The 72089-nt window shown below is 44.7% G+C and overlaps 1 long non-coding RNA gene across 1 annotated transcript; it reads left to right on the top strand.

Annotated features, from left to right (window-relative positions):
• Positions 1 to 20041: 20041 nt before the first annotated feature.
• On the top strand, positions 20042 to 40528 carry LOC120921772. Its single transcript, XR_005744966.1, has 6 exons — positions 20042 to 20073; positions 23794 to 23826; positions 25339 to 25386; positions 28435 to 28461; positions 38581 to 38616; positions 40314 to 40528. It is a non-coding gene; the product is annotated as an uncharacterized LOC120921772 (long non-coding RNA).
• The last annotated feature ends 31561 nt before the right edge of the window (positions 40529 to 72089 follow it).

The raw sequence follows: 72089 nt of genomic DNA, 5'->3' as shown, positions 1-72089 counted from the left end.
TATAACCATTAATACTGTAATCAGTACTCAGTATTATATACACACGGGCAACGATTCATGTCTAACTTTCTTTCCCTCCCTCCCCTTTACCTACATTATGTCTTCCTCTAACCTCTACAATTCTCTTAGCCCTGCCATGGTTTATTCCACCCATCGAGATTTCCCCCCCCCCTTCGATGCAATGGTTGGCCGCGCATCACAGGTCTCTATACAGAGATCTGTAATCGCACCACTAGATGGAGCCCTCCATCCTGGAGCGATGCCTCTCATGCGTGGCGCCGTAATTTCTCTGCGGCGCGCACGCATGATGAGACGCGCGGCTGCTGCGGATGACGTCACACGCAATCACCGTGTGTTACGTCTCTTCCGCATTGAGCGAGGCTCTATGTAAGTCCCCGCACACGAGACACGATTGCTGCAGTCTCTCGGGAGACTTGTGGAGGAGGTCGCCGCTGCACTACTACAACCAGGTATGCCCCTCTCTATCACCACTCATATATTTTTATTTCATTTGGGTCACTAACAGTTTCCACCTCTCTCTTCAACACACTAGGCTCATTTCTGCCTTAAATACCTGGCTCCCAGCCGGCATCCAGACCTGTCTGTCCACTTCTGCTACCAGGAAGTTAGCACCCATTGAGGACTGACAGAGGGGACTGTTCACCCTCTCCCTTCTTGTCTTTCCTTAGGCTCTGTCCTCCTTCATTGAAGGTAGGATGCCTCTACTGCTATTATTTTTGTATTAATCTTTATTAGCCATAGAATATATTTTAATACTACTATATCTCTTTATTACTCTCCAGATTGTTATTTTTTACTTTGGGTCGTTCCTATACCCCTTACAATACGTCCAGCAGCCCGGACATAGTTTACCCTTTTTTCCTCTATTATTGCTAAGAAATTCTTATGCTCAATACGTATCGTTCATGGATTAATTCCTATACTAACAAATACTATCTGTAAGTATTCATAGTAGTTCCTCTACTCTATTATCTTCTCCCTCCACAAATTATTCTACTATATACACATATATACCCTCGCTCCCATTGTATCATTGAGGAAATGCTCTGGGTCTGGTCTTCACCTATCAGGACTTTATTTTCTCACTTTCTTTCCTCATCTCCCCCTTTTCTTCCTTTTTTGTCCCTTGTAATCCCCCCTTTTTTTCCCCTCCCTCCCCCTCATTCCTTCCCCCCCCCCTTCCTTTTTTGCTTGCCCGTTATGTACTTTTATTCCTATTAATGTTATTATCCAAACTGATGCATCTTTTTTATCTGTCTTTGTTTTATTGTTTAATGTTGTCCTACAGTCCAAACCACACTGCTGACTCCGTGAGGAAGCGCTGTTAAAGCGCGAAACCGGTCGAGTCTACCAACGCAGCAAGCCATACCATCGCAGACATACTCTTGCCTGCATTTCCATAACCTGACAGGATCACTAATTATGCTTATGCACTTTATTTCTTTTCTTTTTGGAAGTGTTCAATCTCATTGTGGATACATTGTTACTTTATGTATGATTCCTGTCAACGTTTATGGATAGGCTTGCCTAGTTAGCCTTTCAGATAGTTTTTTGCTGGAAACGGCAATTAATTTTTTCCCTGTTCTATATACATTATGTTATTTTTATATCTAAATAAACTAAAAACCTTTTAGAGAAAATCTCTCCTTGTGTGAATATATTCTGACCAACCAAAATGTGCCTAAAAAGTCCAAAAACTAGCCCTTTATATACAGGATCTGACTAACCTACCGGCTGACTTTGTAGTGTAAGAATGGAGGCTTTTGTGTAGAATTTCATTTTTGGGTGAAAGACTCTACTTTGCATGCACTGAACTAAGATGAATTAGACACAAGATATCTGTCTGTCTGCTCTGCAAACAGCCAGAAATTCTACGACAGAAATGGCGAGTTGTGTGACTGGCTTTGACTGCATTTTTGTGCACAGCGATGTGCATTGTTTTTGGGTTTGAATGTTTGGGAGTTTCCCTGGGGGCAATTCATTGTGTGGTTTGACATCCAGGGGATATTTATGTAGTCCATGGAGTTTTTTGATGTGTTGAGACAAGGCAATAAAGCTGGGCTTCCCCCTCCCCTCCCTCTTCCTGTCATTATGTAAATAAACCAGGTTTGGGGGTTTAAGAGCTGAGCATACAACAGGAAGGTCTTTTTCAGCATTAATATACAACAGGAAGTTGGTGGGAGGAGATTTGGAGTCTTCTGAAAGATGAGTAATGAGATTTGTGTCCTGAAGGAGCAATGGCAAATATTTTGGCGTTTTAAAGGTTTTTGTGAAGTTTTATACTGTAAATACAGTTTTGGGTATTGAGAGCAAAACAGGAGGGCATCACCATTGTTGTTGTGACATCTAGATGCAGGTAGAAAGAAGCCATAAAATTGTTTTTAAAAGTGGAGGATTTCATGGTGCGTTGTAAGTTGTCTAATGAACACATTTAGGAGGCTTTATATCGTGAGACAGGTCGGGCCGCGTAGAATAACCGGAATTCCTGTGCGCGATTGTATTACCATAAATGTGAGGAGTGGTATTCTAACGCCCCGGTGAGGCGTGTACAATAATCGGTAAGTCCGGGGGTCGGTTATGATTATAAAGGCGCAAGTCATAACCGCTCCGAAAATAAAGCGCATGGTACTCTGGACGCAGAGGTCACCAAAAAAAAAGCGATTTGATTCGTCATGGGATGTGCCGCCCATGCAGTGCACCAGTCAGACAGCTGCACCATAAATGAGGTCTGGGTTTGGGGCTCCGGACATGAGACCCCTTAAAGAATGACATAGGTGGTCAGAGGGTACAGTAAGGTGTACTCCTTTGGAAGGTACTCTGGCTGGAGGTATGAGACCTTAGAATAAAGATACCTTGGATGTAGTTCAGATGTGGCTTCAGAAATCTGTAATGATGAGTGTGGATGGAGGTGTGGTACACGCTTTGGTGACCCTCAGAGGAGAACATTGCAAGGCTCTCAAGCTGTTCTCATATTTTCCCATTGTATTTTCTTCTATTGCTGAAAGTGAAGGCAGAATTCCAAGTGGTTTTTGATTTTTTTCATTTTTGTTTTGGATACTATGAATATCTCCTCCACATTTGTATCGGAATGTTTGTGTGTAGTAACGTGAATATGTTCGAATTTACCGCAGCGATCCTCCGATGCGTCGCGGCTGTTGTATTTTTGTAGGAACGGGAAAAGTAAGGGTTACAGAGAGTTTTGTTTGAATCGGTTTTGAAAGAATGTCATTGAAAATTTACAAGAATGACATTTTTGTTTGCCATTCTCTGCAGGATAAATATGAAGGATGGAGTAATGATTTCTGCTTATAAGTATTTTTCAGGTCCAAGGAGTTTCTGGAAGTGTTTGTACATAGAGAGCAGGTGTATGTAGACAGCTGTATACATGGATAAATACGAGTCTAAGGGGGTTAAAGTATCATAGGCTACTTCATTGTTTCTTCTTCCTCCAGTCTGTAACGAGGAAGAAAAGGGGGGGATAAATAAATGTAAAAGTGACAGTTTTTCGAACTAATAACACTAATCTTTCTAATTCTAATCAAGTTTGTGCCAAGACTGTCTTCCTTTGATAGAATTTGAATCGGCAAGCAGCAGTCTGGTGAAGTAGGTTCCCATCTTAGATGCTAAGAACCTCCCAATGGTTCCAGGTATTACAGGCGGTGGTAAGCGATTACAGGCGTTGGTAAGCGATTACAGGCGACGGGGAGACATGCACAGATTGTGCAGTGAACACAGTCCCGGGGTCGGGGGTATTGTCATAAGGTTTGTTTGGAGGTCAACCGAAACCAGGGTCGTACTCCCCTCATCAGCTGTCACGTCTATTCTCAGGTGATGGGGTGAGTGCGATCACTGTAACATGAACTTCAAAGGGTTCAGGAGTCTCTCCTGGACCCTGACACGGTAATTGGTTTTCATTTTTCCCAACCAGGTGACTGGGTCGTTTGTAAAGAAGCTTGATGGATGAGACCACGCCAGCCACTTCAAGAAGCGGCTCAACCACATCAAAGAAATGAGTAGTATCTTAGTTTATTTTGTATTTGTTTAGTAAATTTTAGCAGAGGTAACGATGAAATACATCCCAAGTTATTATTTAAAGTGTATTCTATGACTAATTAAGAAAGTGAACGGGACGGATTGCGGGGTCTGTTCGAGGTCTCCACCGAGCTTTAGTCCCCAGCGATGACAGCGGTACATGCTATTTATTATTGGTATGAGGATTATTGACAAACTATTAGGCCTCGTACACACGACAGAGTTTCTTGGTAGAATTCGGCGAGAAACTCGGTCAGAGCCGGATTCTGCCGAGAAACTCTGTCGTCTGTACACTTTTGGCCCGATGGAGCCGCCGAGGAACTCGTCGAGAAAATAGAGAACATGTTCTCTATTTTCTCGTTGTTCTATGGGAGAAGGCGGCCCGCCGAGCTCCTCGGCGGCTTCATCCCTGAACTCGACGTGTTTGGCACGTCGAGTTCCTCGGCCGTGTGTACGAGGCCTTAGAGACTCCAAACAGACACTTGTCAATGGAATTTAATGATTTGTTTTTTTAGAGGGTAAAATTGGTTGTCGTTTTTATGGCTCTGCCTCTTGTCGGTTGGGTATCAGGACAAATAGGTAGCCCACAAGTGTGTAACTTTAGTTGGTGTTTATGCGGATCTACAGCTTATAAGGTAATTCCCCCAATGCAAGAGGTTCGTGCGTGGTGGTGAAGCTGTCCCAGCATCCTATATCGCGGCCGATCGCAAGGATCTGATGGCGCAAGAGAAAGTAAGAATGTCAGGGGCAGCTAGAAGGGAATTGTTCACCAACCCGGACCAGGTCTGGGCATGGTTTCCTGCACGTACAAGGTGGGGGGGCTTGAGCTTATGATACGATTGAACAATTCACACCTATTGAGGATGGAATGTTTCATGTAACTGTTGAAGCTACAAGGAAGTTCTCACGGTCCAAGGGCGGTTTCTGGGAATTGGAGTTCAGGCCCATATGGATAAGGTTTGGGTCCCTGCAAGGCAGAGCCAGAGCTGTAGCTAAGTGAAGGTTGGGAGTCCTTTGAAGGGTCTGGGAATCTGAGGGGATTTAATTTTTATTTTACAGCGGATCGTGGTTGATGGAAATTCTTTCTATGTCGTGATGAGGCGCTCCTGTTGCCTGATTGGACGCGTGACCAGACCTGGAGCAGATGACCACATCTTCCTTGATGAGACGCCCCGAAGCCGGACCCACGTACAAGACAGAGGACCCCTCCTTATAAGTCATGTCTCCTGAAGAACAGAGTCTACATGTCAAGCCGTGTCTTCCTTTTTATGGACTGTAAGGACTGATTTAGTTTCTAAGAAGACTATCAAGATTGGAAGGACAAATGGGAGCAATATGACAAAAAGAGAGGACTGTGGTGGAAATTTCAAGATGTATTTATTATGCATTGTCATAGTGTCACCCATGGTTGGTTCTCCCTCAGCCCGCTCTAGAAAGCTGACTGGGGCAGACAGACTGGTGGAGATACACTTCCTGATTTGGAGAAGGGTGTTTGAGGAGGGGGGGTGTCGGCCGGCGAAAGGGCCCCTGTGTGATGCACAGATATTCGCCTTCTGGGTGCGTCCGCTCTGCAAGAGCATTGTCAACTAAGCTGGTGTGCGCTCCTGTCATCTATCAGGACCTGATCAACACTGTTTTGTGATGTGCGCCTACACTTGCAGATAAGCTCCTCTCATTGGGAACTGTATCCTATTGTTGTTATATTGCTGTATTGTTATTGATTATTGCTGTATTGTGGTGTTGTATTATATTGTTATTGAATATTACTGTATTGAATCCCTGTTGGATGGGGTTAACTGTGCTGCCAAATCAATATATGGGCATTTGTTGTATCGAGCCCACATGCTGTGACATCACTTCCCATGGAGGAGGTCACATGCTGTGTCATCACTTCCTATGGTCACATTCTGTGATCTCCTCCAATCAGATGTGGTCTGTGAAGCCTATTGTGTTAATAAAACTGCCTGTGAGGGCGTCAGCAAACCAATGATGGTGATGATGGTGACTTGAGAACAAGCTGGTGTGAGGTCTCTTGACTTGTATGGATGGGCAGAGAATGAATGGTGAGTGATCTATTTAGCTTAAATATGGGTTATTTCCCAAGGCGTCTTCCAGGACAGCCCTTGAGAGATGGAGCTCCTCCCTGGACAGGAAACACATCACCCCCAGCTCTTTAAAAGGCGGTCCCTCAGGCATCTGTTCAGTTTTATGTGTTTCCTCAGAACGGAGGAGACATGTCATCTGAGGAGGGGGGAACCAGGAACCCCAGCCTGATGAATATAGCCAAAGAAATGTTTGTTTGGGCAGAAGGGAATCTGGAGTCTCTATCAGCCGTCCATCTCAAGGGTACGCAGAACGGTCTAGCAGATTTTTTGAGCAGACAGTCGATCTCTCAAGAGGAGTGGTCTCTAGATCCGACAGTGTTTGCAGACATAGTTACCAAGTGGGGTCTTCCGGAAATCGACCTTTTCGCAAACAGGAAAAATGCCAAACTACCAAATTTCTTCTCTCTGAATCCAAGGGATCAACCACTAGCAGTCGATGCCTTACAGAACAGTTGGACATTCACCCTGACCTATGCTTTCCCTCCACTTCATCTTTTGCCGAGAGTCCTCTCCAAATTCAAGACGGAGAAGACTTCCCTCATTTTAATAGCCCCCTTTTGGCCGAAAAGGGCGTGGTTTTCACTTCTACTATCCTTAGTAGATCGGCCACCCTGGATGTTGCCGTGCAGTCCGGATCTGCTGTCTCAAGGTCCGGTCCAGCACCCCAACCCAGCCTTTTTGAATCTGGCGGCTTGGTATCTGAAATAGACATCCTGAAGTCCAAGGGTCTATCAGACAGGGTGATCAAAACTCTGTTGCAGAGTCGCAAGCCAAATACCAGAGCAATTTATCAGAAACACTGGAAAAAATTTAATCTCTGGCTGAAAGAGAATAGGAAGAGAGAATACGATTCTCCAACAATTCTAGAATTCTTACAAGAGGGCATCGACAAGAAATTGGCTTTAAGTACAATTAAAGTTCAAATTGCGGCCCTATCAGTTTACGTTCAACGCTCATTACAGCAAGATCCACTTATTAACAGATTTTGTAAGGCGGTTGCTAAACAACGGCCGGCCCCATGCCGAAAAGTACCGACATGGGATCTTTCCATTATGTTGAAAGCAGTTATTAGAGAGCCCTTTGAGCCGATATCAGAGGCTTCTCTAAGGTTAATTACTTTAAAGACAGTCTTCTTAATTGCGATGACTACAGCTCACAGAGTCAGCGAACTCCAGGCTCTGTCAATGAGAGAACCTTACATGCAGGTATTGGAGGATCGGGTCATTCTGAGAACGGACCAATCCTTTGTTCCAAAGGTCGCTTCCTCTTTTCACAAGAGTCAGGACATTATTTTACCCTCTTTTTGCAATAAACCTGCAAACAGCAAAGAAGAACAGCTGCATCGGCTGGACGTCCGAAGATGCCTTCTTGCCTATCTAGATGCAACTAAGGAGTTTAGAACATCAGAGGCCCTGTTTGTTCTTTTTTCCGGAAATCGAAAAGGAAAACAAGCCTCAAAAGGGACAATATCCAGGTGGATCAAAATGGCCATCTTGGAAGGGTACAAAACTCTGCACCTGGACCCTCCGCAAGGCTTGAAGGCACATTCTACAAGGGCGTTAGCCACGTCCTGGGCAGAAAAAGCCGGTGCTACCCCAGAGCAGATATGTAAGGCCGCTACGTGGTCAAGCATGTCAACATTCATTCGACACTATCGTTTGGATGTCTTGAGTAATCAAGATCAGGCCTTTTGGAGAAAAGTCCTCCAAGCAGTAGTCCCACCCTAATCTGGTGAGTCCTTGCTCATCCTCTCAAGGGCTGTCCTGGAAGACGCCTTGGGAAAAACAGAGTTAGTCTTACCGGAAACTCTGTTTCCAGGAGTCTTCCAGGACAGCACGTTCCCAACCTATGCTTTGAGGTAGGTATATATATATATATATATATATATATATGCATGAATAATGTAAATGGTATATATGTTATTAACTGTATTTCAGCTCCGTCCTTCGGTTCTTGGATTAAAACTGAAAAGATGCCTGAGGGACCGCCTTTTAAAGAGCTGGGGGTGATGTGTTTCCTGTCCAGGGAGGAGCTACATCTCTCAAGGGCTGTCCTGGAAGACTCCTGGAAACAGAGTTTCCGGTAAGACTAACTCTGTTTTTCATTAAGACAGATTCTGTGCTTAATAGCACAGGGCAAAATGGCGGTGTGCTCTGCATACAGCCCAGTTTTGCCATGTCACATGTGGAGTCCCTCAGTCACCCGTACTATTCAATATCCATCTTCGCCCTCTCCTCGAAATCATCAGCCACCAGAATTTACTCTACCATTCCTAAGCAGATGACACCCAACTCTACTTTCGCATCAGCAACAAAAAGGACCATTATCTCGGACTAGAGAAATGCCTTACTTTGATAGAAAATTGGATGACGGAGAGTTACCTTAAACCTAATGGCTCAAAAACAGAACTGCTTCTTCTTCACGCCAATCGAAAGAGACTTGCCACGAAAACATGGACACTCCCACCCATTTTGGGACAAACCATCACCCCCAGCACCAAAGTCAAAAGTCTCTGAGTCATTTTTGACACTAACATGTCATTGGATGCACAAATAAGTTCAGTAGTCAGCGGATCCCACTATCTGCTGCGCCTGCTATGTAGACTCATCCCCTTTATCCCAAAAGAAGACATAGCAGTCGTGGTGGGAACAATAATCAACTCCAGACTCGACTATGCCAATGCACTTTACCTAGGACTCCCAAATTGCCCGTCTACAAGTCGTCCAAAATACGGCGGCACGACTAGTAACAGGGAAAAAACCCTGGGAATCAATCTCCCCCTCCCTGAGATCCCTTCACTGGTTGCCTGTAAAAGACTGAATTACGTTTAAGGCACTATGCCTGGCGCACAAATGTGTTCAAAGAGATGCCCCCCAATATCTATGTGAAAAAAATAAAATGTCACCACCCCAATCGCATTCTCCATTCTACTAACCAAAATTGACTCCAGATACCCAAGGCCAGATATAAGTCCAGAGGAGAATGAAGATTTGCAGTTCAAGGACCTAGACTGTGGAACGCTCTACCGACCAGCATCCGAATGGAAGTGAATCACCAGGCCTTCAAGAAAAAACTATTCTGAAGGCAAAATATAGTAGGAAATGGATACCAATCGCCCTGAGGCGATTCAGTTCGCATGTGTTGCGCTATACAAGTTTCTCACTCACTCTGTAATTCAGGAATCGCACCAGAAAGGGACGGGGGTAGTCACCAGAGAGACATCTACCCGTGGGGACTCTGTGCGCCCTTTCCACCACATAAGTTGGCAGCCGGTCCCCCAAGTTCACCAGCTGCTTGAAAAAAGTTTCTGCAAAGGTGGTAGTTTGGGATGCTTCCGCTCCCTCCGGCAGGCCCACCCCTCGCACATTATTTCTCCTCTGTCTGTCTTCTGCGTCATCAGCGCGATTTTGCAGCAGTTTCACCATAGCATGTAAATCAGTCAGCTGGTTACCTTGTGAGTGTGAAACATCCTCCACCTCAGATATTCTGTCCTCGCCACTGTGAGCCAGCTCCTGATCTTATCCAAGTCTTGTCTGATCAGCGTGCATTCTGTGGTCAAATGGTCAATGCTCACCATTACTGCGGCTTTGCTGGCATTGATCGCCTTCAGAATTGGGCGAGTGATCGCATCTTGGGCAGCTCCTTAATCAGGAGAGACAGACAGGGATCCCCCAGCGCTTATATCCTGTGCAGCCACCGCAGCATTAGCCATCCTCCTGGCTATCTTTTTGGCTCTCTTGGAGGAACGAGGAGAGGGCAAGATGTCGGCGGCGGGAACTGTGTCCGGGCCTCGTGAGGAGAAGGTCTGGCGCTGGCTCTTTAGAGTCTGGTGGCCTGCTTTATATGCCCCCTTTCTCATGTCCGGATGTTCCCCCACTTGGTACGGTGCTTCAGCACCAAAAATTGTCAGAAAAGCTCAGAAAAACAGATTATTAGCAGGAGAGATGTGGAGCTCCCAGGAAACACGTCCTGGCTCGTACACATCCGGACACGCCCCCTCGAGATTTATATTTTAGCCAAAAATTGGGTAATTTATTGTGTTTTTGTGCCCCCTAAAATGAACTTTAGTGTTTTTTACAGACATTTTGCATTTCATAGCCTTTTCCGGTAATATCGTGTGATATAAAAATATGGAACTACCTATGGAGTGGGGGGAGAGCGGGTACTGCCGACATGCGGGGGTAGATAGAGAGCCGTTCTCCCATCGATCGCCCCGGGGAAGAGAGCATGGAGGAAGGAGAAAAGCAGCGGGATTACAGAGCAGATAACCCGCTGTTACAGCTGAGTTTACATTACACACAGCCCCGCCTCCTGACCCCGCGCCTGTATCAGATAGACAGAATGCCAGTCCAATGGTGGGACGTGTTCTGTCTGATACAGGCGCGGGGTCAGGAGGCAGGGTTGTGTGTAACCACGAGCGGAGCTGAGGCAATTGTAATATAAACTCAGCTGTAACAGCTGGCTATCCGCTCTGTAATCCCGCAGCTTTTATCTTCCTCAATGCTCTCTTTCCCTGGGGTGATCCTCTGCACAGTTGATCAGAGGCTACAATGGTGGGCACAGTGAGCAGAGGCTACAATGGTGGGCACAGTGAGCAGAGGTTACAAGGGAGGGAACAGTGAGCAGAGTCTACAATGGTGGGCACAGTGAGCTGAGGCTACAATGGTGTTCACAGTAAACAGAGGCTGCAATGGTGGGCACAGTGAGCAGAGGCTACAATGGTGGGTACAGTGAGCTGAGGCTACAATGGTGTTCACAGTAAACAGAGGCTACAATGGTGGGCACAGTGAGCAGAGGCTACAATGGTGGGCACAGTGAGCAGAGGCTGCAATGGTGATATAGGTGAGCTGAAGCTACAATGGTGGACACAGGTGAGCTGAGACTACAATGGTGGGCACAGGTGAGCTGAGGCTACAATGGTGGGCACAGTGAGCAGAGGCTAAAATGGTGGGTGTGACAGGAGGGCCCATAGAACCCAGAATCCGGTGGGATACTTCCTGCAGTCTGGGACATCCAACCTCCACCTGGATCCAAGGTTCGGATAGCAGGAGAGGAGAGCAGAGGTACAAGCTGACAGGGGACTCTAAATTTGGGAGTGATTTGGAGTGGCGAATGGACGAAATCATGGATTTCAGAGAAGGGCTACTGAACGTCTCGGAAGTGCACTGGGCACTGGAAGATATACGAAGCACTTACGCCGACGTATAACAAGTTACGCCGATGTAAGTGCAAATGTGCGCCGTCGTATCTGTGCGCCAGACCCACAAACATATATGCGCCTAAAAACAGGCTACACCCCGCCGATGTAGCTTGCTTATGCCGGAGTAGGGTGGGCGCACATTTAGGCTGGGTGCATGGTGCCGCTCCCATTGATTAGCCATTCAAACATGCAAACGAGGGAAATGTTGCGATTCACGAACGTGCGTACAGGCTACGTGAGGTGCGCGTAAGTTGTACGTCCGGCGTAAAGTTATTCCCCATAAAGGAGGTGTAACCCAGCAACAGACATGCTCAGGTCTGCACCAGGGAACACAAGCCGGCGTATTGTGCGTTGGACGTGTGTCTGGCTGGGCGTAAGTTACGTTCACGGCGTACGCAGTGATCCAGCGTAGCTTAGGCAGTTGTGCCGGCATGTATGTGAGCAGGCGGGGGGTGTGCGCATGCGCAGTTTGTGATACGTACCTGTCTGGTGCTCGGCCCATCATTTGCATGGGGTCACGCCTCATTTGCATGGGTCACGCCCACTTCCACCTACGCCGGCGTAAGCCTTCAAAAACCCAAGCTACGCTGGGGCAGCGTTGGGAGCACTGGCTTGCTGAATTCCATGCTTGCCTCTCTGCGCTGCGTTGGCGTAGCGTACAGTGGTTACTCTCTGTGAATCTGGGCCAGAGTTTCTGCCCATTCAGGAATGGGAGCTGGAGATCACCTACAGACGGCTGCTAGACTCTGCAACCCAGAATCCCTTGGAAAATATGGGATACTCTTGTTTCAGCTCCCCGTGCACCTCTTATGTCTAAGTCATCCCTGTGCCAGGATGGGTGACTGAGAAAATATGTCTTGGATTACTTAAAATGGGACAGTAATATTTCTCCACAATATCTGCCAGGATAGATGTAAAGACTATTCTTAGTTGTTAATTCTGAACAACATGTTAATTGAAAGAGCTGATCACATTGGCCTCTGTACAATGTAGGAGACGAGCCGACACCTACTGGAAGCTCCTGCTATTGTGTGAAGATGTCCTTGTACTTATGATAATGTGTATTGTATAGCCGGTGAGCGAGGAGATGCGACGTCTACCCTAAAAGGTCATATCTGAGTCACAAATATATGTGAAAGGTCTACAGCGCTACTAAAGTGAAAAAATAATTATATCACTTCATCAATAAATAAATGAAAAAGCAGCAATTATAACGGTGAACTAAACCAAGCAAAATATGTGAAAAGGATAATGCGCTAAATCAACTGATTAAATAAGGTGTCAACACATCAAAATTACTGGAGGAGAAAGACAAATTGATACAAAGAATAAAGTTCCAAATTCTATGTGTAAATCGTCCCTTGTTGCTGTAATCCTGAAGGCAACTCAGAAACACTTTGCCAGACCACACACGCACAGTGTGTGAGATATCACCAGCTTGATGATGTAATGATCAAACTTGTCAGGTCAGAAAGTGCTTTCCACCAGGTATTCACGTGCTCAGATATGCAAAGAAAGGGAGACAGAGAAAAGACCGATAGCGTGATACCGTAAATGAAACACTAGCGTCTCACAACACTCAGAACATCACTCACGAATCCCCGATAGTAATTAGGCTTCAGCGTGTGTGCATGTAAGCTGCTCAGCTTGTCAGGCTCCTCATCCGGCACCTCCGTGCGTCCCGTCACTCAAGCTCCTCCCCCACGCGTATCGTCACTAGACACGTGACTTAATCATGGGTCAATGTGTGACTGAGGCTTACTAAGGCTATAAATAGCCAATCACACACTCGCATCGGCGCGAACGGACCAATGGGGAGGCACCAATGACTACATCATTGCAGATACACCACAACATTTCAACCATTGCGGTTTATAAAACTGTGTATTGACAAGTTTTAATATGATACAAATTGAGACAAAATAACTTTAAATCCGTGCAGCTCAGACTAATCAATTTGAACATATGCAGACAGCATCCCGTGGTTTTCATATAGTATTACTACCACATAAGCCAAAAATTAAAAATTGATATGTATATAAATATAAATAAGATATATAAAATACTAAAATACATATATACAAAATAATCCACCATGTAGACATTACACATAGATCAAAACAAGCTGTCGGCCACATATCCCAATCTACACTAAAGGATAAATAGCATCACAAACATGAAATACATTCCAATATCTACAACAAATACTAAATACAGGAGCACTGCACCACTAGCCAACAAGTGGGCACATGCTCACAATGGAATAGCAATTGGGAGATGTGGGAGATGTGTAAATATATATGAATAAAACATTTTTAAAATCAGAGATTAAAAATCAGATATAAAACAGTTAAGATCAAAGTCAATATTTAAACCATTCGGAGAGAGAGATCCCATCTCATGAATCCATCTGGATTCTGCTTTACTGATCTCTCTCACCCTATGGCTTCCTCTCCAGTGGGGACTATATTTTTGTATGCCCCAAAATTTCAAACCCTTTGGGTTCCCTTGATGACATAGCTCAAAATGACGGGAGACATTATGTTTCGGGTATGCATTTAGAATATTCTGTACATGCTCTCTTAATCTTTTCCATAAGGGTCGTTTAGTGCGGCCTATGTATTGTAAGGAGCATGGGCACTCAAGGACATACACAACACCCTCAGTTCTGCAGGTAATAAGGTCATCAATGTTGTACTCCTTCTTGGTGACATTTGAAGTGAACTTAGTACATTTTTGACCATTAAAATTCGTATTCTTACATGCAAAACACCTCTTGCATGGGAAGACCCATGATTAAGTCACGTGTCTAGTGACGATACGCGTGGGGGAGGAGCTTGAGTGACGGGACGCACGGAGGTGACGGATGAGGAGCCTGACAAGCTGAGCAGCTTACATGCACACACGCTAAAGCCTAATTACTATCGGGGATTCGTGAGTGATGTTCTGAGTGTTGTGAGACGCTAGTGTTTCATTTACGGTATCACGCTATCGGTCTTTTCTCTGTCTCCCTTTCTTTGCATATCTGAGCACGTGAATACCTGGTGGAAAGCACTTTCTGACCTGACAAGTTTGATCATTACATCATCAAGCTGGTGATATCTCACACACTGTGCGTGTGTGGTCTGGCAAAGTGTTTCTGAGTTGCCTTCAGGATTACAGCAACAAGGGACGATTTACACATAGAATTTGGAACTTTATTCTTTGTATCAATTTGTCTTTCTCCTCCAGTAATTTTGATGTGTTGACACCTTATTTAATCAGTTGATTTAGCGCATTATCCTTTTCACATATTTTGCTTGGTTTAGTTCACCGTTATAATTGCTGCTTTTTCATTTATTTATTGATTAAGTGATATAATTATTTTTTTACTTTAGTAGCGCTGTAGACCTTTCACATATATTTTTGCACTTTACTTTTACTACATTAGCAGCCACTATGGATATATTTAATTATATGGAAAATCGCACAGTAGATCTTAATGATGTATTCACAAGTAAAAATCACTCTGACACAGGGGATTTGGACACTATTTTTCGTAAGTTCGGGCACTTAATGGAGAAAAAGATCAGTGTGTGGTGGGATCTCACCACACATGAACAATATATCAAAGAAGGGATAGTTCCCAGACGGTTAAGATGGGAGGTTCCCATCAATGATGGATTAATGGATGGGGACTCCACTGAAGAGTGGTACAAATTTTTTAATGAGAAGGGGTTGGAACTAATGCAGTTGTTGGTCAAACGCAAACAACGCAAGTTGACTGTCATCAATAAGGAACTAGCTGAATGCAAAGTATCCTTAGAAAGTTTTAAGGACACCCCTCCTTTTGAATCACTCACGAACCAATTAAACAGAGTCCTGGAGAATAAAGATGCTGAAATTAAGCAACGTAAAAAGAGGAAATATTGGAGAGATACCAATGATTACCGTTTACACCAAACATTCAAATGGCAATTAAAACTAAAAGAGGGAGCAAGAGGTTCAGTATCCTCATCCCCAGACAAAGAGGTACGGATTATCATACCACCTGTGATAAATAGATCCAGATCACCACAAGGTGAGAGATTCAATGGGGATGATTATTACAGACCCCCGAACCCTTACCCTTATGATCAAACTAGATCTACAAGAAGTGAGGCAAATGAGCCAAGGACCCCTAAGCCTTGGCGGAAAAATAATAAGAAATCTCCCAGGCATCCAGCCTGGAAAAATAAGAACACCCAGCAGGTGTATTACCCCCCTAATCAAACAGGGAATCAAGGAGGATATATGCAAGGTCCGCAACATAATACCAACCACCATAATCAGGATCCTCGAGATGTGAGAGATGCATACCAGTATCAAAATCAGGGCCCATATTCCAACTCACAAGGTGTACCGTTAAATCGCGATTACCTTCAACAGGAGTATAGGAAAAGTCCGGTTCATACACAAAACAAATATGAACCCTTAGCCAACTATATTGAAGAAACACATTCTAGGTCTTTTTTAGATCATCGCCAGAACGACAGATCACCACCTCGGGGAGCAGAATCAATGTATGCTCGCAGTCCAGACGAAAGAGAGGATGCAGGGGGGGACAAGGGTCCAAAAAGAAGAAAGGTCAAATAGGGCAAGGAATCATTAATCTGAGTGGGGTTGAGCTCACTACTCCGGAGCTAACCCTATTAGATAAGGGCTTGAAATTTGCACCCAAGAAAAATCTGAATAAATTCGATGTGTACGTCGATATTCAGAAATATACAAGAAAATTAAACATCAAAAAGTACATGCTTAATCAACCCATAAAAGGTGAAACTGTTGGAAATCTGCCGGGTAGAATTCAACACAGTTCCTTAAGAAATAAATCTTTGTTTAACCCTCAAGTACACAACAACCAGCACATAGAAGTATTCAACAAAATGGTGCTAAAAGATCTGGAAAAATTAAAAATAAGGAGGTTACCAGATCCCAAAATTATTCAAAAGGGCATCAAAGAATTGGAGAAGAACAAGAAAGTAATAATACGACCGGCAGATAAGGGAGGAGCAATAGTATTGCTGTCAAAAGATTATTACTATGAGGAATTGAACAATCAACTCCAAGATCAGAATACGTACATTAAGCTCACAGGCAATCCCACTGGGGAGTATAAGGAAGAATTGGCTGTGCTCATACAAAAGGGCAAAGACAAAGGTATTTTATCCAAAAGAGAAAGTAAATACCTGAATCCAGATATGTGTCGAGTTCCTATTATATACACGGTGCCGAAGGTACATAAGGACCCATTAAAACCCCCTGGGAGACCAATTATCAACGGTATTCAGTCAATCAATTCACGTTTAGGAGAATATGTTGACAAGTTTATCCAGCCCTTGGTACCCAACACCAAGGCTTACCTCAGAGATACAAAACACCTTATCCAGTTACTGGAGACTGTAGTAATCTCCCCACAGCATAAGTTCCTGATAGCAACAGCTGATGTAGCCTCGCTCTACACTAATATTAATCATGAGGAAGCGATTAATGCAACCAAGTGGGCGATGAATCATTTTAGCCAACTCATCCCGAAGCAGAAAAAGTTTGTTTTGCGATGTTTGGCTTATGGTTTACAGCATAATTATTTTTGGCATCAATCTCAGTTCTACAGGCAACTCAATGGCATCGGAATGGGAGCTAAATATGCACCCAGCGTGGCAAACGTATTCATGTCAGAATGGGAGGAGGGGGCAATTTACAACGATATGCCTAGCCAGCTGATTTTATACAAAAGATTCATAGATGACTGTATTGTCATCTGGGATGGTGATGAACAATCCTTAATCACATTCTTTGAGAAATTGAATCTAAATCAACAAAATATTTCCTTAACGTATACTATCAGTAATCAGACTATACAGTTTCTGGATTTGGAAATCACGCTGGAGGAAAACTCAATATCAACTAAAACATATTTTAAGCCAGTGGAACGGAACAGTTATATCCCGGTGGATAGCTGCCATTTCGAGCCCTGGCTTATAAACATCCCTGAGCCTAGGTTCACACTGCTGCGAATTCAAAATCGCGGTAAAATGCGCGATTTTACCGCGATTTCGCGGCCGCGATTTTGCCGCGATTTCGGCCGCAATTTAATGTAAATCGCGGCCCGAAATCGCAAAAAGTAGTACAGGAACTACTTTTTGAAATCGCAGATGCGGCATCGCACTGATTAGGACAGTGCCATTGCCGACAATTGCCGCCGATTTGAGATGCGATTTGACATGTCAAATCGCATCTCAAATCGTTCCAAATCGTACCCAGTGTGAACCAGGGCTAAAGGACAGCTGTTACGCATCCGTAGAAATTGCACTGACCAAAAAGTATATTTGGAGCAAGCTAACTTTATAGGAACAAAGTTTGTGAATAAAGGGTACAATGAGGATTTTATCCAGGAACAAATCCGTAAAGTATATGACACACCTAGAATTGCCCTTATTCAGGATAAAGTGAAACCTGATCAAATGGATAATAATCCCCCGATTATCCTGAACTACACTGTCCAACATAGACAGCTGGAAGCTATTTTTAAAAAGTACTGGCCTATCTTAAGAGCTGACCAGCAGCTACAGGGTATTCTACCTACTAACCCCAGGGTGGTATATCGCAGAGCTCCCACCCTGAGGGATCTAGTAGCTAAAAATGTTCCTGATCCTCCAATAAAGAAAAATGTACTTACCTTCTTTCAGGGTAAGGGATTCTTCCCATGCAAGAGGTGTTTTGCATGTAAGAATACGAATTTTAATGGTCAAAAATGTACTAAGTTCACTTCAAATGTCACCAAGAAGGAGTACAACATTGATGACCTTATTACCTGCAGAACTGAGGGTGTTGTGTATGTCCTTGAGTGCCCATGCTCCTTACAATACATAGGCCGCACTAAACGACCCTTATGGAAAAGATTAAGAGAGCATGTACAGAATATTCTAAATGCATACCCGAAACATAATGTCTCCCGTCATTTTGAGCTATGTCACCAAGGGAACCCAAAGGGTCTGAAATTTTGGGGCATACAAAAATATAGTCCCCACTGGAGAGGAAGCCATAGGGTGAGAGAGATCAGTAAAGCAGAATCGAGATGGATCCATGAGATGGGATCTCTCTCTCCGAATGGTTTAAATATTGACTTTGATCTTAACTGTTTTATATCTGATTTTTAATCTTTGTTTTTAAATAGTATTTTATTTATATATATGTACATATCTCTCACATCTCCCAATCAGTTACCCTAATGCTATCCTACTGGGAGCTTGTACCCACTGGATGGCTAATGGTGTGGTGCTCCTGTATATAATATAATATTTATTGTTATGCACAACATGTCCATGATGCTATTTAATTGATAGCTTAGATTGGGATATGTGTTTGACAGCCTTGGTTTGATTCACATGCAATATTCATATGGTGGATCATTTTTACATATATGTATTTTAGTTTTTATATTAGTTTTTTATATATATTTATATTTATATACATATTAACATTTGCTGGCTTATGCGGTAGTAATATCAAATGAATACCACGGGATGCTAATTTGAGTTGCACGGATTCGTCCGTAGCAGAACCCGAGATAAACTTATGTGTTTTGTACAGACAGCGGTTTTAAAAAAGTTATTGTGTCTCATTTTGTATCATATTAAAACTTGTTAAATAGATACTTTTATAAACCACAATTGGCTGAAATGTTGTGGTGTATCTGCAATGATGTAGTCATTGGTGCCTCCCCATTGGTCCGTTCGCGCTGTTGCAAGTGTGTGATAGGCTATTTATAGCCTTAGGAAGCCCTAGTCACACATTGACCCATGATTAAGTCACGTGTCTAGTGACGATACGCGTGGGGGAGGAGCTTGAGTGACGGGACGCACGGAGGTGCCGGATGAGGAGCCCAACAAGCTGAGCAGCTTACATGCACACACGCTGAAGCCTAATTACTATCGGGGATTCGTGAGTGATGTTTTGAGTGTTGTGAGACGCTGGTGTTTCATTTAACAGTATCACACTATCGGTCTTCTCTCTGTCTCCCTTTCTTTGCATATGTGAACACGTGAATACCTGGTGGAAAGCATTTTTTGACCTGACAAGTTTGATCAATACATCATCAAGCTGGTTATCTCTCACACATTGTGTGTGTGTGGTTTGGCAAAGTGCTTCTGAGTTGCCTTCAGGATTACAGCAACAAGGGACGATATATATATATAGAATTTGGAACTTCATTCTTTGTATTAATTTGTCTTTCTCCTCCAGTAATTTTAATGTGTTGACACCTTATTTAATCAGTTGATTTAGCGCATTATCCTTTTTCACATATTTTGCTTGGTTTAGTTCACCGTTATAATTGCTGCTTTATCATTTATTTATTGATTAAGTAATATAATTAATTTTTCACTTAGTAGCGCTGTAGACCTTCCACATATATTTTTCCCTACAGGGTGTCTGTCTATTTGGGGCCACTTTGTGGACATAATTTTTCACACAGGTTGGCGCTACATTTATATTCTTTTCACTTTTGCACAATTATCCATTGGTATGTTGGCTGCCCACAACCACTGATATATATTATATGTTTTTTTCGAGTAGCGCAATATTTTTTGTATATATTTACTACATACTATTGTACTATTTATTCTGCATTCTGGGTAATAATTTCTCTTTTTCTTTTCCATGAAGTCCTCCTGCCGAATTTCACGAAGAATTTCAGTAAGTATATGTGAAAATAGGACCCTATTGTGGAGGCAAAGGATATTTTGTTATAAGCTGTGAGTAAGGTCTTATGCCGCCTACACACGATCATTTTTCAGCATGTCCAAAAAAATATTATGGGCCAGATTCTCGTATCTCGGCGTAAATCTCCGCGGGCGTAACGTATCTCGTTTACGTTACGCCGCCGCAAGTTTTATGGGCAAGTGCTTTATTCACAAAGCACTTGCCTGTAAAGTTGCGGCGGCGTAGCGTAAATCCTCCGGCGCAAGCCCGCCTAATTCAAATGATCCGGGTAGGGGGCGTGGATCATTTAAATTAGGCGTGTTCCCGCGCCGATCGTACTGCGCATGCGCCGTCCCTAAAATTTCCCGACGTGCATTGCGCTAAATGATGTCGCAAGGACGTCATTGGTTTCGACGTGAACGTAAATGGCATCCAGCGCCATTCACCGACGACTGACGCAAACAACATACATTTTTAACGACAGCCATACTTAACATTGGTTGCCCCTCATATAGCAGGGGCAACTTTACGCGTCGCAAATTTAACGTAAACTTCGTATCTTCACTGCGTCGACCGCGCGTACGTTCGGGAATTCACGTATTTTGCTAACTTGCATACACGACGGGGAAAACGACGGAGGCGACACCTAGCGGCAAAAAAAAAAATTGCATTTAAGATCCGACAGCATAAGAGCCTTACACCTGTCGGATCTAATGGTAATCTATGCGTAACTGATTCTAAGAATCAGTCGCATAGATACGACGGCCCAGATTAGGACTTACGGTGGCGCACATGGAGTTGCGCCGTCGTAAGCCCTTTCAGAATCTGGGCCATTGTTTTTCCAACTTCATCATTAACCACTTGCTTACTGGGCACATAAACCCCCTTCGTTCCCAGGCGAAATCTCAGCGTCCGGCACTGCGTCGCTTTAACTGACAATTGCACGGTCGTGCGACGTGGCTCCCAAACAAAATTGGCGTCCTTTTTTCCCCACAAATAGAGCTTTCTTTTGGTGGTATTTGATCACCTCTGCGGTTTTTATTTTTTGCGCTATAAACAAAAAAAGAGCAACAATTTAAAAAAAATATATATTTTTTTTACTTGTTGCTATAATAAATATCCCAATTTTTTTTTTAAAAAACTATTTTTTTTCTCAGTTAAGGCCGATACGTATTTTTCGACGTATTTTTGTAAAAAAAAAAAAAAAATCACAATAAGCGACTGGTTTGCGCAAAAGTTATAGCGCCTACAAAATGGGGAACAGAATTATGATTTTTTTTATTATTTTTTTTTTACTAGTAATGGCGGCGATCTGCGATTTTTATTGGGACTGGGATATTGCGGCGGACGTATCGGACACTTTTGACACAAATTTGGCGCCATTCACATTTATACGGCGATCAGTGATATAAAAATGCACTAATTACTGTATAAATGTGACTGGCAGTGAAGGGGTTAACACTAGGGGGTGAGGAAGGGGTTAACTGTGTAGCCTGGGTGTGTTATAACTGTGTGGGGGGAGGGGGGTGACTGGGGGAGGGGACCGATGCTGTGTCTCTATGTACAAGAGACACAGATCGGTCTCCTCTCCTCTGACAGCACGTGGAGCTCTGTGTTTACACCCCATCATTACACACAGAGCTCCACGTTCCTGCTGTCACCTACCGTGTCACCGACGATCGCGTGTACCCGGCGGACATCGCGGCCGCCAGGTACACGCATCGGGTCTTCGGCGATGCGTCGGGACAGTTTTTACCCGCCGCGCGCCACCCAGTGGCACGCGCGGGTAATGCACATAAAGGCCGTTTTTAAACGGCCACTTGAGAGCCGCGCTGCGGACGTATTTCGTCTATAGCGCGGATCTCAAGTGGTTAAAAACGATGTTGCCCACACACTATCGCTTTTTAAAAAATGATGAACAAAGCGCGGTGACGTACAACACTTACGACGGCACTCTAAAGGGGAGGTTCTGTTTGCCTTTGGGCTGCTTTTAGCTGATTCCGTGTTAGTAAAATACGATTCGCGCTTTTCTGTCTGTTACAGCGTGATGAATGTGATTACTCCATTATGAATGGTAGTTTTACCAGAACGAGCGCTCCCCTCTCATAACTTGCTTCTGAGCATGCGCGTCATTTTAGCCCACACACGACCATTTTTTACAATCCGAAAAACGACAGGGCAGCACAGTGGTGTAGTGGTTAGCACTTTCGCCTAGCAGAAAAAGGGTCGCTGGTTCGAATCCCGACTAGGACACCATCTGCCTGGAGTTTGCATGTTCTCCCTGTGCCTGCATGGGTTTCCTCCGGGTACTCCGGTTTCCTCCCACACTCCAAAGACATGCTGGTAGGTAAATTGGATCTAGTCCAAATTGGCCCAGTATATATATGTATATCTGTGTGTATGACTGTGTGTCCCAAGCGTGTCGAGATCCTACGGGGTAAATGACCGCACCAGCCAGGCAGACACTGGCTGGAAAAAAATGCCTAGAGGCAAATTCAATTCGCATGTTTAGCGCTATACAAGTCATTCATTCATTCATCGTTTAAAACGATGTTAAAAAATGCAGCATGTTCGAATTTTTTTTTTGTCGTTTTTCAGAAGCCGAAAAATTATGTGTAGCCCACACACGATCATTTTAAATGACGTTTTTCAAAAACGACGTTTTTTTCATGCCGAAAAATGATGGTGTGTACGCTGCATTAGGCTTCATGTACACGGGACATTGTTCAACTTCTCTTGAACGATTTAACTTGACAGCTAGAAACCGGCGTCTAAAAACGGCTGCGTTTACATCTAGAAGCGTTTGAAAAAAAAAATGTTTTTTTTGGTTAAAATTAAAAATGTCTGTAAACTAAACGCTGCTAAACACGAGTTAAAAACCTTTAATCGCGTTTAGCGATTGAAATGCCTCTAAACACAGCGTATGAATGCATTTTTTTGGGGTTTCAAAAAAAAGAGGGGGAGATAGAGAATGAGAGGAGAGAACTCTGATGAACGGGGCATTGCCCTTGAAACACTCCCTCTACTGGCCCTTTTTTTTGGCCTGTGACGGTATTACAATGATATCCCCGTCAACGTTCCCTTCTTCCCATAACGAAAATCACCCCAATATTCCACGAGGAGGGATATTCCTGGAGTCGCCCAAAAAGCCACACGAGACAAGCTTACTGCTGGAACAACACACTTTAATGGTTTTCTTCTCAGCTTTTTATACAGTCCAAGACATTAAAGCAACAATGAGATCTCCACCCCCCCCAATCACACACTAGAGGCTAATTACTAAAACATTCTAGACAGGTCGGCACCGACCGACAATTATCATGTCTAATCACTGCACATTCCTTAAACAACAAACCACCTTCACACACTGAGTTTCCTAGGCAGACGTTTCGTCCCTGCATGCAGCTTGACACCTATTAACACCTCTGAGCATCAATAGGTTTTTAGACAGTGTTATCACACAATTAAAGGCCTTTCAAAAGCTAGCCTTATTTAACATATGAACAGTGTTCACAGAGAGAGATGAATCACACATGAACACCTGTTACCTGTAACCCACAGCATTAAATTAGCAGGGAGAATTAAACTGAAGCATATATAGGCAATTGCATCACATGGCCCTATGAATATAATATAACTATAGTAAAAAATGTATATAAAATATTAGTTTAAAAACGTCCAAACTCCAAAATGTATTTATTTATTTATTTTTAGGTGCAAATAAGCGTCCAGCGACAGCAGAAAATGGTAAGTACAGTATGGAATATATTGCAGAAAAATCACTATGATGCATTGTTAAATACAGCAAGAATTCCTGATCTGGCTGTGCAATGAACCCAGCCAATGTTACCCACATTGCCCCTGTGCACCCAGCAGCAGGAATGACCAGATCCATGTAGCTGCACTTAGGAGACTGAAACCAGACTGTGTATGATTAAAGTAATTTTATTATTAGTGAAAGATAACTCATCCAAACCACCAACACACAGAATACACAGCAAACATGAAGATATAAGTGATCCATAAACCAAGTGACAACATGTCTAACTAGCAACCTAACTAACCAAGTGACAGAAAACCTAACTACCAAACTAACTATAATACAATATATACATACAAAAGAAGCATGAATGAAAAGGGTAGAAGAGGGAAACAATGGAAATGTAAGACAACGTCTGGAAGGGGAAACCAGCACTGAGATTGGGAACAAGGGGTGCAGATATGAGGGAGTAGGGTGCAGGATAAAGGGGAGGAACAGGATCTAGATTCTGGATAAATCAGCAAGATTTTATCAGGCTAGCAGGCAAAACACTGATACAAGAGGGAATAGTGAGGAATGACTAAATATCTGCTGGTCTCCTCGGACCAAGGACCACAGTGCCACCAGCAGATGAAACAGTTCCTATCTCCAGCATTGTGTTTCATTTGGACTTCTAAGTATCGTCTAATCAACCAATATAACTAATGGATATAAAAGATCAATTATGATTGTAACGGTCACCACCGTTTACGATATTCCCATTCCATCAACCACGAAAGCTTATCCGACAGTCTGACACGCCAGCAGACACGATCCATAAGAATTCCCTCAGAGAGATGAGACATACGCTCTGTGTTCTGAGTCAAAATGTATGAACACTTTTAATGGTATCTTAGCTTTCTTATATACAGTACAAGCATGTTAAAGTTAATCACAGGGACAAAGAAACACTCCACCCACACATCACACAATGGGGGGGGGGGGGCTTCAATACACCTTCTCTTAGACAATGACATCCAGTTGAGCTAATCATTAGTCATCCCCCAGACGTCCCGTCTCCGAAATTAGAGGAGGTAATTACTACAGCTTGACAAGTCACATTCCACATACAAAACAGTGTCATTAGCATCACACAATGGAATGTCTAGGAGCAGACACAATTAACACCTCAAAAGCATGTGTCCCCCCCATTGAATGAAAACACTCCAATTGGAGTCAGACTTTAACAACCTGTAAAATTCCAAGATATCCTGCAAAACATGAATTATCAGTTATGTCCCATCTCATGTGATTTATAATTAAGGGCCACAGGAAGACCCTAGACCCAAGAGTTATTAGTGACGCTGGCACAGGAGTACCCCCCATCCTTCCAAAGTCTCTAGGTGTCACGGGCCATTCTGTTACAATGATTTATTCTACATTCTATATAAAGATGTATCTTTCATTCTATCATGAACACAATTGAAAGTTTCATTTACCTCTTTTTCTTTGCCACAAAGACAACCAGAAGAAGGAATTAGTTAAGATGCTGGGAGATCTCCCATTGGGTAAGTATATGTGATTGACCCAATTGTGGAGGTAAAAGTTACTTTGTTATAAGATGTGATTGCAGGAGATGAAATTGTGATCAGAACCAGAGAGATGGACGAGCATTCAGACGATTCAGACTCACTCCGAACACAGAAATGTTATAATACACAGGACGTCTCCTGAATAGGATTTCATGTATAAAGACAAAACAAGTTATTGTTACAACAGAATAACAATCCCGTTGGCTAAGATCACGTGTAATATCTGTTCTTATCAGTGTCCAGATTTTGATTATTTAATCATTTTTTTAAAATGATTTAACCTCTTAAGGACCGCCTAACACCGATATATAAGTTGGCAGAGTAATGTTACAAGCGACGAATAAGCCCGTTGGCTAAGATCAAGTGTCGTTTCTGTTTGTATCAAACTCCATCTTCAGATGTTAAAGTTTCCACCGTTTTTTTTTTTTTATTTGATTCCCCTTAAAATCCATATCAGACACCAAGGGCCTGGTAAGGACCCCCCACCATTTTTTCCTTTATTTTTTAACTGTCACTTTTATTATTATTATTGTTCAGCTGTCATCGGGGAAACCCATTGACAGCTGATGACTCATCGGTTGGTAAGGATGCCGCAGCCGGCTTCCCAGCCCCACTCCTTAACAACCAGCATACATTGCTCCCTGATTGGGCAAAGCTTTGCCACATCATGGCGCAGAATGCACTGTGCAGTGCTCAGTGCATTACAGGACGTGCAAACACCCCAAGCAAACACCCTGCAAATTCGGGTGTTCAGCGAATCAGCCTGAACTGATGCTTGGGCTGAACCCTTCCCCCATCTCTACAATGTACATCACTCAAATTAAAGGTCTCTGAAGGGGCAAATTATAGAACTAAGTGGGTAAAAAGTGGTATCTGGAGAACAGATACTAATAAATGTCATCATGTACAGGAGAATGGATAAAAAATTACACCAACCTCTCTCCATCTCTTGCTTCTTGGAAAGGGAGGAATTACAAAACAAACCTTGTGGCTCCTTTCTTAGAAGCAGACTAGTCAGGATGAGCCTGATAATATTTGTCATTTTTTGTAACCAAAATATTAGGTGATTACCACCGATGGGGTCTGGGACTGGAAGTTATTCCCTTGAATTAAATTCTCAGCACACCCCTGAGTAAGATTTATGTCAGGGATGCCAAATGCCAGTGACTTGTCGTAAAGGTTCCCCTATCGAGTATTATTAATAATATTAATTTGCTATTTTAACACACTGGTGTGGGCTTTGAGCGAACTCTCTGTGACCCTAGCCCATCCTATTTTGAAGCCTATTAGAGCCTCTGGCTCTAATCAGTGCTACAAAAACAATCCCCTTATTGGAATCCATGCACCCGGCATCCTGTAAGGGGCTGGATGCATGGCTGGGGTGGTGCCCAGGCACCCTCAATGGACAGGCTGCCCCTGTCTCCCTCCGTTTGGAAGTATAAGTCGTATGTAAGTCTACTGCCTGTATAAAAAGAAAAGAGAAGCGTGGATTAACAGGGTAGAAGAGGGTAAAACTGGAAGTATAAGGATTAAGGAACAGTGTCATGAATATGCAGTAATGTCTGGCAGCTTACCTTCCTCGCCATGTGTTTACCTTAGAGGCCTGACACTCTCACCTGGTTGCTTTTATCATCTCTCCTCCCTGATATTTCTCCATCCCAGGCCATATCAGGAACTCTATATTAACCAGCGCACTGCAGGTCTGCCTTGCTGATCAACGTTGTTTGTTAAGCATTGTGTTCCTGCTTGCCGTGTGCTACATTTATCTCTGTGTACCGATCTTTGCTTGTCCCCGACTATTCCTGTTTGCTTGTGACCCTGACCTTTGGCCTGTCCTTCGTTCATCCTTGTCTGCTTGTCGCTCTGACCTTGGCTTACCCCTCACTATCTCTTGTATCCTGAGTGGCTGCTTCCCCTTTCTCCTCTATGCCCTACGAAGCGTGAGCTGGGGGACTCTGGGGGGCCGCAACCTGGATTCAGTTGTAGCTAAGGCCATCCTCACCACTAGAGGCTCTGGTGAATACCTGCTGGATCTTAGACTCCACACTCTGGGGAACCTTGGGCTCAAGCTTCCTGTGGGATCCCTGTTTGTGCTCCAGTGGACCTGCTTTCCATATCCACTCTGTGTTCCATCCGCAGCACTCTGCCATAGGGTTCACTACCTTGTGTTGCACTCCTGACTCCAACGGGATGCATCTATTATCTGGCCACAGGTGACCTTACAAACAGTCAGGAAGGAGAAACCAGAACTGGGATCAGGAACAAGGGGTAAAGATAGGTAGCAGGGTACAGGGTGTAGAGGAGGAGCAGGATCTAGACTCTCTATCTGGCAGGAAAAACACTGAAGGAAGAGGGAATAGTAGAGGAGGGACTAAATACCCTCCTAGCAGCCAGCATAAAGTGAAGAAGAATTGCTGAGATCTATTTGAAAAATACCCCTGCACTACCCAACTCTAACTAGTGATATGTAATGGTGAACCAACTAAAACTTACAATCAATTATACAAACATGGTGACAAAACCCAAATACACAGATTACCGCCCAGGTAGATGCTAGCATCAACATGTGTTCCAACATGGCAGGGGCAGTGCAGCATTGTTTTCTTCAATTGCTGGGATCTTCTGGCTGCTGGGAGACACCAACTGGTGGACTCCGGAACTACAACCTTCTGGTTCGGGGACCACAGTACCACCAGCAGGTGATCCATTTCTTGACTGTCTCTGGCATTGGGTTGGTTCTATGTGGACTTCTAAGTATTGTTTGATCAACCAATATAACTTATGGATGTATGAGATCAATGTATGATTTAATCTACATTCTATAAAAAGATGTATATTTCCTTCTATCCTGAAGGCAATTGTAAGTTGGATTTTCCTCTGGAGAGAAACAACAAAACCTTTCTCCTATCCAAGTGTAGGAACACATTGTTAGATTTGTTATTTTACTACATACATGTACTATTTATTCTGCATTCTGGGTAATAATTTCTCTTTTTCTTTATCATGTCCTGGATGATTTCTTAGTTTCTCTGCCTGAAGATATTGTAAGGGGTAAGTATATGAGATTGAAAACAAATTGTGGAGATAAAAGTTACTTTGTTATAAGCTGTGATTGCAGAAATTATGAGCAGAACCAGAGAGATTAATAAGCAGGGTTTTTTTTTTTCAGGGGGAACTTGATGGAACATTGGCCCAGATTCTCAAAGGGCTTACGACGGCGCAACGCCATTTGCGCCATTGTAAGTCCTAATCTGGGCCATCGTATCTATGCGACTGATTCTTAGAATCAGTTACGCATAGATATCCCTTAGATCTGACAGGCGTAAGGCTCTTACGCTGTCAGATCTTAAATGCAATTTTTTCTCCCGCCGCTAGGTGTCGCCTCGTTTTCCCCGTCGTCTATGCAAATTAGCTATTTACGCGAGATTCCCGAACGTACGCACGGACGACGCAGTGAATTTACGACGTTTCCGTAAGCGTAAACTTGCCCCTGCTATATGAGGGGCAAGTTTACGAAAGTCCGTCGTATGCCATGTTAAGTATGGCGTCGGGTCAGCGTCGGCTTTTTCCGTCGTTTACGTCGTTTTCCTAAGTCGTCCGCGAATACGACTCTACGTCAATGACGCTCACGTCGGCGTCATTGACGTTTTTCGTCGTGAGCTGGAGCATGCGCACTGGGCTATTTTTCCGCCCGGCGCATGCGCAGTTTGATCGGCGCGGGGGCGCTCTTGATTTAAATACAAGCCGCCCCTTTTGAATTACGCGGTCTTACGCCGGGCCATTTACACTACGCCGCCGCAAATTACGGAGCAAGTGCTTGGAGAATACGGCACTTGCTCCAGTAATTTGCGGCGGCGTAGTGTAAATGGCTTACGCTACGCCGCCGCGGAATCTACAAGAATCTGGCCCTCAGTTCCAACACCTCTGACCCTTTGGTGCCTGCTCACCACAATAACATGTAAGCACAGAAGTCTGGTTTCTGTGTTTACAAGTGGCAGCTCTGCCCTTTGTATGTAATGCAATCCTTGTATTTAATGCCCCACTGTTTTTGTGAAATGTGACTAAACACACATTACTTGATGTGATTTGGAGGGTGTGTGTAGGAGGAGGGGTTTTGTGGGGCCTTGGTTAAGTTCCAGCACCTATTTTTTGTGAAAAAAAGCCCTGTCGATGAGCATTCAGATGATTCAGACTCACTTCGAACAAAGAGATGTCATAATACACAGGACGTCTCCTGAATAGGATTTCATGTATAAAGACAAAACAAGTTATTGTTACAACAGAAGAACAATCCCATTGGCTAAGATCACGTGTAATATCTGTTCTTATCAGTGTCCAGATTTTGATTATTTAATCATTTTTTAAAAATTATTTAACCTCTTAAGGACCGCCTAACACCGATATATAAGTTGGCAGTGCGGCACGGCTGGGCATAAGCACGCACAGGTACAACCTCTTTAAGATGCCCAGCCGTGGGGCTCGCCCGCGACCCGGTCCTGAGGTCCGTGACCGCGCCCGCGGGACCTGCGGACCCCATCACCGCTGGTGTCCCGCAATTGGGTCACAGAGCTGAAGAACGGGGAGAGGTAAGTGTAAACAAACCTTTCCCCGTTCTTCCTAGTGAGCCTGTCACTGATTGTCTGTTTCCTGTCATAGGGAACGACGATCAGTGATGTCACATGCCAAGCCACGCCCCCACAGTAAGAATCACTCACTAGGGCAACACTTAACCCCTTCAGCGCCCCCTACAGGTTAACCCCTTCACTGCTAGTGTAATTTTCACAGTAATCAGTGAATTTTTATAGCACTGATCGCTGTAAAAATGACAATGGTCCCAAAATGGTGTCAAAAGTGTCCGATGTGTCCGCCATAATGTCGCAATCATGATAAAAATCGCTAATCGCCGCCATTACTCGTAAAAAAAAAAATATTTATAAAAATGCCATAAAACTATCCCCTATTTTGTAGACGCTATGACTTTTGCGCAAACCAATCAATAAACGCTTATTGAATTTTTTTTTTACCAAAAATATGTAGAAGAATACGTAGCGGCCTGAACTGAGGAAACAAATGTGTTCTTTTTTATATATATTTTTGGGGATATTTATTATAGCAAAAAGTAAAAAATATTGATTTTTTTTTTCAAAATTGTCGCTCTATTTTTGTTAATAGTGCCAAAAAAAAAATTACAGAGGTGATCAAATACCACCAAAAGAAAGCTCTATTTGTGGGGGAAAAAGGACGTCAGTTTTGTTTGGGAGCCATGTCGCAATTGTCACAGTGCCGAATCGCAAAAAGTGGCCTGGTCCTTTAGCACCAAAATTGTTCCGGGGCTTAAGTGCTTAATATATAAAGAAAGTAATAATTGCCTGTAGAGATGAACACGATGTGGACTAGATCCATTTATTTAGCTTGTAAGCTTATCTTACATGTAGCGCCCCCTTTACTTTCAGTAAGGGCACTACGCTAAAGTTAGTGGGAGAATGAGAGAGTTATGTTGCTCTCATTCTTAATTTGTTAAATTTGGCTGTCGCCAAATCTGAATTGTTCTGTGGGTCAGTCTGCGTTCTAGGGATGCGGTACCATCCCTAGGCGGCAGGTGGTGCCAGAGAGGTCCAGGTGGAGCCGCTTCTTCCTAGCAGTCAATTGGAGGAGTTTCCCCTCACGGGGCATGCTGGGGAGGAGTATTTCTGTAGCGGAGGCCGTTGTTCTTGGTTCTTCGCGGGTTCCTGGTTCCAGGTGCGGCACCCACCTTTAGGATGTGTGCACATCGCGGGCCCCACCACTATGGCCTACCTGGCCTTGGGTCGCGCGACCCTCCTGGTCTGGAGCAACTGATGCTACCAAGGGGCCCCAGTGACTTACTGGGTCCCCCTTCTACTGAGGAGATCCCAGGCTGTATGCTTTTCGGTGGGGGATCGGCTTGAGGAGAACCCGGAGGCAGGTTATCCAAAAGGGCTTGAACGAACCATCGGGGATCTGGTGACCGGAACATTGACAGGTACACTTCCACTGTCAACCGGTGACCCTAGCACAATTTACTAGGAGGATAAGCTCAACCATTTAGCTCATCCAAGTTCTAGGCCTGTGGCAGAGGCCCCACTAGAGCCAGGTCTGTGGCAGAAGCCTGCTCCTCCCAGCAACCTTAAAGTGGCACTTTGGCTGCCAGGCCTGTGGCAGAGGTCTGTCCGGAGGCACTTCACCCACTCTGGCTAGAGTGGCGATGAACTGTATCCACTACTACTGAGAGCAGGATTGCTTTCCTTCTATCCATGCCTGATACCGCAAAGTTCCTTTACTTCATCAACCTTTTCTGTCTACCTCAAGTTGATGTTGGTCGTGTTGGGCCAAGAAATAAAGCATTCAGAAAACCTAATCTACGAACTGGACATTCGCTTATTGCTCTACTCACAACCTTCACCCCTAGACAACACATAGAGGTAACTCAATACGCCGATCCCAAATCAATCAGCGGCTCCTGAGGGGGTAGCGCTACATACAGAAATGGATTGATATAACACCACCAACCCACAAACAATGGTGTAATAAGGTAAATCTTATATTCATGTAGCGCTCACCACCAAAGGAGCCGCTGGTTATAGATTGGGTGGCATGCTACCTCTGTGACTCCGCCGTCTGGGGTAGTTGATGAGAGCCAAGCAATGGAATGTCCAGCAGGTGTCTTTTCTGCTGCTTTTTTTTATGGGTAAAACAGTAGAACTTGAGGTAGAAAGTAAAGATGTACGAGGAGAGGAAAACAGCAGACTCAGGCCTAACAATACGGAAGCAGTCCTGCTTCCAACGACACTTTGCTTTCGTCACCACTCCAGCCGGGGTGGGTATAGTGTACCTGGACAGGCCTCTCACACCGACCTGGCAGCCAGAGTATCACTCGGAACTTTGAGGGAAAAGATCTCTGCCACAGACCCTCCCTAGAACGTAGATCATGGAGACAATCCTCCTTGGTAGAATTTGTGTCTGGATCAACTTCAGGTAGTTTCCAATTAGGTTACGGACTGACAGGTGGCTAACATCCAACCTTCCAGTGTTCGGTACCTTGATCCCTGATGGATTGTCGAGGCCCTGTTGGATCGCCAGCCTCTCTTGGCTCTCATCAGGCGGACTCCCCACCGAACAGTTATCCTGCTCGGGATCTTCTCAGAACTGGGGACCCAGTCAATCACTGGGGCCCCGCCACAGTTTTACATGTTCCGGGCCAACATGGTCCCAGAACCAAGAATACCTTGTGGCACGCGCACCCCGGCCTGGTAGGCCATCTCGCCGGGGGCCGTGATGTATGGTCACCCTGAAGGTGGCTGCTGGCAAGAGGCACCCCAGCCTGGACTCCACTGGTGCCACCTGTCGCCCCGGGGTGGTATAGCACCCCGGGAACAGCAGCATGAGCCCATAGTACAGCCCAGCTGAAACAGAGACCCTTTTCTTTTATTGAAATCAGAATCAGAGTTTGTACACTCTGATCACCCCTTAAATTTTGTCAGCACCGGTACTTAGAAGTAACCCGGCGCTACATTAAAAAGAGAAAGATTAGCCTATAAACATAGGGGAGTTTCCCCACAAATTTAATAAAATATGGTCCCATTGGCTTGATTCTAGTAATCGGTTTTACGATGGTTTGTGTAGGGAGATGGGAGAGGAAAGGGGAGTGGGGGAGGGGAACGCAGATGGGTGATAGATCTGTAATAGATTAAGAAGTAGAGATTGAAATGAAAATGAACTATATATAGAGGTGTATGTTTATTGTTGTATGGTCTCGTTAGATGTTCTATGTTGTCGAGTAGCTCTTACATTTTTGCATGTAATAAGCAATATATAAAAAAAAATAAAAAACTTATTTGATTAAAAAAGAAAAAAGTAATAAAAATAAACCAATTTTAAATTGCACATACAGTATATGTAATTCTAATAGCCCTAGGGTTATGTGAGATGACCCTTATTTTTATTACTTTGGTAAAGCTCTCAGGCACATACATTTTCAGGCTAAATACTCATGCCGCGTACACACAACCGTTTTTGAAAAAGAACAACGTGAAAAAGAACAACGTGAAAAACAACGAGAAAAAATAGAGCAAGTTCTTAAAAATGTTGCCATTTTTCTCATTGGGGAAAAACGCTCTGGAGCCTACACACGATCGTTTTTTAACGACCAATTAAAAAAAGTGCATTTTTCTCATCATGAAAAACGGTCTTGTGTGCGCGGCATTAGAAGTAGATTTCCTTTTGTATTGGTTGGTTGGAACACACAAGACAATCATAGAGGAAATCAGGTATCTTCACAAATTTAGCATAGAACTTGAGAAAGTTAAAAAATCATTAAGATAATTCCTGGTGTTACCAGATTTTTGGGAAGAATTTAAATTTGGGGGATCATTTTGGGGACACACCTTGCAATGAGTTTTTTAGTAGTAGGCAGAATGAAACCAGGTGGTTGAGATTTTTGATTTGTTGGGGATTCTCATATTATTAGATCTTGTAACACAGATAAGACCTCTGGAACTAAACAATCGGTCAACTAAAAAAGCGGGAATCTGGTTGATGTACCAGGAACGGCATTCCTTGTTTCGTGCTGGCAGGGAGAGCCGATTGGCGGCTTTCCCTGTCAGAGGTGGGTCTGTGCTGATAATCAGCACATTCATTATCAACACAGCCCCATCAGATGTGCCCAACAGCTGCCAATCAGTGTCCAACAGCTGCCATCAGTGCCCCATCATTAAAGTCTGTCAGTGCCCACCACAGTTCCAATAAGTGCCCACCACAGTGCCAATCAGAGCCCACCACAGAGCCAATCAGTGTTCATCACAGTGTCAATTAGTGCCCAGCAGTAATACTTGCCAGTACCTCATCATCAGTGCCATCTATTAGTGACCATCAGTGACATCTGCCAGTGCCAATAAGTGCCATCTATCAGTGCCCACCAGTGTTCAGTCGTGCCCATAAGTACCGCCTGTCAGTGTCAATCAGTGCCACCTGTCAGTTCCCGTCAGTGCTGCCTCATCAGTGTCGCCTATCGGTTTCCATCAGTGCTGCATATCAGTGCCACCTATCAGTGCCCATTAATTCTACATATCAGTGCCCATCAGTGCCATATTATCAGTGTCAACTCATGAGTGCCCATCAGTGCCGCCTCATCAGTGCCCATCAGCGAAGGAGAAAACACATTTTTATGACAGAAATTAAGAAAAACTTTTTATTTTTCATAACTTTCAGGCTTTTTTAGTTTGTTTAGCAAAAAATAAAAACACCAAAAGAAAGCTCCATGTCTTGGAAGAAAATTATAAAAATTTCAGCTTAGATTCACGTAGACGCGCCTATCTTCAGGTGGGCGTAGCGTATCTCGGATACACTACGCCGCCGTAACTTAGTGAGGCAGGTCCCGTATTCACAAATAACTTGCGCCCTAAGTTACGGCGGCGTAGTGTAACTGTGCCGGCGTAAGCCAGCGTAATTCAAAGTAGGCTGGTGTGGGTGTGTTGTATGCTAATGAATCGTGACCCGATGTAATTGACGCTTTTAACGAACGGCGCATGCGCCGTCCGTGAACGTATCCCAGTGCGCATGCTCAAAATTACCCCGCAAATAGTCAATGCTTTCAAAGTGAACGTAACTTACGTCCAGCCCTATTCACGGACGACTTACGCAAACGACGTAAAATACGACGCTGTTCATATGTTTCCGACGTCCATACCTAACATGATTTACCCCTGCTTTATGAGGGGTAACTTTACGTAAACGACGTATCTTGATACGCCGGGTGCACGTACGTTCGTAAATCGGCGTATCTAGCTAATTAGCATATTCGACATGGAAATATATGGAAGCGCCCCTAGCGGCCAGTGTAAATATGCACCCTAAGATACGACGGCGTAGGAGACTTACGCCGCTCATATCTAGGCAACTGTGGGGCGTATCTGATTCTATGGATCGGGCGCGGAGTTGCGACGGCCCGCACTCAGAGTTACGACGGCGTATCTGGAGATACGCCGTCCTAACTCCTTTGTGAATCCGGGCCTTAGTTTGTGTACAGTGTAGAATGACCGTGCAATTGTCATTCAAAGTGTGACAGCGCTGAAAGCTAAAAATTACCTCCTTCCTGACCAGAGCTATTTTTGCGATTCGGCACTGCGTCGCTTTAGCTGACAATTGCGCGGTCGTTTTAGCAATATTTTTTACTTTTTGCTATAATAAATATCCCCCAAAAATATATAAAAAAACTATTTTTTTCCTCAGTTTAGGCCGATACGTATTGTTATATTCCTATATTTTTGGTAAAAAGATCGCAATAAGCGTATATTAATTGGTTTGTGCAAAAGTTATAGCGTCTACAAAATAGGGGACAGATTTATGGCATTTTTATTATTATTATATTATTTACTAGTAATGGCTCTGATGAGCGATTTTATCAGAACTGGGACACTATGGCAGACACATCGGACACTTTTTACGCTATTTTGGGACCATTGACATTTATACAGCGATCAGAGCTATAAATAGCCACTGATTACTGTATAAATGTCACAGGCGGTGAAAGGGTTAAACACTAGGGGGTGATCAGGGGTTAAGTGTGTCCCAGGGAGTGATTCTAAAGCCTCATTTACGATCGGATTTTCCGACAACAAATGCGTGATGGAAGGGTTTTGTCGGAAAATCCGACTGTTTGTACGTTCCATCGTACAATTGTTGTTGGATTTTCCGACAACAAATGTTGGATAGTGTGCTTTCAAATTTTCCCACAACAAATGTGTGATGTCGGATTATCCAATTGTGTGTACACAAGTCCTTGAAGAAAAATCCAAAGTACGCTCAGGAGCAAGGACAAGCTGGGAGCTGTCAGTCTTGTAAAACTAGCGTTCGTAATGGAGATATCACATTCGTGATGCGGCAAATTATGAAAATTTGAAATGCAGCGCACATTCTCTTCTTCGTTATAATGGGATAATTATGAAGCTGCTTTGCTGGTGATACTGACAGAATTCTGAGTGAGTGAGAAACTTGTAAAGCGCAACACATGCGAACTGAATCGCCTCTGGACGCTGTATCCATTTCATAGGTAAGGAACCCCTTGACCTCAGAAGAGATGGGTTTTAATCTTTCTCCTGAAGGCCAAGTGGCCCGACTCCAGTCGGATGGTAGTTGGTAGTGCATTCCACAGGCGAGGTCCCTGGACTGCAAATCTTCGATCTCCTTTGGACTTGTATCTGGCTTTGGGTATCTGGAGGAGGTTTTGATTGGTGGATCGCAGAATGCGATTGGGGTTATGGGCTTTTATTTTTTCGCATAGATATTGGGGGGCGTTGCCTTGAATACACTTATGTATTAGACAGAGTGCCTTGAAAGTGATTCTGTCTTTTACTGGCAACCAATGAAGGGATCTCGGTGAAGGTGAGATTGATTCCCATGTTTTTTTCCAGTCACTAGTCGAGCGGCCATATTTTGAACGACTTGCAGACGAGTGATTTGGTATTTGGGGAGTCCTAGATAGAGGGTATTTGCGTAGTTTAGTCTGGAATTGATGATTGTTCCCACCACGACTGCAATGTCCTCTTTCGGGATAAAGGGCGTGAGTCTGCGTAGTAGGCGCAGGAGATGGTGGGATCCGCTGACTACTGACCCTATTTGTGCATCAATTGTCATTTAGGTATCGAAAATGACTCAGAGACTTTTGACTTTGGAGCTTAGGGTGATAGTTTTCCCCAGAATGGGTGGGGGAGTCCAGGTTGACACGGGGTGATTTTTCCGGTTAGCATGAAACAGGAGAAGTTCTGTTTTCGAACCGTTGAGTTTAAGATAACTGTTTGTCATCCAGTTATCTATTAGAGTAAGGCATTTCTCTAGTCCAAGAGAATGATCCTTTGTGTTGCAGATGCGGAAATACAGTTGTGTGTTGTCTGCATAGGAGTGGTAAAGTAACTTCTGGTTACTGATGATTTCAAAGAGAGGGCGAAGATATATATTAAACAATACGGGCGATAAGGGAGATCCCTGAGGGACGCATGATACCGTACGTTTTTCAGAAGTGAAAGACCCCAGTTTCACTATTTGTGATCGGTTTTCCAAGAAGGAGGAGAACCAGGGTAAAACACATTCAGCGACTCCGGCTACTTCAGCTAGCCTAGCCAGTAGTAGTCCGTGGTCTACAGTGTCAAAAGCCGCGCTTAGGTCCAGCAGTATCAGGAGACAAGATTCTCCTTCTTCTGCGGCCTCTAGAGTGTCATCCCATATTTTGAGCCGTTTCTGTTCCGTGACCTGGACGGAAGCCTGATTGAAACGGGTCGAGTAATTTATGGGTGTCTAAATGCAGTTGCAGCTGTTGTACAACTACTTTCTCCATTACCTTGGAGAAAACATTTAGACCTGTTATGGGCCTCCAGTTGTTTGGGTCTTTGGGGTCAAGGGTAGGTTTTTTTAGAATTGGTTTTATTGTACCTTGTTTCAGCAAGGTGGGCACCATGCCCCCCTCCTGCCACACTCCGGTGCCCTCCACCGCTTACCGCAGCCGTCGGTAGCGGAGGAGTGATCGCATCTGTTTTCTTGTGTGGTATGGAAACAAGTGAGGGGAAGATGGTCCCCACCTGTCTCCATACCACTGCAGGGTGGAAGCTACCTTAAAATGTCACTTCCGCCCAACGCTCTTAAAGAGTTATTTTTGTGTAAATATGAGATCTGAGGTCTTTTTGACCCCAGATCTCATATTTAAGAGGACCTGTCATACTTTTTTCCTATTACAAGGGATGTTTGCATTCTTTTAACTTGTAAACACCAAATCTCAGAAAGAGGCTCTGGGATTAAGTGGTTAAGCTAATTACAGTGCCGTCATCCACGTACAGAAATAGAAGGAACGATGTAAATTAAACAGTGTGTGATTATAATCACTTTAATAGAACAAGCTGCAGTTAGAAGCTGATTGGCTACCATGCACAAATGCAACCAATATAACTTATGAATATCTGAGATCAATTTATAATTAAATCTACATTCAATACAGAGAGAGATCTATCGTAAGGACAATTCTAAGTTTGATTTACCTCTGGCGACTCGAGTAACAACAAAACCTTTCTCCTATCCAAGTGTAAAAACAATTTGTTATTTTACTACATACATGTAATATTTATTCTTCATTCTGGGTAATAACTTCTCTTTTTCTTTGCCACAAAGTTAAACTGCCGACAAGTTTCTGGAGTAAGTACTTGAGTAAGTAATGTGATTGAAAATATGACCCAATTGTGGAGGCAAAGTTATTTTGTTATAAACTGACAATCTCAAATGCACTTTTTTGTGTGTTGTTTATGTGCATTTTTTGTATACTTAGGTGTTTGGTTTTTGTGCACCACCACAGTGGTTTGCAAAAAACTTCTTACAGACTTACTATATATGAATAATTGATCTCCATGGCTTCTGTCCTCTATCACTCCCTCCTTCATAATCTGATCCTCCTGCCTCCTATCACTCCCTCCTCCATAATGTGATCTCCCTGCCTTCCATCACTCCCTCCTCCATAATCTGATCTCCCTTCCTCCTATCACTTCCTCCTCCATAATCTGATCTTCCCACCTCCTATCAGTCCCTCCTCCATAATCTGATCTCCCTGCCTCCTATCACTCCCTCCCCTATAATCTGATCTCCCTGCCTATCACTATCCCCTCCATAATCTGATCCCCCTGCCTCCTATCACTCCCTCTCCCATAATATGATCTCCCTGCATCCTATCACTCCCTCCTCCATAATAATGTTTGCCACGAAAATTGATCTGGAATCGTGGAATGCAGAATTGCTGCAATTGTGCAACAAATTTGTGAAGCCGGGCAAGTCTAGCAATAGCTTAGCAAGTGATTTTCAAACTTGCAGCACAATTGCTTGCTATCTGGGTAAGAGAGAACCAAAGAGATAAAGAAGAGGGGGAGAGAAAGAACAAGAAGGAGAGATAGAGAATGAGAGGCGAGAACTCTGATGAACAGGGCATTGCCCTTGAAACACTCCCTCTACTGGTCCTAACATTTTCCTGATTTACTCTATTCTTCAAAATTAAGAAAATCTGCCCTGGGTGGAAAATAGACAGTGGCATTTGGTTTTGCAAACATTAATACATCATTTTAAGACATGTATAGTATAGTATAGTTTTAGACAAGATTATGAAAAGTATCGGTATTGGGCCCAGTATGTAACCTAATGGAGGGGGATTTCCACAGCTCTGCCACATCACAGCCCTGTCCAGCAGGGGAAGAGATCTAATTTCTCTATGCTGCAATGTTAAGTAACACTTACAGGTCTTGCATCCCCTCCTCTGTAGTATGTGAGTGCATTTTAAAAGAAAAGCTGCACACTGATGAGTTTATTTACCACTCCCTTCTCTCCTCCAATCAGCATGCTCCTTCCACTACAGCAGAAATGATTGGCTACTTGTGTTGCTTTTATGTTGTATCTTTTCCAAGCTGTGCTTTTCTTTACAGGGACTACATGGGACTTATATATAAATAATAATAATAATAATAATAATAATAATAATAATAATAACAATAACAACAACAATAACTAGAACATTATTAAAATATAATAATTAATATTATTAATATTAGTAGTAGTATTTAAAATAAAGGTATTATTTATTATATAATATATTAATTATTACTTGTATTTATTGTAATGCAATTGTATTATATAGTATAGTTTAACAAAAAAATAATAATACATTGAAAGCTGCAGTAATGTATATATTTTATATCTGCCTGGAATTCAGCTTTATTATTATTTTTATTATTATTTATTCATTATGTATATTTACAATTGTTTCACATATAAGACATGTGTGCTATGCCATATGGTATGGCTTTTGAAGAAATGTATATATGGGCTTTAAAAAAGAAAAAAAGTATTGATTTTACATTTCTCAGTTACAGACAACTTGTCCAAGTAACTTCAAGATCCAAAGTGAAGTTAAAGAGATTTTTCCTGCTACTACAAATTACGAATTAATGGAAATTAAAAGGAGGAGGGGCAAGATTATTAAATCTGCGATGACGATCTTTCAAAACACATGAAGTACTCTGGTGGAATTATCTCTCAAATGTATTTCTGATCAACACAAACCAGTTTACTAATGAAAATAAACACAATGCTTAAAATCTGAAAGTGTTATCATTATTGTCTAAAAGTAAACTAGAATACTTATTTTATATCATTAATAATAAGCATTCATCCATATGAAAAATACACTTGCAATGCAAATACACAGCAAGATATAGATAGATAGATAGATAGATAGATAGATAGATAGATAGATAGATAGATAGATAGATAGATAGATAGATAGAGGATACAAGCACACCGTCACGTGGTCTGAGTAAGATCCTTGTATAGGGGAGGAGGGGTGAGAAAGAAGCTTCCTTTGGGCAGGTAATACTGCAGTTATCACATCCTGAAATTCTGATAGTCACCACTGGAGGGAGACTCACTCAAATTGGAGTCATAAAGCCAGATACAAATCTTGCATACAATCTGGAGCACTCTAATGCCGCATACACACAATTATTTTTCGGGTTGTAAAAAAATTACATTTTTTTATGTCATTAAAAACGATTGTGTGTGGGCTTCAGAGCATTTTTCGGGTTCTGAAAAACGGCGCAATTTTTTTTCTAACATGCTCTTTTTTTTTATCGACATTTTTAACGTTGTCGTTTTTAAGGTTGTAAAAAATTATCGTGTGTGGGCTTTTACGACGTGAAAAATCCGCGCATGCTCAGAAGCAAGTTATGAGACGGGAGCGCTCGTTCTGGTAAAACTACTGTTCGTAATGGAGTAAGCACATTCATCACACTGTAACAGACAGAAAAGCGCAAATCGCCTTTTACTAACACAAAATCAGCTAAAGCAGCTCCATGGGTGGTGTTATTCGCATGGAACTTCCCCTTTATAGTGCTGTCGTACGTGTTGTACGTCACCGTGCTTTGCTAGAGCATTTTTTTTTAACGATAGTGTGTAGGCAAGGCCGTTTTAATGATCGAATTGAAAAAAACATTGTTTTTTATAGACCCTTAAAAACTGTGTTTTTTACAACCCGAAAAACGATTGTGTGTACGCGGCATCAGGGATGTGGAGAAGCCAAGTTATTCCTACACACTCCTGAGATCCCTCAAGCTATCCTGTGAGTTAGAATCCTTGTGTTATCCCTTTTCCCACGGCCCACACACATACCAGACACACCATCTGACTGATCTGATAGACAGCCAACCAACCAACCATACACCACACACAGATCTGTCTGGCAGATACAATAGGTTACACATGATGACACTAATCTGCATGTAACTAGCAGCCATATTTCATACAGATTATCAGTTCCCGGCTCCCGGCAATACAGAGAAAAGTCATTGATAAAAAAAATAAAAATGTGCGTGGGGTTCACCCCAAATTCAATTACCAGGCCCTTCAGGTCTGGTATGGATATTAAGGGGAACACTGCGTCAAATTTCAAAAAAATTACATCGGGTTCCCCCCAAATATCCATACCAGACCCTTCAGAAATGACACTTTGTGCAGAAACAGTTCTAAGCATGGGAAACAAGCGCTACTTTATGGGCATACTATACACACCCCCAAGGTACAAAATGTAAAGGAATATTTCACTTTTATTGTTTCACTTTAAGCATTATAAAAATCACTGCTCACAAAAAAACTTCCGTTTTTAAAACTTTTTTTGCATTGATACATGTCCCCTGGGGCAGGACCCGGGTCCCCAAACACTTTTGACAATAACTTGCATATTAGCCTTTAAAATTAGCACTTTAGATTTCTCACATAGACTTTTACAGGGTGTTCCGCGGCTTTTCGAATTTGCCGAAAACACCCCGAATTGTCCGCTGTTCGCCAAACAGGCAAACAGGCAATGTTTGAGTCGAACATGAGTTTGACTCGAACTCAAAGCTCATCCCTACTAAGGACATGGATTACTGGAACCATGTACTGTGGTCTGATGAGACCAAGACAAACTTATTTGGTGTCAGATGGTGACAAGCCTGTGTGGCGGCAACCAGGTGAGGCGTACAAAGACAAGTGTGTCTTGCCTACAGTCAAGCATGGTGGAGGGAGTGTCATGGTCTGGGGCTGCATGAGTGCTGTCAGCACTGGGGAGCAACACTGGGGTGCTGCCAACATGTACTGTGACTAGGGTTGAGCGAACCCGAACTGTAAAGTTCGGGTTCGGTACGGACTTTGGGTTTTTTTTGCTCCCGAACCCGAACCTGAATAATTGGAAAAGTCCGGGTTCGGGTTCGGAGTTCGGGTATGTTTTGGCGCGCTGCACGGCAGCCAATCGCCATTCGTTTTACTACTGTGACTGGGAACTGATCACAGCCATGCCTACTTATGGCATGGCTGTGAATGGCCAGTGCAGCATGTGACCCATCATGTGACCAGTCTCTATATTAGATCGAGGCACACAGCACAGATCGTCACTTTGCTTTAGTTATGATAGGGAAAGGCTGCTGATTCTGCTGCTTAGGGACAGTGTCAGTCAGGTTTGATCCTGCTTCATACATCTGAACAAGCATTTTTTATTCATAGAACTCCGCTCTAGTTATGACAGGGACAGGCTGCTGAATGATTCTTAGGGACAGTGTCAGTGAGGTTTGATCCTGCTTCATACATCTAAAAAAGCACTATTTATTTCTTTGACATCATTATCATCTTATGGTTTATGGGCCGCTCGTCAGTCTGGTGTAGCTATGGCAGGGACAGGCTCCGGATTTTGAGGGACAGTGTCAGTGAGGTGTATGCTGCTTCAGAAATCTAAACCGGCAATCTTGATTTCTGTGACATCTGCTTCATATAGTACATTGTTTAGGGCTGGGTTACCTGCTTCTTGCTCTAGGTAGAGAAATATATAGGTGAATCTCTGCCCATTTCACCAGCACATTCTACCTGTCCCCTGTCATATACTGTGTGTGCAGTACAAATGTTTAGGGCTGGGTTACCTGCTTCTTGCTCTAGGTAGAGAAATATATAGGTGAATCTCTGCCTATTTCACCAGCTTACACTATTTTTGGATTTAAAATTTCTCAAAATTAGGGCAAGACCCTAAATTTGAGAAATATATAGGTGAATCTCTGCCCATTTCACCAGCACTCCACCAGTACATTGTTTAGGGCTGGGTTCCTGCTTCTTGCTATAGGTAGAGAAATATATAGGTGAATCTCTGCCTATTTCACCATATTACACTATTTTTGTATTTAAAATTTCTCAAAATTAGGGCAAGACCCTAAATTTGAGAAATATGAGGAAAACGTCAAATAAGGGACTTGGCCGCGGTCGTGGTGCTGCTGGTGGAGCTCCTGTTACAGGGAGAGGACGTGGTCGATCTGTGCCAGCTACACGCACAAGTGAAACACCTTTCTCAGGTGCGAGTAGGCGACAGAGCCTGCAGCAGTATTTGGTCGGGCCTAATCCAGCTCTACGAATGTTGAGGCCAGGAGCAGAACAGGCAGTAGTAGATTGGGTTGCTGACAGTGCCTCCAGTTCCTTCACATTGTTTTCCAACCAGTCTTGTGCTGAAAGCTCAGAGTTGGTGCCTGCAGCCGATGTCCACCATCAGTCTTTCACCTCACCCCCTTGCAAATCAGCCAAGCAGTCTGAGCCCCAAAGCATGCAGCAGTCTCTTCTTCTTTTTGATGAGTCTGTTAGCATGTGTTCCCAGGGCCATCCACCTAGCCCAGCCCCAGAAGGGGAAGAGATTGAGTACACCGATGCCCAACCACTTATATTTCAGGATGAGTTCATGGGGGGACCATCACAGCACGTCTTGCATGATGATGATGAAACACAGTTGCCAACTGCTGGTGCTTTTGCAATTGTGCAGCCCGACAAGGAGGGCAGTGGTGAAGACTGGGTGGAAGATGATGTGCAGGACGATGAGGTCCTCGACCCGACATGGAATCAACCTCATGCAGGTGACCCGTGTAGTTCGGAGGAAGAGGCGGTGGTCGCACAGAGCCACCAGCACAGCAGAAGAGGGAGCAGGGTGCAAAAGCGGAGCGTCTGTCCCCTAGACAGTATGCCTGCTACTGCCCAACGCAGCAAGGGACCGAGCACACCAAAGCCAGGTCCAAGGAGTTCCCTAGCGTGGCAGTTCTTCACACAATGTGCTGATGACAAGACACGTGTGGTTTGCACGTTGTGCAATCAGAGCCTGAAGCGAGGCATAAACGTTCTCAACCTGAGCACAACCTGCATGACCAGGCATCTAAGTGCAAAGCATGAGCTGCAGTGGAGTAGACACCTCAAAAACCAAGAAAGGTCTCTGGCTCCTCCTGCTTCCTCTTCTGCATCAGTCTCGGGCCTCTCTGCCTCTTCATCCACCTCTGTAGTGACAGTGCCACCTGCCACCCCTCAATTAGAGGACCGGCAAGCAACACTACCACCTGGGTCACCAAACATCTCCACAATGTTCCATGGAAGCATTCAGCTCTCCATCTCCCAAACACTGGAGCATAAGAGGAAGTACCCCTCTACCCACCCGCGATCCCTGGCCCTGAATGCCAGCATTTCAAAATTACTGGCCTTTAAAATGCTGTCATTCCGTCTGGTGGAGACGCAGAGTTTTAAACGCCTGATGGCATTGGCTGTCCCACAGTACGTCGTGCCCAGCCGCCACTACTTTTCCAGGCGAGCCATCCCTTCCCTGCACAACCAAGTGGGGGACAAAATCAGGTGTGCACTGCGCAACGCCATCTGTGCCAAGGTCCACCTAACTACGGATACGTGGACCAGTAAGCACGGTCAGGGACGTTATATCTCCCTAACAGCGCACTGGGTAAATGCAGTGGCGGCTGGGCCTGAGGCGGATAGCAGTTTGGCGCATATCGTTCCACCACCGAGGATTGCAGGGCGCTTCAGTTTGCCTCCTGTTGCTAACTCCTCCTACTCCGCTTCCTCATCCTCTACCGCCTCCTCATCTGGTCAGCGTAACACATTCACCACCAACTTCAGCACAGCCATGGGTAAACGACAGCAGGCAGTTTTAAAACTTTCCTGTTTGGGGGAAAAACCACAACCCGCGCAGGAGTTGTGGAGGGACATGGAACAACAGACCGATGAGTGGTTGGCGTCAGTGAGCCTCAAGCCGGGCCTGGTGGTGTGCGATAATGGGCGAAATCTCGTAGCAGCTCTGGGCCTAGCCGGTTTGACGCACATCCCTTGCCTGGCGCAAGTGCTGAATTTGGTGGTGCAGAGTTTCCTAAGAACTTACCCCAATATGCCACAGCTGCTGCAGAAAGTGCGGGCCGTCTGTGCGCACTTTTGGCGTTCTCACCCTGCTGCTGCTCGCCTGGCAGCGCTGCAGCGTAACTTCGGCCTTCCCGCTCACTGCCTCATATGTGATGTGCCCACAAGGTGGAACTCAACCTTGCACATGCTGGCCAGACTGTGCGAGCAGCAGCAGGTGATAGTGGAGTTCCAGCTGCAGCACGCACACGTGAGTCGCTCTGCGGAACAGAACCACTTTACCACCAATAACTGGGCCTCCATGCGAGACCTGTGTGCCTTGTGCTGTTTTGAGTACTCCACCAACATGGCCAGTGCCGATGACGCCGCTCTCAGCGTCACTATCCCAGTTCTATGCCTCCTTGAAAAAACACTACGGGCGATGATGGAAGAGGATGTGGCACAGGACGAGGAGGAGGAATCGGGATAATTTCCAAGGCTTTCAGGGCAGTGATTCACAAGTGGCTCCGAGGGTGGGTTCCTGCACCAACAAAGGCCAGGTACACAATTGTCCAGCAAGGGCACAGTTCTGGAGGATGACGCGGTGGAGGATGAGGAGGAGCAGGAAACACTGCATGTTCACAGCAGGATGGCATCCAGACCAGCTCATGGCCATTACTGGTGCGTGGCTGGGGGGATACAGAGGACACAGATGATACACCTCCCACAGAGGACAGCTGTTCGTTGCCTCTGGACAGCCTGGCACACATGAGCAATTACATGCTGCAGTGTCTCCGCAACGACCGGCGTGTTTCGCACATTATGACAGGTGCTGATTACTGGGTGGCCACGCTGCTGGATCCCCGTTACAAGGACAATGTACCGTCCTTAATCCCCTCACTGGAGCATGAACGCAAGATGCGCGAGTACAAGCGCACACTGGTAGACGCGCTGCTGGTGCAATTCCCACCTGGCAGCGGGGGCACATTGGAAGCAGGAGGCGAAGGCAGAGGAGGAGGAGGAAGAGGTCGCCAACGCAGCAGGGGCACCGCCAGCACCTCAGAAGGCAGGGTTAGTATGGCCGAAATGTGGAAAAGCTTTGTCAGCACGCCACAACAAACAGCACCACCAGCTGATATGGAACGTTTTAGCAGGAGGCAGCATTTCAGCAACATGGTTATGCCCCCTTAAACTTCTGGGTCTCCAAATTGGGCACATGCCTGAGCTTGCCCTTTACGCCTTGGAGGTGCTGGCCTGCCCTGCGGCCAGTGTATTGTCTGAACGTGTATTTAGCACGGCAGGGGGCGTTATCACAGACAAGTGCAGCCGCCTGTCCAGAGCCAATGTGGACAAGCTCACGTTCATTAAAATGAACCAGGCATGGATCCCAGAGGAGTTGTCCGTACCTTGTGCAAAATAGACACCGGGCCGGCCTTACCCAGCCATTGGTTTTTTTCTGATCTTTCTAGGGTTGCCATCTCATCCCTTTAAAAGCAAAAACATATTAATTACACAGGTTCTCTGGCTGATTAAGTTGCTGCTAATTAAACTCACTTGGTGCCTTATCGACAGTAAATTAGCCCCAGAACCTGTGTAATTACTCTGTGTTCTGGTTTAAAGGGATGAGGTAGCAACCCTAGATGTTTCTCACTCTTTTGGGGTTTACCCTAATTTAAAAAATACATATATTAAAAACCAAAACCTGCTGTGTTGGCTTCCTCCTCCTCCTCCTCCTCCTCCTCCACCTACACCGCCACATCCACCTCAACCTCCTAATACATATGGACCTCGTCCTCCTAGGTCAAAATGATTTTATTTTTTATTTTTATTTTTTTATGTTATTTTATGTTATTTTAAGTTATTTACCTATCCACATTTATTTTAAGAGTACTTGCCATGCTGTTCCCGACATTTTGCAAAATTATATTTTTTTATGTTATTTTGAGTTATTTCCCTATCCACATTTATTTTCAGAGTACTTGCCATGCTCTTCCCGACATTTTGCAAAATGTTTTTTTTATTTTTATTTTTTTATGCCATTTTGAGTTATTTCCCTATCCACATTTATTTTCAGAGTACTTGCCATGCTCTTCCCGACATTTTGCTGCCATTTGCAGCCCTCCAGCCCTTTGCCTTAGTTTTTTAGAGACATTTTTGTAGTCAAAAGTCCGGGTTCCCCATTGACTTCAATGGGGTTCGGGTCAAAGTCCGGGTTCGGTCCCGAACCCAAACTTTTTTTTCAAAGTCCGGGTTCGGATCCGAACCCGGACATCCAGGTGTCCGCTCAACTCTAGCCATAATGTGATATTGTGATATTTTTATTAATGAAGGTTTGTCAGGAAAAATACCCCACTATGGTCACTAGATGGAGCTGACAATCATAGGAAATGCCTTTGTTACATTATGACTAGAATATGTAATGGCTGGATGAGTGATTGTCACATTCATCCCATGAATTTTCTATAAGTAGACGTCTTATTTCCCTTCATTAGACATCTCTTCATACTAATACCTGAGATCATACTCATACACTTTAAGTGGTTGTAAAGGTTCAGTTTATTATTTTAAATCACAAACATGTCATACTTACCTCCACAGTGCAGTTTGTTTTGCCAAAAGCCCCCTCCCAAGGTTCTTCTATGTATTTGGGGGACCTTTGGAGGGTCTGTGTGCTGTATAATAAAAAAAGAAACCGGCAACAAAATGTAGTTTTCAGGAAATTTAAACTGATACATTTTTTTCTTTGTAAATGTCACTTTTTCTGTAGCCCGTCCTACAGCAAGAATGAGAAAATGTATAGAGACCCCCAAGTACAGGCCAGACCCTCTGAGTGTTAGATGGATATTAAAGGGGACCTCACAGGTAGGGTTGTCCCGATACCACTTTTTTAGGACCGAGTACAAGTACCGATACTTTTTTTCAAGTACTCGCCGATACCGAATACCGATACTTTTTTTTTAAATGTGTCCCCAAATGCAGCCATGTCCCCCCACAAATGCAGCCATGTCCCCCCCATATATGCAGCCATGTCCCCCCACAAATGCAGCCATGTCCCCCCCATATATGCAGCCATGTCCCCCCCATATATGCAGCCATGTCCCCCCCATATGCAGCCATGTCCCCCCCATATATGCAGCCATTTCCCCCCATATATGCAGCCATGTCCCCCCCATATGCAGCCATGTCCCCCCCATATATGCAGCCATGTCCCCCCCATATGCAGCCATGTCCCCCCCATATATGCAGCCATTTCCCCCCCATATATGCAGCCATGTCCCCCCACAGATGCAGCCATGTCCCCCCCATATATGCAGCCATGTCCCCCCCATATGCAGCCATGTCCCCCCCATATATGCAGCCATTTCCCCCCCATATATGCAGCCATGTCCCCCCACAGATGCAGCCATGTCCCCCCCATATATGCAGCCATGTCCCCCCATATGCAGCCATGTCCCCCCCATATGCAGCCATGTCCACCCATATCCAGCCATGTCCCCCCATATCCAGCCATGTCCCCCCATATCCAGCCATGTCCCCCCATATGCAGCCATGTCCCCCCCATATGCAGCCATGTCCCCCCCATATGCAGCCATATCCCCCCTATATGCAGCCATGTCCCCCCCCCATATGCAGCCATGTCCCCCCCCATATCCAGCCATGTCCCCCCATATATGCAGCCATGTCCCCCGTACCTACATGCTGCTGCTTGATTAATACGGGCGGGGAACATTACAGCTGTCATTTGAATAGCTATAGTGTTTCGCGCCACGCTGCGTATAGACACTCCCCTTTGCTCGGGATTGGACAGTTCACCCAAGCAAGGGGGAGTGTCCATACGCGGCACAGCGGGAAACATTACAGCTATTCAAATGAAAGCTGTAGTATTCCCCGCCCGTATTAACCAAGCGGCGGCAGCGGGGATGCGGCGTAGCGGCAGGCGTGGCGGTGGCGGCGGGGGGGGGGGGGCGAGTATCGGATGAGGCATCGGGGGAATTTGCGGGAGTACAAGCACCCCCTGCAAATACTCGGAATCGGTCCCGATACCGATACTAGTATCGGTATCGGGACAACCCTACTCACAGGGAATCTAAACATGCAGCCTGGCTGACCAGGAAAGGGGGAGGGGTGAGCATGTGGCCCCACCCCTTCTCAACCATACCAGACCATGTGCCGTTAACATGGGGGGACTCTTCCCATGAAAAAGCACCGTGGCCCCATCCTCACAATTCTAGCTTGGTGGATGTGGGGGTCTGTGAACAGGGGGGCTTATCAGAATTTGGAACCCCTCTATAATATTTGGGGTCCCACATATACTGCTCCTCCCCCACATTAATTAATTTGAGGTACATATCGCTCCTACTCATTCACAATAAGAAATAAAACAATAAAGACTCTCAATGTCTTTTGTTAAAATAAAATCCCCCAAATAAGTCTCTCATTATAAATCCGTCGTCAATCCCGATGCCAACCCCCCACTGACTCCCCCATAACCCCCAATGACCCCCCACACAGGAGCGATCTCTGATGGTAACACTCACTGACTGATAGTGTCCTGAGCTGTCATCAGCTATATAAAGGAAGGGGCGGGGATAGTGGTGACATCATTGATCAGATATGGTCATATTCAGACAATGATGTCATGATCTATGCCCCTCCCATTTGCCTACGTGGCCATGTAAGGGAATGGGCAGGGTGAAGTCAGCGGTTGCTAAGGAAACAGCTGTTCAGGAAGTCTTTGCTTCCCTAGAAACCAGTGACAGCCAGAAGCCGTCACATTCGTCTGTGCCAAATGCTGTAAACATTGGATGTTCAGAAGAATGTGGGAGGAGCCAGTGTTCATCCAATCTTCTGTTCAGACACAGAGCTCCTCCCTAATGCATATTATTGTCAGTGTGTGGAAGTGATTGGTGTCAGTGGGATAAAATCAGCCCCATTGTTGGTGTCCGTGAGATAAAATAAGCCCCATTGTTGGTGTCAGTGAGATAAAATCAGCCCCATTGTTGGTGTCAGTGGAATAAAATAAGCCCCATCATTCGTGTCCCTGTGATAAAATAAGTCCCATAGTTGGTGTCAGTGAGATCAATTAAGCCCCATTCTTGGTGTCAGCTAGAGAAAAAAAAAAAAAACATTGTTGGTGTCCGTGATAATAAATAAGCCCCATTGTTGGTGTCAGTGATAATAAATAAGCCCCATTGTTGGTGTCAGTGATAATAAATAAGCCCCATTGTTGGTGTCAGTGATAATAAATAAGCCCCATTGTTGGTGTCAGTGATAATAAATAAGCCCCATTGTTGGTGTCAGTGAGATAAAATAAGCCCCATTGTTGGTGTCAGTGAGAATAAATAAGCCCCATTGTTGGTGTCAGTGATAATAAATAAGCCCCATTGTTGGTGTCAGTGAGATAAAATAAGCCCCATTGTTGGTGTCAGTGAGATAAAATAAGCTCCATTGTTGGTGTCAGTGATAATAAATAAGCCCCATTGTTGGTGTCAGTGGTAATAAATAAGCCCCATTGTTGGTGTCAGTGATAATAAATAAGCCCCATTGTTGGTGTCAGTGAGAATAAATAAGCCCCATTGTTGGTGTCAGTGATAGTAAATAAGCCCCATTGTTGGTGTCAGTGATAATAAATAAGCCCCATTGTTGGTGTCAGTGAGATGAAATAAGCCCCATTGTTGGTGTCAGTGATAATAAATAAGCCCCATTGTTGGTGTCGGTGATAATAAATAAGCCCCATTGTTGGTGTCAGTGATAATAAATAAGCCCCATTGTTGGTGTCAGTGATAATAAATAAGCCCCATTGTTGGTGTCAGTGAGATAAAATAAGCCCCATTGTTGGTGTCAGTGAGAATAAATAAGCCCCATTGTTGGTGTCAGTGATAATAAATAAGCCCCATTGTTGGTGTCAGTGATAATAAATAAGCCCCATTGTTGGTGTCGGTGATAATAAATAAGCCCCATTGTTGGTGTCGGTGATAATAAATAAGCCCCATTGTTGGTGTCAGTGATAATAAATAAGCCCCATTGTTGGTGTCAGTGATAATAAATAAGCCCCATTGTTGGTGTCAGTGAGAATAAATAAGCCCCACTGTTGGTGTCAGTGATAATAAATAAGCCCCATTGTTGGTGTCAGTGAGATAAAATAAGCCCCATTGTTGGTGTCAGTGATAATAAATAAGCCCCATTGTTGGTGTCAGTGAGAATAAAGTGTAACTCCAGCCCAGCATTGGTGGTCAGTGGTGGTACTTACCTGATCACACACTCCCGCTGCCTCTCTGCTGATGTCGGAGTTCTACTATCACTGTCAGAAAGGAGATCACTGCTCCCCACAGTCCGGTATAATTGCAGTGCCTGGTGATGGGACCCAGAGAGTGTTCCCCCCGTCATCCCCTCACTGACACTCCGCACTCGGAGTCCTGGAACCTGTGAGATGAGGACATGAGGGGACAGAGGAATAAATCCCGGGACTGTCCATCATCTGGAAGCAATGGCAAGGCTGTAATCACATTATGAGGTATTTCTCTGGGCTGCAGTTCCTCTGAACTCCACAAGATGGTGATCTCACTTCTACTCAAACAGGAAGTATCCAATAGGAGACAGACAGGAAGTGATGTCAGGTACAGACAGGAAGTTCCGGGTGAGAGGTGAGTCGGGAAGAAGTAGAGAGGAGACGTTGCTGGAAGTGGCAGCAGAGGAGGTAATAAGATCTTATCTTCTATTTACACCCAGTAACCCCGTCATGTCCGTCCTCTTCCTCCATAGTCATGATGATATAGAAGTTATATTTAATTATTCTGGGCTATTAATGGTTAAGGAATCTGAGTGGGGGTAGGATCGATTTTTAGGACCTCTTCACCGGGAAATCGATTGTCATTTTCCAATACAAACGCGTTGGATGTCACCAGGTTAGGAGAGGCGCCCTCTCTGTTTACATAAAACGGTATCCGGCCGGCCATCCAATGGAGTATCTGCAGCCGGGACTCTGGCGGGGGATTAGCACTTCTGCTCCTAATGCCAGTATTCCCCATTTACTGCTATAGAGACATCTATTGCTTCTCAGGCACCACAAACTCTTTGGTACTACAGAGCCCAGCACACCTAGTCATCTACATAATTTGTTATCAGAACGGTGTATTGGAACTATCGTGTTGTGGATTCAGATATTTTGTCCATAGTGCAAGCGCTGTCCCAACATTTATTATTTGTGGATTTATCCCTTCAGAATCAGAACATTTCCCCATTTATGGGGCCAGAACATTCTCTTCATTCTGGAGATAAATTCTAGTAATGTGTTCCTCTAAACAAACAGCACTGACAATAAATAGACAAGACAATGACCACCCTGACCATACATGGCCTACAAAGGGCAATGATTACACTACACAGACAGCAAATGGGCAATCATTAAAATATGCAGCCAACACAATGATGGAGTGCAGGGGTCAGGAGTATGGAGCATAGAGCCCCTTACATTGCTGGTCAGGAGGAAGAAAACATTCCCCAGCCTCAAATGAAAAATAGGTTCCATGATTCGTGTCAGAGGGAGGAAAATCCTGAGGGTTCTGAGGGAAGTAGAGGAGCTGAGGAGGTAGTGGAACTAAATTGAGCCTCCTGAGGGTTTACTGTAGGGGTGCAACGGATCAAAAAACTCACGGTTCGGATCGTTCCTCGAATCAGGAGTCACGGATCGGATCATTTTTCGGATCGGCAAAAAAAAATCTCCCCCACTGTAATATTCACATCTTCTCCTCCTCCCCCCCACCAACTATAGTACCCCCTCAGTGCAGACACCCCCCTCCTCTTAGTACAGAGACCCCCCCCCCTCTCAGTACAGTGACCCCCCTTCTCAGGACAGTGACCCCCCCCTGCTCAGGAGAGTGACCCCCCTGCTCAGGAGAGTGACCCCCCCCTGCTCAGGAGAGTGACCCCCCCCTGCTCAGGAGAGTGACCCCCCCTGCTCAGGAGAGTGACCCCCCCTGCTCAGGAGAGTGACCCCCCCCTGCTCAGGAGAGTGACCCCCCCCCTGCTCAGGAGAGTGACCCCCCCCTGCTCAGGAGAGTGACCCCCCCCTGCTCAGGAGAGTGACCCCCCCCCTGCTCAGGAGAGTGACCCCCCCCTGCTCAGGACAGTGACCCCCCCCTGCTCAGGACAGTGACCCCCCCTGCTCAGGACAGTGACCCCCCCTGCTCAGGACAGTGACCCCCTTCTCAGTGACCACCCCCAGCTAGTACCGACAGACGAGCGGCGTGTCCCACGAGTGCGGGCTCCTCCTCTGTGGGTGTAAACAGAGGAGGGCCGTCGCCGGGTGTACCAAGATGGCCGCGGCTCCGGAGCTAGGCCGAAGCCGCGGTCTTTCCTAATGTTACGGCGGCGGCGGCTCCGGAGCTAGGCCGAAGCCGCGGCCTTTCCTAACGTTATGGTCGCGGCTCCGGAGGTAGGCCGGAGCCGCGGCCATAACATTAGGAAAGGCTGCGGCTTCGGCCTAGCTCCGGAGCCGCCGCCGTAACATTAGGAAAGACCGCGGCTTCGGCCTAGCTCCGGAGCCGTGGCAATCCTCGGATCACAGTGTGATCCGATCCGAAGGGGGTGACCCGTTCGGATCACGGATCAACTGTGATCCGTTGCACCCCTAGTTTACTGTATCTGATGGACTCTTTTGGACCCCCTGAGCAGGAAGTGAAGCAGAAGGACTTAGGGAGCCTTTTAGGAAGTAATAGTGCAGAAGAACTTTGAGAGGTTATGAATGAATGAATGAAAAACTTATAAAGCGCGGCGCATGCGAACTGAATCGCTTCTGGGCGCTAGTTGTTCGTGTCTCATGACATCAAAAGAGCAGAGTTTTGATCCGTCTTCTGAAAGTCAGGTGGTTTTCCTCCAACCGAATGCTGGTTGGTAAAGCGTTCCATAGTCTCGGACCTTGAAAAGCAAACCTTCTTTCTCCTTTGGACTTGTATTTGGTTTTTGGTACCCTGACCAGATTTTGGTCGGTGGATCGCAGAACGCGATTCGAATTGTGAGGTTCTATCTTGTCGCAAAGATATTGCGGAGCCTTCCCATGGATGCACTTATGTGTCAGGCAGAGTGCTTTGAATGCAATTCTGTCTTTTACTGGCAACCAGTGAAGGGTTCTCAGCGAAGGTGAGATTAATTCCCATTTTTTTTTCCCAGTCACCAGTCTGGCGGCCGTATTCTGAACGACTTGCAGACGGGAGATTTGGTACTTTGGGAGTCCGAGGTAAAGGGCGTTAGCATAGTCCAGTCTGGAATTCACTATTGTTCCCACCACGACTGCTACGTCTTCTTTGGGAATAAATGGAATAAGTCTGCGTAGTAGGCGCAACAAATGGTGCGCTCCGCTGACTACTGACCCTATTTGTGCGTCCATTGTCATGAAGGTGTCGAAGATGACCCCGAGACTTTTGACTTTGGAGCTAGGGGTGATGATTTGGCCCAGAATGGGCGGAGGTGTCCAGGTTGTTGCCAGTTGACTCTTTCGGCTGGCGTGAAACATAAGGAGTTCTGTTTTTGAACTGTTGAGTTTAAGATAACTCTTAGTCATCCAGTTTTCTATCAAAGAGAGACATTTCTCTAAACTGGGATGATGATCCTTTTTGTTGCAGATGCGAAAATGCAGTTGCGTATCGTCTGCATAAGAGTGATAGAGTAGTTCTTGGCTACTGATAATATCAAAGAGAGGGCGAAGATAGATGTTGAAAAGCACCGGTGACAGGGGGGATCCTTGGGGGACTCCACATGACACCGTGCGCTTTTCCGACGTGAAACAACCCAATTTAACTGTTTGTGATCGGTTTTCAAGAAAGGAAGAAAACCATGGTAAATCACCTTCTGCGACTTCTGCTACCTTGGCTAGTCGCATCAGTAACAGTTTGTGGTCTACCGTGTCAAAGGCTGCGCTTAGGTCCAGCAGAACCAGGAGACAAGATTCTCCTTCGTCTGCCGCCTCGAGGGCATCGTCCCATATTTTGAGTAAGGCCGTTTCTGTCCCGTGTCCGGGACGGAAGCCTGATTGTAATGGATCCAGTAGATTGTGGGTATCTAGATGCTGTTGCAGCTGTTGTACCACTACTTTCTCCATTATCTTGGAGAGAACATTTAGGCCTGTTATGGGACGGCGGTGAGTTGGGTCCTTGGGATCCAGGTTAGGTTTTTTCAAGATGGGCTGGATTGTGCCCTCTTTCAACAGGGATGGCACTGTGCCTTCCTTAAATGACTGATTTATAAGCTGTGTGATGGGTGGTGCCAGGATGTCGGCACATTCCTTCAGCAGTTTGGTGGGGATGATATCATTGGGCGATGTGCTGTTCCGCAAAGCACCAATGATATTTTTTGTGGTATCGATGGAGATCGGTTCCAGAGTGAACTTTGTTGATTATAGAGCGTTTCTGTGGGTGTTTTGTGGTTGATTGACGGTGGGGTTGAGGGGGGTATTGTTTTGCATGATGCTTTCCCGGATTCTTTCAATTTTGTTGATGAAGAAATCCGATAGTTCATTGCAGAACTCTTGGGTGTCTGAGTTGGGGACTTCAAGACATCCTGGGTTCATGGTCTGGGTGACCATCTTGAAGAGTTCGCGGGGCGGTTTAGGGCGCTGTTAATCGCCATAGAAAAATGATGTTTCTTGGCTTTGAAGATTTCTTTATGATATCGTGTTGTTATTGCCTTGTAGATGATGAGGTTATCCTCTACAGGACTTCTTTTCCAGGCGGCTTCCGCCCTTCTGCGCTCTTGCTTCAGAAGCGACAGCTGGTTGTTGAACCAGCCGGACTTTCTTTTTCGGATGCAGGCTTTGCGTTTCGGTGCTACTAAATCGGCTGACTGTAGCAGGGCTGCGTTTATGGCATCCAGTGTATCTGCGGCTGTTTGATGTGGATGGATTGTTTTGATTCTGTTTCCCAAGGTAGATTTGAAGAGTTCCGAATGGAGCTTCTTCTGAGATCTAGCCCAGTGTATTGTCACCGGCTTGGGTGCTTTTATCACTGGGGGAATTTTGGAGATTATGAAATTAATTGCATGGTGGTCTGTCCATGGCAATGGTTCATTTTCTAAAATGCTTATTTTCAGATTTTGTCTGAAAATTAGGTCGAGTGTGTGACCTGAAGCATGTGTTGGCCCGCATATAAGTTGCTGTAGCCCTAATCCCTCCAGGTGATCGATGCAGGCGTCCGCAATGGGATCCTGTGCGGAGTTGGCCCACAGATTAAAGTCCCCGAGCAGCAAAAGGTGTTTGCTGTTAAGGGTATAAGTGGATATAAACTCCGTTAATGATGGCAAAAACTGCGATTTTAGCCCAGGTGGCCTATAGCAGAGGAGAATGTGAACAGTCTCCTGGGGGGAAGTTTGAAGTTGAAGAGTAAGGGTTTCCATGAATGGAAGAGGATTTTGAAGGGCTGGCTTAGTGATTGTAATGCGATTCTTGTGGATCACCGCCAGGCCTCCTCCTCTTTGCCCTATTCTGTTTTCCGTTATAATGCGATAGTTTTCTGGCACCAATTCTCCGAGAATGGTGTTGCAGTCGTCTGAGAGCCAGCTTTCTGTAATAAAGAGGCAGTCTAGATCGTTTTGTAGTAAGAAATCGTGGATTTCTAATCGGTGTTTTACTGCCGATCTTGTGTTGATCAAAGCACATGATATGTGCTCGAGCTGGGTTAAATAAATAAAATTTTTGATGGTCGATCGAATCTCAAAAGTTGCTCTATTTTTAAGGCCTTTTTGGTGACGGCTGGTAATGCTGTTGCGAATTGTCTCAGACCCCGAATAGAGTGCGCAGAGTATCGCAGATTAGCCATTGTCGCCAGTCACATTGTCGTCAGTCTTTCCTAATTGCGGCGGCCGCGAATGAGGCCTGGTCTGGCGCGGATGGGGGAAGAGCCGCGAGACGCCGGACGTGATGGGTGGAAGACTGTCCAAGTGAGCCGTCACTCGTTGAGTCTTCTCTCCCCGATTGGTCCAGAGGAAGGCGAAAAACCCCAGGCGTGCTGTGCCAATCTGCAGCGATCGGGGGAAAAAATTCCTTCCTGACCCCTTAACGGCGATCGGTGGAACCCTGGATCAATTGGCTAGGGGGGTGTGGTGGACCCTGCCTGGCTGCACTATCCCTGGGGAGAGCCGACTCGTTTGAGAGCGTCCTGCTCTCACTATCCCTGGGGTGAGCAGACTAAGATGAGAGCGTCTGCTGCACCGCTGAATCTATATAGCAAGAGTTCCAACTTTATTAGCTGCAAGCTTGTTCTGGATCAGTGATTGCAAAAAATAATGAAGACTCCTGTCTTACCTCCTGTTTCAAACTCCTGGTTTTTAACTCGCACTTTTGATCAAAGAATGCACTTCTGATCAGAGAGTCCACATGTGAAGCCACCATCAACTGGGAGCTTGTACAGCCACTTTATACTCACCTGTGAAGACCTGTGAACAAACACACACCTGTAAACAATTAAACCCTCCCCTTAATTAGCAGAAAGGAAAAAGAAAAAAAAGCTGTTTAAAAAGTGTCAGAGAAAAAGAGGGGAAAAAAAATCTGCAAGCAGAAGCAAATGATAGCCAAATCCTGGTTTTTAACTCGCACTTTTGATCAAAGAATGCACTTCTGATCAGAGAGTCCACATGTGAAGCCACCATCAACTGGGAGCCAGTGACATCTGCGGCTTCTCCGTTATCTGTCTAATTTATCATCTACTAAGCTGTAGACATGTGCACTGACCAAACATTTCTTTGTTTTCCTTCCATTTGTTTCTTCGTTTTTCGGGTCATTAGTTATGATCGACATTCATTCATTTGAAAATACGGAAATTCAAAATTCGAAAATCCGAAATAATAACAAACAAATTATCGGTATCGGAATTTTCTTTTCAAATTTAGCTGTTGTTGAACGGAATAAATATGAATTTATCCGAAGATGTGAATTATCCCAAATAACGAATGCCGCATCTAAACACATGGAACGTAATGAATTAATAATAATAACAAAACATTTCTCTTTGTTTCTGTTATAAAATTTTGTAAATGAATATGTTTTCTCCTTCACTGATGGGCACTGATATGGCGGAACTGATAAGTGGCACTTATAGGCAACACTGATGGGTACTGATAAGGCGGCACCGATGAGATGGCACGGATGGGTACTGACATGCAGCACTGATAGGCAACATGGATGGCCACTGATGGGTGGCACTGATATGCATCACTGATGCACTGGCAGGCATTGCTCGGCATATCCTTGGTGGTCCTGGGTGGCATACCTGGTGGTCATGGATGGGCATCCACTGGAGGGGGGACTGCACTGATAAACAATCAGCACAGACCTCTCTGTCAGGAGAGCAGCTGATTCGGCTCTCCTATACTCTCATCTGTTAGATGCGAGTTAGGAAAAGTCGATAAACGGCTCTTGCTGTTTACACTGTGATCTGCCGTGATTGGACACAGTAGATCACGTGGTAAAGAGTCTCCGTCAAAGGTGTTGTGGTGTGTCAGGCTGACTGACACCCTAGGGCACGCAAACACGCTAGTAACGATAATTGAACCACTTCATGGCCGTCATTTTGCTATAGACCAGGTGGGAAGTGGTTAAAAGCCTTCACAGGTCATCCGGTTAGAGGTAACCCTGAATAATGGGCCTAGAGTGCAGGGGTCAGGAGTATATCATATACAGTGGTCAGGAGTATATCATATACAGAGGTCAGGAGTATATCATATACAGAGGTCAGGAGTATATCATATACAGGGGTCAGGAGTATATCATATACAGAGGTCAGGAGTATATCATATACAGAAGTCAGGAGTATATCATATACAGAGGTCAGGAGTATATCATATACAGTGGTCAGGAGTATATCATATACAGAGGTCAGGAGTATATCATATACAGAGGTCAGGAGTATATCATATACAGAGGTCAGGAGTATATCATATACAGGGGTCAGGAGTATATCATATACAGAGGTCAGGAGTATATCATATACAGAAGTCAGGAGTATATCATATATAGTGGTTAGGAGTATATCATATACAGGGGTCAGGAGTATATCCTATACAGGGGTCAGGAGTATATCATATACAGAGGTCAGCAGTATATCATATACAGGGGTCAGGAATATATCATATACAGTGGTCAGGAGTATATCATATACAGGGGTCAGGAGTATATCATATACAGGGGTCAGGAGTATATCATATACAGGGGTCAGGAGTATATCATATACAGTGGTCAGGAGTATATCATATACAGAGGTCAGGAGTATATCATATACAGGGGTCAGGAGTATATCCTATACAGGGGTCAGGAGTATATCATATACAGAGGTCAGGAGTATATCATAAACAGAGGTCAGGGTCTTCTACTGACATTAATTAGAGAGAAAAGTCTCTCCTGTACGGTTCTCTCCTTGACATATCGTAGAATGAAGCCGTATTGTTCTTTCAGTGTCATCATCCCGTGTTCTGTCCATTTCCACACCGACACCAACATCTCCTCCACCATCCCGCTGTATTTGTTGTCTCACCATGTTTCCAATGATGGAGATCCAGAGACTGACCGGAGTCTTCTTCTCCATGTCACCAGACCACCTCTTCCTCTACTATTGCTGTGCTGGGCCTTTTTATGACTACTCAGGACCCCCAACCTCTTCTATAGGATTGTGAAGATTTCTATCCTATTTACTAAGAAGCTGAAGAAGATGTCCATGATGTAGATGAGGGTCACATATAGGGATGAGCCGAACACCCCTGGGTTCGGTTCGCACCAGAACCTGCGAACAGACCAAAAGTTTGTGTGAACTTTAGAACCCTGTTAAAGTCTATGGGACTCGAACGTTTGAAATCTAAAGTGTTAATTTTAAAGGCTAATATGCAAGTTATTGTCCTAAAAAGTGTTTGGAGACCCGGGTCCTGCCCCAGGGGAGTGTTTGGGGACCTGGGTCCAGCCCCAGGGGACATGTATCAATGCAAAAAAAGTTTTTAAAAAACTAACGTTTTTTTAGGAGCAGTGATTTTAATAATGTTTAAAGTGAAACAATAAAATTTAAATATTCCTTTAAATTTTGTACTTAGGGAGGTGTATAGTATGCCTGTAAAGTAGCGCTTGTTTCCTGTGCTTAGAACTGTCCCTGTACAAAATGTAATTTCTGAAGGAAAAAAGTCATTTAAAATCACTCGTGGCTTTAATGAATTGTCGTATACCAGCAATACAGAGAAAAGTCATTCATAAAAAAAGAATGCGTGGGGGTCCCCCCAAATTCAATTACCAGACCCTTCGGGTCTGGTATGGATATTAAGGGGAACCCTGCGCCAAATTAAAAAAAAAATGTGGTGTTCCCCCCAAATATCCATTCCAGACCCTTCAGGTCTGATATGGATTTTAAGGGGAACTCCACCCCAAATTAAAAAAAAAAATGCCGTGGACCCCCACACATTTTTTTTTAGAATGACTTTTCTCTGTATTGCCGGGAGCCGACAATTCATTATAGCTGCGAGTGATTTTAAATTACTTTTTTTCCCCTTCAGAAATTACACTTTGTGCAGGGACAGTTCTAAGCATGGGAAACAAGCGCTATTTTACAGGCATACTATACATCCCCCCCAGGTACGAAATTTAAAGGAATATTTCACTTTTATTGTTTCACTTAAAGGAATTATTAAAATCACTGCTGCCAAAAAAACTGCAGTTTTTAAAACTTTTTTTTGCATTGATACATGTCCCCTGGGGCAGGATTCAGGTCCCCAAACACTTTTTAGGACAATAACTTGCATATTAGCCTTTAAAATTAGCACTTTAGATTTCAAACGTTCGAGTCCCATAGACTTTAACAGGGTTCTAAAGTTCACAAGAACTTGCTGCGAACACCCCAAATAGTTCGCTGTTCGGCGAACAGGCAATGTTTGAGTCGAACATGAGTTCTACTCGAACTCGAAGCTCATCCACATATAGTATGAGCAGCATCACCCTTCACTCTGTCACCAAGACCTAGTCTGTCAATGCCCAGAATGATACCAATTAGTCTCTGACCAATCTCACGGTTTGGATGGAATTTCTCCTTATATCAGTGGTCAGTGTAGTGGTCCCTTACATTAGTGACCAATGGGAGAAGGACCCTCTTATATGTCATCAGTGGGAAGACTGCCCTCCTTACAGATCATTGATGTCAGTTGTTACTGAGAGACAGAAATTGCTCAAGGAACCCCTAGAACCCTTTGGAGGAACCCTGGCTGAGAAAGGCTGGACTAGGCAGTAATATATTTCTCTCCCCCTTGGTGGGAGTGGAGATGACCCATCTATAAGGATATACAGTACAAACACACACATGAGAAGTTTCTCCGGGCTGCAGTTCCTCTGAGATTTTTCAAGGTGGTGATCTTCTCACTTCAACCATAGAGACAGGAAGTCTCTATAGAAGACAGGAAGTGATGTCAGGTACAGACAGGAAGTTCCGGGTGAGAGGTGAGTCGGGAGGAAGTAGAGAGGAGACATTGTTGGAATCGGCAGTAGAGGAGGTAATAAGATCCTATCTTCTATTTACAGCCAGTAACCCCCGTCATGTCCGTCCTCTTCCTCCATAGTCACTGTGACGTCTTTTATCTCTAGCAGATGATAATACACACATATACCTCCCTCATTCACAACAAAGTCCCTCATTCCTCCTCATGTGTCCCTCATGTTGGTCTGATCTATATACATGTATATAAAATGCACTATTTATCTATCAAAAAGTCTTTCCCGGTGCTAAACCTTCCATCCAATTTCTACATTTTTCTGCTGCATTTGTAAATTCCAAAAGCCAATATAAAGGAATATTAGTGGTAAAAATGCACTTGTGGGTTTATCCGATTTTTTTTTTAATGTTTCTCCATTAAGGGGTGTGTCAGGGGGTGTGTCCTATGCCTACATACTTTTGCTAATAGAAGTCCCTCATTCTTATCTCAGAAAGTTGGGAGGTATGTACACATATATAGTGTGGAGTCGCATATTAACCCCTTCAGTGTCAGAACATTCCCCCACTTACGGGGCCGGAAAATTCTCTTCATTTTGGAAATGTGTTTTTTTTTTTCCAATCTAATTCAGCTTTTCCGTTTATAATAACAGATTATACAATAATACGGGATGGAGGTTTTATTAAGAGGTGTATTTATAAATAGGGATGCACCGAAATTTAATCGGCTGAAACATATCGTCCCAAAATGGTGTTTTCAGCATATTGCCGAAAGAAAAAAAGTGCAGATAATTGCACATACGCAGTGGCCGTGCCTCCGGGGGTCCGCCCATTGCAGGGTGTCATCCTGATGGCTCAAGGTCCTGACCTCCCCTCCCTCCTCCTCTCCTTGTCAGGGAGATGAATTTCCCGGGCCGCAGTAACAATGTCCCGCCTCCTGTGATAGACGGCACACTGATCCAATGCCGGGACATTGAATCAGTGTGAAGTGACCACTGGAGGCGGGTCATTGTTTTTTTTTTTTTTTTTTTTAAGATATTTTATTGGATTTAAGACAAACCAACAAACAGAAAGAAACACAAAAAATGGTCAATCAAGAGTAGTACAATCAGTGCTGGGAGAGGGTTAGCGCACTTTACCTGAGCTTTGTGATACCTGGGGTTAAAGTCAGTCATTAGGGCTGCATAGTAGGTGGAGACAAGTTTAGTGGGGTCTGGCTGTCTGAGCAGTTTTTCCAATGGGGGCAGGTCAGTGGGATCGTCCAGGGAGCCAAACTGGGCATGGATAGCTTGCCTGAGCAGGTAATAATAAAATAGGTACGATCTCGGTAGATCAAAGTCTAAACGTAGCTGAGCGTTGTACAGTTGGCATAAATATTTAACCCCCTTGGAGTACCAGCGATTGGGATCAGGAAGGGAGTACAGTTCCTGCAGATTAGGGTTAAACCACAGGGGGTTGTTGGGAGATTTCAGCCAGGTGTGTTTGGATACTTTTGTGATAATATAGAGGAAAGGGAAGTGGCAAGTAGAGAGGTGTCGGGGTGATCAGGGACCCGGCCTCTGTAGATAATATTATGTAGGGTTTCCAGGGAAGATGCGCTGGCCCCCTCCGTGGAGGTACAGGCATTGGTCGGAACTGGGCACAGCCAATCATGGAAGAGCACCAGCTGGGATGCCAAGTAATATAGGAAGAAGTTAGGAAATGCCAAGCCCGCCAAGTGCACTGGTAACCGTAGTGTTTCAAGTGCTACCTTGGGGGAGCCAGAGGCGGGACATTGTTACTGCGGCCCAGGCAATTCAAATCCAGCTCCATGACACAGGGAGATCGCCGCTCTGATCCAGGCACAGGCAGGCTGCATCTGACAGGCACTGGTAGGCTGCATCCCACAGGCACTGGCGAGGCTGCATCTTATCGGCACAGGTAGGCTGCATCCCACAGGCACTGGCGAGGCTGCATTGATCTCTTGTATCATGTCTGCTAGAGGTACACCGAATCGAAATTTTGTAATACTATTAGCAGTGTGTTTAAGTAAGAGATTGCAGACATGATACAAAGGTGGTTAGAGGCTGAGGACATGATACAGGAGATGGTCAGAGACTGTGCAGACATGATACAGGAGATGGTCAGAGACTGTGCAGACATGATACAGGAGATGGTCAGAGACTGTGCAGACATGATACAGGAGATGGCCAAAGACTATGCGGACAATCACCTGTGTCCAGTCCTAGGCACACCACCCCTGTCATCTTTGGTCTTCTCCCGGCATCTTCATGCCCCTCTGAGCACTCGCTGCATACACAGTACAGAGTGCCAGGTACACACGGTGGGTAAGAAGGGAGATGTCAGCAGCGCCCTCATTGGATACAGGGCTGCAGAGCCCTGTTGTGATGTAACATCTGATTGGCAGAGTGTGTGGTGGGCGGGGCAGTGAGTGAAAGGGGAGCTTGGGGGAAGGCAGTTCTTGTTAGGACATTCGGCCCCAGAATTTCCTACAGCCAGTCCGGCCCGGGGACACCAACCAGGGGACATTTTCTCCCACACATATGGTACACAAATTAGGTGGCCGCAAGACCCCTGTAGGTGACCAGCTAACTTGCCTAATTAGAGAGCCGCCTCTGTATAGTACATACACACACAGCACAAGGCCGTGTTCAGACTATGGTGTCCTTTTATGAAAGTGAGATCAGCGGCGATCCCGATTCTCACCGCTGATCTCAGGTCATACACAGTTTATGAAGCTGAGGTAATCAGCGGAGAACATGTTCTCTCCACTGATTATCTCAGCACAGTGGAATCTGTAACTGACTGTCACAGAAACGGAAAGCAGTTTATGAAGGTGCGATCTCAGCACCTCACTGGCGATCTGTGACAGAATTCTCACTTTCTGATTCACCATCTCAGAGGTGGAGAATCAGAGAGAGAAGCCGAAGCTGGCTGAGTATTGTGGAGGAAGAAGGAAGTCTTTTGTCTTCCATGCTTCACACACAAGCAGCTATACAGTCAGATCCCATCTTCCCCCCAATACACCCCCCAAAATTAGCAGCTTAGGAATTTATAGTGTATATATATATATATACATCATCATATAGCATATATATATATATGTATGTGTGTGTGTGTTTATTTCTATGTGTGTATATATATCTATAGATACACACACATATATATATATATATATATATATATATATATATATATATATATATATACATACATACAGCCCTCAAAATTTCTACTCGCCTACTAGCATTTGGCGAGTGGATTTAAGCTGGGGGCGAGTGATGACAGGGCTGCATGACCAATCTCCCTCCAATCTGTGCCTACACTTAGAGTCCCGATGAGATTGGCGGCCGAAGAGGAAAGGTGCATGCTCGGGAAAAGTAGTCTGGTGAGCCGCGCACAGGCAGAGCAGTACACAGGTGCTCTCCTTACAATTCTCATTAAGCCATTTGACCTAACAGTATGACCTCTCTGAGCCTGCCCCCCTCCCCCGGGCCCTGACCAATGTAGCTGGAGAGCAGAAAGTAATGAGTGAGGTGGAGGATTGCAAAAAATACCACTCCGGTGCAGCGCTCACTGAAAGTTGCCCTGACATGAGAGCGGCAGCCTTCTAGTTTGTGCAGTTCTCTTCTCCTTGTGCTCTATGTAAGTGTCCAACAGTTTAGCCTGAGCACTGTGAACTGTGTGCTGTGCGCTGTCAGTGTGCGCTGTGCTATGGTGTCAATGGCTGTGCAGTTGTGTGGATCTCGGCGCTGGATTGTACTCCCTCCCGCTGTGCTGCAGCTCCTCTCCCCTCTGCCAGCCTGAATAAAAGGGGGAAGTGGGGACATGCAAGCGTGGAGCCGCACACACAGGCTCCTGATTATGAGATGAATAGGAGAGAGGATGGATGGGAGTTGCAGAGGAGACAGCAAGAGAATGGGGAAGAGACCCAGTTCTAGTGCCCTGTTCCTCTGGTCTGCCCCCAGTGCCCTGTCCCTCTGGTCTGCCCCCAGTGCCCTGTCCCTCTGGTCTGTCCCCAGTGCCCTGTCCCTCTGGTCTGTCCCCAGTGCCCTGTCCCATTTTGTTAAAGTTGTTGTTGGTAATATTTAATTTTGTAACTTGATTCTGCATAAAACATTGTCATTCCATGAGATAATCTACGAGGGCGTGTTTACGGGTGCAATTAGGCGCAGGGCAGTGTATGAATTAGGAGGGGCAACTGGTGGCGAGTAACTATGAGCCCTGTGTATATATATATATTAGTCTACCTGCATTAAAATGTTAAAATGCTATTAACCCTCCTGGCGGTATTCCCGAGCGTGACTCGGGGTGGATTTTTTGTGCCAAAATCGGTAACCCCGAGTCACGCTCGGGGTAGCTATGCAGAGCCTGCAGCGTGCGCTGGCTTACCTTGTTCCTGGATCCAGCGATGCCACCGCGCTGTGTGAGCGAGCGGGACCTCGCTCGATTCACACAGTGTCCTCCTGTGCCGCCGATCTCCGTTCCCTGCGACGTTACGACGCACGGGGGCGGAGATCGGCGCCAAATTCAAAAAGGTAAACAAACACAATACATACAGTATACTGTAATCTTATAGATTACAGTACTGTATGTAAAAAATACACACCCCCCCTTGTCCCTAGTGGTCTGCCCAATGCCCTACATGTACTTTTATATAATAAAAAATGTTCTTTCTGCCTGCAAACTGTATATTGTCCATAGCAACCAAAAGTGTCCCTTTATGTCAAAAATGGTTTTAGATCAGCTAGAAAACAGCGATAATAAATTATAATCACTTGCAGAATTGTGCGATAGCGATTTGTGGGGAAATTCGTCATAAACAAAAAAAAATGACAGCAACAATTCTGCAACTGAGCAAATTTCAGTGTTTTTGTGTTGATTACATTATTGAATAATTTTTATTAGAATTATATTAATATTTGTTATAATTATTTATTATAATTTTGTTTTTAAAAAAATGTCATACCCGGGATGCCTACTAGACTCTGGTTTGGACAGATTTAAGTGAGTTATTCCTAAGAATTACAGGCCTACAGTATAAAACGCCAAATTTCCTTGCAAATAATGGTACCGCTTTCAGCATGTTTTTTCTTGTAAACCCTAAAATATGGTTTTACCCATGGACTGTTCTATTACAGTTATACAAGGTTTATATTTGTATACTTTATAAAAAAAAAAAAAAAGTAATGATTATAAATGTATTTTTCATTGATATGAATGGTGTATAGCTGCATTACATATGTGGGATTCCATTCATTTCCTATACACCATTCACATGTAAATAGGCACATGTATGAGCTTTAAATATTGATAAAAACAATGTTTTTTAATAATTCGGTTAATGTATATTGTTTGGTGGGAATGTAACTTTATTATGTTATTAATATGTGGTGTATAATGTGTGCTGATTCGTGTTCAACTTTTTCTGTATTTTTCACTTCCTCATACTGTAATCCCGCTACATCACGCAAGATTACAGTGAGAGAAGCAGTTCTCAGGAGTTTCCAGTCGTTTGTAGATCGCTCCTCATCTCAATATGAGAATCGATCTACAAAGCTTCATAAACAGGCACTCAGAGGAGAGCGATCTCCCCTGAGAATGCCTGAGAACTGAATAGCGGTATTTTACCACACTTTCATAAAAGGACACCTATGAGACGTTTCTCTGGGCTGCAGTTCCTCTGAGCTCCACAAGATGGTGATCTCATTTCTACTATAGAGAGAAGAAGTCTCTATGGAAGACAGGAAATGATGTCAGGGACAGACAGGAAGTTCCGGGTGAGAGATGAGTCGGGAGGAATTAGAGAGGAGACATCGCTGGAAGAGGCAGCAGAGGAGGTAATAAGATCTTATTTTCTATTTACACCCAGTAACCCCGTCATGTCCGTCCTCTTCCTCCATAGTCACTGTGACGTCTTTTATCTCCAGCAGATGATGATACACACATATATAGTGTGGAAACCTAGATTAACCCCTTCAGGGTCAGAACATTCCCCCACTTACAGGGCCGGAACATTCTCTTCATTTCAGTTTATACTAACAGATTATACGATAATACGGGTTGGGTTTTTTTTTTTTTTTAGAGGTGGACTTATGATACGTGTGTTTGATTTTATAATCTTTATGGAAGAGGAAATAACTATTCCTGATGTCTGTGAAGGTTCAACACAAGGGGTGTGTCTGGATGATGACTTTATCTTTGTAAGTATCAGGTGATGTCACTGTCTATTTCCCTGTGTAGGAGTATTTAGAAGGACACAAGGATCTCTACAAGGACGTCATGATGGACAATCAGCCGCCCCTCACATCACCGGGTAAGAGGAGACTTTATTGTAAAGGAGAGAGCAGTATGGAGGCTCCACCTAGATCCCCCATCATCTGATAAACACGTAGAAACAATGTATTCAGTCAGTGTGTGTGTTTCCTACAGATGGATCCAGTAATGGGAACCCACCAGAGAGATGTCCCAGTCCTCTGTATTCCCGGGATTCCACACAGGAGGGTCACACCATCCCCCACCATCATCAGGTAGATGAGGAACAATCACTGATAGTATCATTAGGATCTGTACATTATCTGCATTGTTACCATTGATGTCATTTTTATTCTATATTCAGAGTGGAAACCTGAGAGATCCTTAAGTTGAGGTTAAAAAAGAGATAAAAGAGGAGGATGATGAGGATGGGGTGATGGAGGAAGAACACACCATCCCCCACCATCATCAGGTAGATGAGGAGCAATTATTGGTAATTATGATTTATACACAAACATGTTTATTATAATGAATGTTTTTATATTCAGAGTGGAAACCTCGGGGATGATAATATTGATGTTAAAGAAGAGTATAAAGAGGAGGATGAGGAGTATGGAGTGATGGAGGAGTTTTCAGAAGGACACAAGGATATGATGGAGCCACCTAATACCAGGAACCCCCCAGAGAGATGTCCCCGTCCTCTGTATTCCCGGGATTCCACACAGGAAGGTCACACCATCCCCCACTGTTACAAGGTCAGTGGGACGGAGCATCTAGAACATGGACTGGTGGAGATGATGTGTGGATTTTGTATGTAAGTTTATATCTTACAGATGATATTCTCTCTCATTCTCTTGGTTTAGAGTGGAGATCCAATCGATATAGAATTTGAGGTGAAATCAGAAGAAGAAGAGACGTATGTGAGGAATGATCAGCAGTCTATGGAGGAGGATGGAATAACGGGGACATTTATAGAGGAGGACACTCCTACAGAGATCAGCACAGGTGGGTCATTAACACTAAATCCATCCCTCCACCCATACTGCTCACTGATTGGTCCAGAGTAGGGCGGGGACTGGGTGATATCAGCCTGTAATCCCCTGGTCACTTTCCTGAGCTGTGTTTGAAACGTTGCTATTTTTGTGATGGTTGCTTTGCAATAAATTTTTTGGACGATTTTTATACGATCCTCGGTGTGCAAATATATTTACATGATTGCTGTTCCAGTTCCCTGCTGGTGATCGCTTCAGCACTCTTTTTTCTTATTGGCCATTCTCCAGGAAGGTGTGCAATTGGAATATTTATTGAGAGTCATGATTTGGACACTGTCATCATGACTTTATCCAATCATGGCTCATTTCCACCCCACATTATAAAAGTAACTGTGCATTACTGCCAGTTTAACGCCATATAGTTCTGTGTGTCACTGTACATTTGGCACATTACAGTATATTGCAGTATATTATATTGTATCTGTGGAGTGTGTCTGTGTAGTGTGAGTTCTCAAATTAAAGGGCACCAAACACCTCTTTACATTGATTAAAGTGCATCTACATACAGATTTCAACTTCTCCTTTACATTTGCTTATAAACACTGCCCCCTCCCTCCCAATAATGTCTGGGAAGACAACAAACAGGGACAGACTTTCCCATGGCACTGTCTGACAGGTGCATATCATTGCAATTTTCTCTCAAGCATCTTCCAGGACAGCCCATGAGACCTAGGGCTCCTCCCACCAGGACAGGAAACACGTTACTTCCACCAGATAAAAGGGCGGTCCTCCAGGCCCCATGTCAGTATTAGTGTTTCCTCCGGACGTAGGGTAAGATGTTTCCTGGAACCTGGTCCCCTAGGTCTTATGAGCAAGGACTTTATTGGCCCTTTTTGGGGTGTTTCACTGACCTTTTCATCCTCTGCCAGAAGCAGTCTCCGCTGGGGAAGTTGGTACACTGCTGTCCCCTGTTCTCAGTGCCTGGAAAGGGCCAAGACTGCACGTTGCATAGGCAGCATGGTGGTATCCTTTCCCCTCTGACAGCGTGGCTGGTAAGTGCAGGGGAAAGAGGAAGCCGAGGCGCTCGAGAGGGGAGAGCTTCTGCGCTCCAAGCTGGCCCATAGTAAGTATCCGGCAAGGGTCACTTCCGGGTCGTACAACGTCATCATCGGGCGCCGGAGACACTGGTTCCTGTCTCCATTAACGGCGTGAACAGGGGACGCTGGCTTGCTGGTGTTTGATGGTGGAAGCTGCAGAGGCTGTGGACGACCAGAGGGATGGATACGTCTGCAGTACCTGCACAGGCAGCGGATGCGGTCTCCAACACCAGCACCTCTCAGGTAAGTCTGGAGTGTTTGTTATTATTCTCTTGGTGAGTGTTTTTACCCCCCCCCCCCCCAATCATAGGATTTGGTGTTAGGGGACACATTTTTATTCCTCCTGCATGTGGTGTTATGGAGTGTTTGGTGGTTTAGGTTTTTATTTTGGGTTATTTGTTTTGTCTTGTAGACCAAGACCCAGGACAAGGCCCAAGCGCAGCCACCTAAAAGAAAATGTGCGGTTTGCGGAAACAAATTGAGCCCCGCATGGAGCAAAGCAGTTTGCCACACCTGTATAGAAGGCCTAGTAAGGGATGACCCAGTAAGTAGCCTCCTGTCAAAAAATGCTGACTTCGGTCAGAGATGATCTTACGTCTACCTTTTAGTTTTTTTAAAAATCGAATTGACAAGTTTCAGGCTCCCACACAGGGTCCATCCTCAAATAGAAAGCCTTCAGTCATTAGCGCTCCACAGCAGAGTGTGGAGAGTGAAGACTCTGAGGCTGAAGCCAGATCTACCCATTCTTCTCCTGAAGAATCAGGGTCAGATACAGGGCCCAGGGATAGAGGATCCTCTAGGCTAGGGGCTCAAGGTTTAAGTTATCTTTGGAAGACGTAGATGACTTCTTAAAGGCTATCTATACAACTCTTGAAATGGAAGCGGAGGAGGTACAATTGTCTAAACATGATTTTATGTACAAAGGTTTGCTCAAAAAGAAATCTAAAGTCTTTCCAGTGCACAGTTCCCTCCTTGATACTATCAAGCTGGAGTGGGAGAATCCAGAGAGAAAACCTTTCTTTTCTGGTAACCTAAAAAGAAGGTTTCAATTTGATGAGGATGCAGCGCAGCCGTGGAACAAAAAAACAAACTTAGACGCTCCTCTTTCAAAGGTTTCAAAAAATTCAGACCTGGCGTTTGACGATATGGGCACGCTTAAGGACCGATGGATAGGAGAGGGGATATCCTTCTTCACAGAGCCTGGGATTCAGTGGTTGGGAATCTTAAACCGGCTCTGGCCTCCACTTGTGTAGCCAGAAATTTGGAAGTATGGCTGACACAAATACAAACCCATCTGTTGGCAGGTCAGTAAGAATGACAGCCAGGACTTCGGCCTTGGTGAATTCGGCCAGAAGAAGCCTGTGGCTGAAAACCTGGTCAGGTGATGCAGCCTCTAAGCTACGCCTATGTGGGCTTCCCTTAACAGAGGATCATCTTTTTGGCCCAGGTCTTCAGGAGGCACTGGAACGTACGGCCGATAGAAAAAAGGTCTTTCCAGAAAACAAGAAAGAGTCAACAGCCAGAAAAAAAAATGTGGCCAAAGCAGGCAGAAAGGTCCTAGAGATAAGCACAACAGGCCCAAAAAAACATTGGACCAGGCACATGGGCAAAGGTAGAGGGGGTGTCTTGTTTAACCCACTTCAACAGCCCACCAAGCCACAGTGACCAGCGTCTCCCAGTGGGAGGAAGAT

Source organism: Rana temporaria (genome assembly GCF_905171775.1).
Source record: "Rana temporaria chromosome 4 unlocalized genomic scaffold, aRanTem1.1 chr4o, whole genome shotgun sequence".
NCBI lineage: Eukaryota > Metazoa > Chordata > Amphibia > Anura > Ranidae > Rana > Rana temporaria.
The sequence above is the reverse complement of the archived record's forward strand: the minus strand, read 5'-3'. Positions and strand labels throughout refer to the sequence as shown.